This window comes from Triticum urartu, chromosome 4A (genome assembly GCF_056163025.1).
Source record: "Triticum urartu cultivar PI428250 chromosome 4A, HENAU_Tu73, whole genome shotgun sequence".
Lineage (NCBI taxonomy): Eukaryota > Viridiplantae > Streptophyta > Magnoliopsida > Poales > Poaceae > Triticum > Triticum urartu.
The window spans coordinates 382,725,610-382,797,698 of NC_141876.1; positions in this window are offsets into that span (position 1 = coordinate 382,725,610).

Genomic DNA, 72,089 nt, shown 5'->3' on the forward strand with positions numbered 1-72,089 from the left:
CGCACCACGGCTAAGCCTTTATTCGAATCCATTTATTATCCCACCTCAGCGTGTCATGTGAGGCGGTTTCCTTGGCACGTCTCGTCGAAGCAGAGATCGTGTCCCCTTATTCCGGGATTCTCATCAATACGGGCGTGGGTAACCCAACCGCGCCATTGATTACGGCGCTTGGGGATAAGCGAGTTTTACCATGCTGGTGGGGACACATAGTTGCGTCCACCCATATAAGGGGATAAGGATCCACCTTTTCACCTACGCCTTCTTCCTCCTTTGCCTATCCATTCTTGCGCACTCGAGCTCCAGCGCCCAAGTCCGCACTCCCCACCTCAACCTTCTCCAGCCATGTCCGGAGCGGGAGGCAAGTGGATGGTCTCCTCCGTCACGGAGGGACACATCAAAAAACTGAGGAAGGCCGGATACTTGTCTAACGACATCGCGTACCGGCTTCCTGAAGAGGGGCAGCTCCTCCCCACCCCAAGGCCCCATGAGAGGGTAGTGTTCCTTCCCCACTTCCTCCGTGGACCGGGCTTTCCTATCCACCCATTCGTCCGGGGACTCATGTTCTACTACGACCTGGATTTCCATGATCTGGCCCCGAACTTCATCGTCAACATCTCGGCGTTTATCATCGTGTGCGAGGCTTTCCTCTGCATCCGCCCCCATTTCGGCCTATGGCTCTAGACTTTCAATGTCAAGCCGAAGGTGGTGCGCGGCAACCAGGAGGAGTGCGGAGGCGCCATGGTGGGCAAGATGCCCAACGTCTTATGGCTCGAGGGCTCCTTTGTGGAGACCCTGAAGGGGTGGCAATCGGGGTGGTTTTACATCACCGAGCCGCGCGACCCTGAGTGGGTCGCAGCCCCTGAGTTCCGGTCCGGACCCCCAACGTGGCTCACGTCCTGGAAAGAGACGTGCCTGTCATGGGGTAGCAAAGGAGAGGTGACTGGACTGCAAACATGCATCCAAACCCTGGTGGACAAGCAGCTCAAGCTTGTCAATGTAGTCCAGGTCATGCTCATCCGCCGGATCCTCCCGTGTCAACAACGGGCCTTCAATATGTGGGAGTTCAACCCGGCGTAGCACCGAACTCTAAGCAGGCTCTTCGACACGATGTACGAAGATGTCTGGAAGGTGCTTTTCAAGGGCGCTGAGGCTCCCGCATCCGCTACCGAGGATCGCGGATTCAGCGCGCAGCGTCACGCCAGTGCGGTAAGTTGTTTGTGCCTTTTACAGGGTATTAGTTTTTCATAGTTTAACTCTATGTGGGATCTAAGCTCCCTTACCTTTGACAGGTTTGGCAGGCGAAGTACGGACAGATCGACTGTCCGGCTCCTTTGCCCGAAGACCCAGCCGATGCCCACTTGGCGAAGTTGCTGGTTCCGGCACCCTATGTGGTGCCGGAGAAGAAGGCCATGAAGAAGGCCACGGGGACTCGAAAAAGTGCCCGGCGCCGGGAGGTGTCGGGTTCATCATCCGACGGCTCCAAGGCGCATTCCTCCCGTGAAGACGAGGAGGAGGAAGAAGAGACCTCTCCCCCTCCAGCGAGGGGAGAGAAGAAAAGGAAGGCCGCCCTCACTGGGGAGGCCGAAGGGTCCAAGAAGGGGAAAACCCTTCCTCCGGACTACTCCACCGACGCCGATGACGGCGGAGAGGAGTGGCCGCTCAGGGCCAAGCCCCTGGCGAAATCATAAGTATCCGGATACCAGAGTAATTCATAGTATTCCTTTATTGCACAGCTTTCCCTTATGTCGAATATGTTTATGCAGCCCACCCAAAGACCGGCTCGACGCGTCGTCGAGCGGTTCACTGGACTCGTCGGATGTGAATTCGCTTCCGACGGCTTCCTCCCCCCGCCCTATCGACGACGCCGAAGTGTTGTCCCAACAGGTTCCAAGCCAGGAGGAGGTGGTCCTGGAGGCGCCACAAGGCGACCTGCCGGACTCCAGGAGTAAAGGGGATAAAACCCCCCAGGGCTCCAAGTCCGGCTCTAGGCCGGACACCGCTCCGGAACCTTCAAAGGTTCCAGAGTCCGGCGGGCGACCTGCTTCCAAGAGGAGCAAGCCCACCGTGCCAGTGACCCCCGTCCAACCGGAGGCGCCGGACAATCTGTTGGAGGCGCTCAAAGGCGCCTCCATCGACGAGGAGCACCGCACCATTATGAGTGCGGTGGTCCAGAAGGTTCAGTCCGCCAAGAGCGGACTGACTGAAGCTTGTACTAGCCTTTTAACAGGCTTTGAGGTAAGTAAAGAATGTGTAAATAATATTACCGCATAGACAGTAGCCCCTGATGCTCTGTTTGGCGTTTGGGAAGAAAAGCCGAAGAGAGGATCAAATAAAATTCGCAGGAGTCTAACAAAAAGGAGTCAATATGCGTATGCAGGCTTCTCTGCTGGCGTCCGCCGCACTGACTGCGGAAGTGGACACGCTAAAGCAGAACCTCGAGCAGTCTGAGCAAGAGCTCAAGCGTGCCAAGAAGCAACTTGAGGACAAGGAAGGTAAGAAATACCTTGTTTAAATATATAAAAAAAGGTGCAATTGCAAAAAATGACAGGATTATCGTGGCTATTGTAGGGGCCACGTCGGAGGTGGCGACCCTTAAGCAAGCGCTGGTCGAGGCCGAGAAGAGGGCGGCCATGGAGCGCATCGAGCGGGAGAAGTATGAGGCCCAGGTTGGCAAGGTGCAGCAAGAGCTCCAGGCTCTCATGAAAAAACATGAGAGTTTGGAGCTTGACTCAAAGACGCGAGCGTCCGAGCTCGCGATGGCTATTAAAAATGCCAAGTCTACCAAGGCCGAATCCCAGAAGACCCTCCAGGAGTTGGATGCGGTGAAAAAGATAGCGGCGGGTAAGGCATTCTTTATGCAAAGAAAACACATAAGCGTGAGTTACTTGTTACTTACCCGAATCCGGAGCTCTCCAGGAGCATTTGCAGATCTTCCCCGTAGCGTGTCCGATGCCGCCGCATTCTATCGAGCCCAGGAGGGCAGCTCGATAGAGAAGGTGTTCTGGTCTCAGTATGCTGAGGCCGGACACCCCGTGCCCCTGAGCGACCAGCTGAAGCAACTGGTTGAGCTCCACAAGGCGGCCGAATAGGCCATGAAGGGCCTCATAGTTCAGCTGTGCCCTGGAGAGGCTCTACCTGGGAGCTATTTCGGGCTGGTGCAGCGGCTGGTGGGGGCCTGTCCAAGGCTCGAAGTCATCAAGCGCTCCGTCTGCATTGAAGGTGCCCGTAGGGCCCTTGCCCGTGCTAAGGTGCACTAGGGCAAGCTGGATGCTGAGAAGCTTGTGAAGGACGGGCCACCGCCAGGGAAAGAGCATCGCAAGCCCGAGAATTATTATAAGGATGTTCTGAAGGGTGCCTACCTTATGGCGGATGAATGTTCCAGGGATGTAATTTTTGAGTAAAACTTTCTCGTTTTGTCCTGTGCGCTGAAAACTTGTTCATATGCGCTAAGCAATGCTGTTGGAATTTAAAATATTACCTTATGTGTGGCTGTTTATCAATTCTGAGAGATGGCGGGTCGTCGGCTTCTGCCCCCGTGCCGCTAGTGCTGGGGTGTTCGGAGATAAACCTGAGCGCTCTTTTTCCCATGTTTGGGTCCTTCGAGGGAGGCGCTCAGCACAACGAACAAGGCAATCAGACTATAATGCTTGAACACTCTCACTTAGCCATAGAATTCTATAATTTTAAATTTCGGCGAAGCCCCTGGTATTCGGAAGACCGAGTTCGGGGCGCTATCCACGCCTTGGCCGGACAGAGCCGACTCCTCGCTCTAAGCGGCATAAGTCTTTAGGGACTCGAAAAACCTCTCGAACAGCAACCAGCTCTCGCTTCATCATGACAGTCAGTTTTAGCTTTCTCTAGAGAGGTGCTCGACCCAGCTCAACTGGGGCACAATCGCAGTAGTTCTCCTAGTGCTACCTTAGCCGATATAGCAGAACGTAAGGCACCAAAACATAGGAGCCGGGAAAACCCAACTATTGACCCAAGACATGATTCGGAGCCGATGCATATAATGCTATAAGTTCGGGGTGCCGCACTTGTTAAAGTGTTCAGACTTCTCACACCATATTGAGGGGTACTAAAGCCCCTGGCGTATTTTGGCCGTACCAAAGTGTACGGGTGCAACATGTCGTTAAGGAACATATATTTGTAAAAAAAGAGTAATGCAAAAATAGATAAAGGATATGCATTGTTTATTAAAAAGGGCTGCGATCAAAGCAGAACGATACAAATAATGCGATAAGCAAAAGGTTGGACTATTTAACATGTCTGTTCCAGGGGCAGGCTGCGGAATGGTAAGCGAAACAGGTATACTGCTCGTGATAGAGACCACCTGGGAGTTCCATAATGCGGCATGGCTTGTCTGCTTCCCCGGTTCTTGCATCGTTTGTGCGGCAATTGAACTCCCGAACAGGCCTTCCGAAGAGTGGAGTCCTGAAAGTAAGAGAAAATTAAAAAATCAGCAGCCCCTGGTGCGGTTTAAGCCGTGTTTCGGGCGTGCCGTGATGGTGCCCCTCCCCCTGTACCCATGGTATTTCTAGAGCGTAGTTATGTACGCGAAGTACTGGTGTCGCATTTTTGCGAGGGCTGGGGTTGGGGCCGCATTGCTACGCCTACTCGGAACGTGCCAGGCGGTCTTGTTGTAGGTTACTCTGGGCGCGCTTGACGGTGTCCGGACGTTTAATGGCCGGACTGGAGAACTGCCTGGAGAGGCTGCTTTGTACTTCCGCAGCAAGGGCCGCCGTGTGCTCCTCCGTTCGGAGAGAGCGTTCGGTGTTTCCATTGACCGTAATTACTCCTCGAGGGCCTGGCATCTTGAGCTTAAGGTATGCGTAGTGCGGTACCACATTGAACTTGGCGAATGCGGTTCTCCCGAGCAGTGCGTGATAGCCACTGCGGAATGGGACTATGTCGAAGATTAACTCCTCGCTTCGAAAATTATCCGGAGATCCGAAGACCACTTCAAGTGTGACTGAGCCTGTACAGTTGGCCTCTACACCTGGTATTACGCCTTTAAAGGTCGTTTTGGTGGGCTTAATCCTCGAGGGATCTATGCCCATTTTCCGCATTGTATCCTGGTAAAGAAGGTTCAGGCTGCTGCCGCCGTCCATAAGGACTCTAGTGAGATGAAATCTGTCAATGATTGGGTCTAGAACCAATGCGGCGAATCCGCCATGACGGGTGCTAGTGGGATGGTCCCTTCGATCAAAGGTGATCGGGCAGGAAGACCATGGGTTGAACTTTGGGGCGATTGGCTCTACCGCGTATACGTCCCTTAACGCGCGCTTCCGCTCCCTCTTGGGGATGTGGGTTGCGTATATCATGTTCACCGTCCGCACTTGTGGGGGAAAACCCTTCTATCCACTGTTGTTTGGCGGCCGGGGCTCTTCGTCATCATCGCTATGTAGCCCCGTGTCTTTATTTTCGGCATTTAACTTGCCTGCCTGCTTGAACACCCAACAATCCCTGTTGGTGTGATTGGCCGGCTTTTCGGGGGTGCCATGTATCTGGCACAAGTGGTCGAGTATTCGGTCCAAACTGGACGCCCCCTAGGATTTCTTTTGAATGGCTTTTTCCGCTGACCGTATTTATAGCCTCTGAATCCGGCATTAACTGCCGTATCCTCAGCGTTGTCGCCGTTAATGCGGCACTTCTGCTTGTTGCGACGCAACCTGCCACTACTGTCCCTGGTATCCGAATTACCAGGGTTCCTGGTCATGTTGTTGCTACGAGCAAGCCAGCTGTCTTCTCCCGTGCAAAAGCGGGTCATGAGTGTCGTGAGTGCTGCCATAGATTTCGACTTTTCCTGTCCAAGGTGCCGGGCAAGCCACTCGTCATGGATATTGTGCTTGAAGGCTGTTAGGGCCTCTGTGTCCGAACAGTTGACTATTTGCTTTTTCTTTGTTAGGAACCATGTCCAGAATTGCCTGGCTGATTCCTCTGGCTGCTGAATTACGTGGCTTAGGTCATCGGCGTCTGGTGGTCGCACATAAGTGCCCTGGAAATTGTCGAGGAATGCGGCTTCCAGGTCCTCCCAACAACCAATTGATCCTGCTGGCAAGCTGTTAAGCCAATGCCGAGCTGGTCCTTTAAGCTTGAGTGGGAGGTATTTGATGGCGTGGAGATCATCGCCGCGGGCCATGTGGATATGAAGGAGATAATCCTCGATCCATACCACAGGATCTGTTGTGCCATCATATGATTCGATGTTTACGGGTTTGAAACCCTTGGGGATTTGATGTTCCATTACTTCGTCTGTGAAGCATAGTGGGTGTGCGGCGCCTCTGTACTGGGCTATATCACGACATAGCTCCAATGAGCTTTGTCTACTGTGTTCGACCCAACCAGATTTGTGTCCGGCGTGACGGTTACCGTCTCGAGTCGTGGGGCGCCCACGCGATCCGTAGATCGATCTTGTTTGCCTTGCCTTGTTCTCCAACATATCTCACAGGTCTGGTGCATTTTCCCGTGCCTTGATACGGGGTGCGGCTTGAGTGGAGGGCCGAGAGGCCTCTCTGTCGCGGCCACGAGGTGGCCGGTCGGCCGTATCAAGTGCTGATGATGTAGGTTTAAGTGCTTCCTCCTCTAATCGGGGTAGCAACCTGCGCTTTGGGTAGCTCTTGGAGGGGCGTTCGAGTTTATGCTCTTCGGCCGCAAGGACTTCAGTCCATCTGTCGACTAGCAAATCTTGATCAGCTCTAAGTTGTTGCTGTTTTTTCTTGAGGCTTCTTGCCGTGGCCATAAGCCTGCGTTGAAAACGCTCTTGCTCGACGGGATCCTCTGGCACGACGAATTCATCGTCGTCGAGGCTTGCCTCGTCTTCGGAGGGAGGCATACAATTATCGTCCTCGACCTCTCTGTCTGCCGCTCTCTCATGAGGGCTGGCTTCTTCATCCTCCTGTGCTGAATCTTGCCGGAGGTGGTTTTCTTCGGCACTCTCCGGAGTATTATTATCTCCCGTGCTGGAATCACCGTATTTGCTTTGGCGGGATTTTGAGCGGCGCCGCTGACGCCGGCGCTTAGGCTATTTCTTGGAGGGGTCATCCTCCGCTGTTCCATCGCCATCTCCTTCTTTTGGGGTGTCCACCATGTATATGTCATATGACGAGGTGGCTTTCCAGGGCCCAATAGGCGCTGGTTCTTCATCGTCTCCTGCATCGGCGTCCATACCGTCGATGTCTTCGGAGTCGAAGTCGAGCATGTCGGTTAAATCATCAACAGTGGCTACAAAGTGGGTGGTGGGTGGGCTTTGAATTTCTTCATCGTCCGTATCCCAACCTTGCTGACCGTAGTCCGGCCAGGGCTCTCCTAATAAAGAGAGAGACTTTATTGTCTTCAGAATATCGCCGAAAGGCGAGTGCTGAAAGATGTCCGCGGTAGTAAACTCCATGATCGGCGCCCAATCGGATTCGATCGGCAGGGGCGCGGAGGGTTCGGAGTCCGGAGAGGAGTCTCGCTCCTTGGAGTCACGAGTCTCGCGGAGTGCGGGGCTAGTGTTCGGCTCGATCGCCGTTGGGATCGCAGCCCCCGAGGCGGCGTCCAACCACCCATCCTCGATCAGCACAGTTGGCTCCGAATTAAGGATCGAAGCCGATGCGGGTGCGGCCTCCAGGGCACTGTTCGGCGGCAGAGCTAGATCATGCTCGTCGTGATAGTGCGGCGCGCTCGGCAGTGGCTCCAATCCGTCGAGGATCAAGTCCCCGCGGATGTCAGCCGTGTAGTTTAAACTTCCAAATCTAACCTGACGGCCAGGGGCATAGCTTTCAATCTGCTCCAGATGGCCAAGTGAATTAGCCCGCAGTGCGAAGCCACCGAAGACAAAGATCTGTCCGGGGAGGAAGGTCTCACCCTGGACTACATCGCTATTGATGATCGTAGGAGCCATCAAGCCTAACGGCAATGACACAGAAGAACTCTCAATGAAAGCACCAATGTTGGTGTCAAAACCAGCGGATCTCGGGTAGGGGGTCCTGAACTGTGTGTCTAGGCCGGATGGTAACAGGAGGCAAGGGACACGAAGTTTTACCCAGATTCGGGCCCTCTCGATGGGGGTAAAACCCTACGTCCTGCTTGATTAATATTGATGATATGGGTAGTACAAGAGTAGATCTACCACGAGATCGGAGAGGCTAAACCCTAGAAGCTAGCCTATGGTATGATTGGTGTTCTGTATGTTGTCCTACGGACTAAAACCCTCCGGTTTATATAGACATCGGAGAGGGTTAGGGTTACACAAAGTCGGTTACAATGGTAGGAGATCTACATATCCGTATCGCCAAGCTTGCCTTCCACGCCAAGGAAAGTCCCTTCCGGACACGGGACGAAGTCTTCAATCTTGTATCTTCATAGTCCAGGAGTCCGGCTGAAGGTATAGTCCGGCTATCCGGACACCACCTAATCCAGGACTCCCTCAGGCACGCCCAGGGGGTAGGGCGCGCCCTCCACCCTCGTGGACGCCTCATGTCCTTTCCGGACTACTTCTTATTTTCCTATTTTCTTAAATATTCCAAAACAGAGAAAAAATGCTATTAGAACTGTTTTGGAGTCGGTTTACTTACCATACCACATACCTCTTCCTTTTCGGAGTTTGAAATGTTCTAGAAAGTGTCCCTTATGTACCCCTCCAGGGTTACGGTGTCAATAACATTGATTTCAACATTTGTGGGATTACCTAAGATATAACGTTTGATTCTTTGACCGTTCACCACCCTCGGATTTGTGCCTTCGAAGTTATTGATTTTTATGGCACGGGACCGATAGACCTCCTCGATAATGTAAGGACCTTCCCATTTAGAGAGGAGTTTTCCTGCAAAAAAAATCTTAAACGAGAGTTGTATAACAGAACATTATCACCAACATTAAACTCATGTTTTTGTATCCTTTTGTCATGCCATCTTTGAACTTTTTCTTTAAATAGTTTGGCATTCTCATAGGCCTGGGTTCTCCACTCATCAAGTGAGCTAATGTCAAATAGTCTCTTCTCACCGGCAAGTTTGAGGTCATAGTTGAGCTCTTTAATGGCCCAATATGCCTTATGTTCTAGTTCGAGAGGTAAATGACATGCTTTTCCATAAACCATTTTATACGGAGACATACCCATAGGATTTTTATATGCAGTTCTATAGGCCCATAATGCATCATCAAGTTTCTTGGACCAATTCTTTCTAGACCTATTAACAGTTTTTTGCAAAATTAATTTAAGCTCTCTATTACTCAGTTCTACTTGACCACTAGACTGTAGGTGATATGGAGATGCAATTCTATGATTAACATCATACTTAGCAAGCATTTTACGAAACACACCATGAATAAAATGTGAACCACCATCAGTCATTAAATATCTAGGGACTCCAAATCTCGTAAAAATAACTTCTTTAAGCATCTTAATAGAGGTGTTATGATCAACACTACTAGTTGGAATAGCTTCTAGTAACGTAATCAACATCAACTAAAATATGTGTATACCCATTAGAGGAAGGAAACGGTCCCATATAATCAAACCCCCAAACATCAAATGGTTCAATAACAAGTGAATAGTTCATAGGAATTTCTTGACGTCTACTAATATTACCAATCCTTTGACATTCATCACAAGACAAGACAAACTTACGAGCATCCTTGAAGAGAGTATGCAATAAAAACCAGATTGCAATACTTTATGTGCAGTTCTATCTCTAGCGTGGTGTCCTCCATAAGCCTCAGAGAGACACTTGCATAGGATCTGTTCCTATTCATGCTCAGGTACACAACGTCTAATAACACCATCTACTCCTTGTTTATAAAGGTGTGGGTCATCCCAGAAGTAATGTCTTAAATCATAGAAAAACTTTTTCTTTTGTTGGTATGTGAAACTAGGTGGTATAAATTTAGCAACAATGTAATTAGCATAATCAGCATACCATGGAGCAGTACAAGAAGCATTTATGACAGCTAATTGGTCATCAGGAAAGCTATCATCTATAGGTAGTGGGTCATCAAGAACATTTTCTAACCTAGACAAGTTGTCTGCAACGGGGTTCTCAACTCCCTTTCTATCAATAATACGCAAATCAAATTATTGTAGTAGGAGAACCCATAGTAAGTCTAGATTTAGCATCTTTATTTTCCATAAGATATTTAATAGCAGCATGATCAGTGTGAACAGTTACTTTAGAATCAACAATATAAGGTCTGAACTTATCACGAGCAAATACAACTGCTAAAAATTCCTTTTCAGTAGTAGCATAATTTCTTTGGGAACTGTCTAGAGTTTTACTAGCATATTGGATAACATTTAATTTCTTATCAACTCTTTGTCCTAGAACAGCACCTACATCATAATCACTAGCATCACACATAATTTCAAAGGGTAAATTGCAATCAGGAGGCTAAACAATAGGTGCAGAAATCAAGGCTTTCTTAAGTATTTGAAATGCATCTACACAATCATCATCAAAGACAAAAGGAACATCTTTTTGTAAAAGATTAGTCAGAGGCCTAGAAATTTTTGAGAAGTCTTTAATGAACCTCCTATGAAAACCGGCATGACCAAGGAAACTTCTTATACCTTTAATGTCCTTAGGACACGACATCTTTTCAATAGCATCAAATTTAGCTTTATCAACTTCAATACATCTTTCAGAAACTTTATGCCCCAAGACAATACCTTCATTAATCATAAAGTGGCACTTCTCCCAATTCAATACAAGATTAGTTTCTTCACATCTCTTCAAAACTCGATCAGGGTTGCTTAAGCAATCATCAAAAGAAGTTCCATAACAGAAAAATCATCCGTGAAAACCTCAACAATCTTTTCACAAAAGTCAGAGAATATAGCAGTCGTACATCTTTGAAAGGTAGCAAGTGCATTACATAAACCAAAAGGCATACGTCTATAAGGAAAGGTACCGAAAGGGCAAGTAAAAGTGGTCTTTTCCTGATCCTCTTTTGACACAGGTATTTGAGAGAAACCAGAATAACCATATAGAAAGCAAAAATATGTATGTTTGGATAATCTTTCTAGCATTCAATAAAAGGTAAAGGGTAATGATCTTTTGTAGTAGCTTTATTTAATTTACGGAAATCAATTACCATTCTATAACTTGTAACAATTCTTTGTGGGATCAATTCATCTTTATCATTAGGAACAACAGTAATACCTCCCTTCTTAGGGACACAATGGACAAGACTTACCCACTGACTAACAGCAACATGATAAATTATATCTGCCTCCAGAAGCTTTAGTATTTCATTTCTTACCACTTCTTTCATCTTAGGATTTAACCGCCGTTGGTGATCAACAACCGGTTTAGCGTCTTTCTCCAATTTTATTTTGTGCTGGCATAGAGCGGGACTAATGCCCTTCAGATCATCAAGAGTATATCCAATAGCAGCACGGTGCTTCTTCAGAGTTTTCAATAATTTCTCTTCTTCCTACTCTGAAAGGTTAGCACTAATAATAACAGGATATATCTTCTTTTCATCAAGATAATCATATATAAGAGTATCAGGTAATGGTTTAAGCTCAAACACGGGATCACCCTTTGGTGGAGGAGGACCCCCTAGAATTTCAACAGACAAGTTGTGTTTCAAAATAGGTCCCTGTTTAAAGAATACTTCATCTATTTCCCTTCTTTCATTCATAAACATATCATTTTCATGGTCTAGCAAATATTGTTCTAAAGGATCATTAGGAGGCACGACAATAGAAGCAAGACCAATAATTTCATCTTTACTAGGCAATTCTTTATCATGGGGTTGTCTACGAAATTTAGCAAAATTAAAATCATGAGAAATATCCCCTAAACCAATAGTAATAACATCCTTTTTGCAATCTATCTCAGCATTAACAGTATTCAAGAAGGGTCTACCAAATATAATGGGACAAAAGTCATCTTGTGGGGAACCAAGAACAAGAAAATCAGTAGGATATTTAACTTTCCCACACAAGACTTCAACATCTCTAACAATCCCAACCGGCAAAATAGTATCTCTATTGGCAAGCTTAATAGTAACATCAATATCTTCTATCTCAGCAGGTGCAATATCATGCATAATTTCTTTATATAAGGTATGAGGTATTGCACTCGCACTAGCACCCATATCACATAAGCCATGATAACCGTGATCTCCTATTTTAATAGAAACAACAGGCATGCCAACAACAGGTCTATGTTTATCTTTAGTATTGGGTCTAGCAATTCTAGCAGCTTCATCACAGAAGTAAATAACATGCCCATCAATATTATCGACCAAGAGATCCTTAACCATAGCAACACTAGGTTCAACTTCAATTTGCTCAGAGGGTGTATGTGTTCTAGTATTACTCTTACGAACCATAGTTGAAGCTTTAGCACGATCCTTCATTCTAACAGGAAAAGGTGGTTTCTCAATATAAGCGGTAGGAACAATAGGATCAACATTATAAGTGATAGTCTTTTCTTAAACTTTAATAGGTTCAACTACTTTTACTTCAATGGGAGGATGATATTTAAGCCACTTCTCCTTAGGGAGATCAACATGAGTAGCAAATGATTCACAGAAAGAAGCTACTATCTTAGAGTTAAGTCCATATTTAGTGCTAAATTCATGAAAAGCATCGGTATCCATAAAAGATTTAACACAATCAAACTTAGGTGTTGTACCTGACTCCTTACCTTCATCGACTTCCCAATCTTCAGAGTTGCATTTAATTCTTTCCAATAAATCCCATTTGAATTCAATAGTCTTCATCATAAAAGAACCAGTACAAGAAGTATCGAGCATGGAGCAATTATTGAGAGAAAGCCGAGCATAAATTTTTTGAATAATAATTTCTCTTGAGAGCTAATGATTGGGGCATGAATATAACATTGACTTAAGCCTCCCCAAGATTGAGCAATACTTTCTCCTTCGCGAGGCCAAAAATTATATATATAATTACGATCACGATGAACCAGATGCATAGGATAAAATCTCTGATGAAATTCCAATTTCAATCGGTTGTAGTTCCATGATCCAATATCATCGCATAGCCTAAACCATGTCAATGCCTTTCCCTTCAAAGATAAAGGGAAGATATTCTTCTTGATAACATCCTCAGGCATACCTGCAATCTTAAATAATCCTCAAACTTCATCCACATATATTTGGTTCAAATCAAGATGTAATGCTCCATCTCCTGTAAAAGGATTAGCTAGCAGTTTCTCTACCATACCCGAAGGAATTTCAAAGTAAACATTTTCAGTAGGTTCAGTAGGTTGAGGAGCAACTCTTTGCTCTACTGGCCGGGGTGAAGATACCCCAAATAAGCCCCTCAAAGGATTCCTTTCCATAGTAACAAGTGACAATAAATTTCAGCACTCTATATAAATTTTTCCTTACCAAATTCCACCTACCAAAGGCGCTTCACTCCCCGGCAACAGCGCCAGAAAAGAGTCTTGATGACCCACAAGTATAGGGGATCTATCGTAGTCCTTTCGATAAGTAAGAGTGTCGAACCCAGCGAGCAGAAGAAGGAAATGACAAGTGGTTTTCAATAAGGTATTCTCTGCAAGCACTGAAATTATCGGTAACAGACAGTTTTGTGATAAGGTAATTCGTAACGGGTAACAAGTAATAAAAGTAAACAAGGTGCAGCAAGGTGGCCCAATCCTTTTTGTATCAAAGGACAAGCCTGGACAAACTCATATATAAAGAAAAACGCTCCCGAGGACACATGGGAATTATCATCAAGCTAGTTTTCATCATGCTCATATGATTCACGTTCGTTACTTTGATAATTTTATATGTGGGTGGACCGGTGCTTGGGTACTTCCCATCCTTGGACAAGCATCCCACTTATGATTAACCCCTCTTGCAAGCATCCGCAACTACAAAAGAAGTATTAAGGTAAACCTAACCATAGCATGAAACATGTGGATCCAAATCAGCCCCTTACGAAGCAACACATAAACTAGGGTTTAAGCTTCTATCACTCTAGCAACCCATCATCTACTTATTACTTCCCAATGTCTCCCCCTAGGCCCAAACAATGGTGAAGTGCCATGTAGTCGACGTTCATACATCTCATCAAAATATCGAACAAATACCAAATTCACATGACTACTTATAGCAAGACTTCTCCCATGTCCTCGGGAACAAACGTAACTACTCACAAATCATATTCATGTTCATAATTAGAGGGGTATTAATATGCATAAAGGGTCTGAACATATAATCTTCCACCGAATAAACCAACTAGCATCAACTACAAGGAGTAATCAACACTACTAGCAACCCACATGTACCAATCTGAGGTTTTGAGACAAAGATTGGATACAAGAGATGAACTAGGGTTTGAGAGGAGATGGTGCTAGTGAATATGTTGATGGAGATTGATCCCCTCCCAATGAGAGGATCGATGGTGATGATTTCCCCCTCCCGGAGGGATGTTTCCCCGGCAGAACAGCTCCGCCAGAGCCCTAGGTTGGTTCTGCCAAGGTTCCGCCTCGAGACGGCGGCGCTTCATCCTGAAAGCTTCCTTCTTATTTTTTCCAGGGCAAAAGACTTCATATAGCAAAAGATGGGCATCGGAGGCCTGCCAGGGGGCCCACGAGGCAGGGGGTGTGCCCAGGGGGGTAGGGCGCGCCCCTACCCTCGTGGACGGTGGGTGGCCCCCACTGGTGCTTTATTCGCCTAATATCTTTTATATATTCCAAAACTGATTTTCGTGGAGTTTTAGGACTTTTGGAGTTGTGCAGAATAGGTCTCTAATATTTGCTCCTTTTCCATCCAGAATTCCAGCTGCCGGCATTCTCCCTCTTCATGCAAACGTTGTAAAATAAGAGACAAAAGGCATAAGTATTGTGACATAATGTGTAATAATAGTCCATAATGCAATAGATATCGATACGAAATCATGATGCAAAATGGACGTATCATTTGACAACGCGGTTGATGTAGTCGAACTTCTTCTCGTTCCGACCGATCAAGCACCGAATGTACGCCACCTCCGAGTTCTGCACACGTTCAGCTCGATGATGTCCCTCAAACTCTTGATCCAGCAAAGTGTTGAGGGAGAGTTTCGTTAGTATGATGGCATGGTGACGGTGATGGTGAAGTGATCCGGGCAGGGCTTCGCCTAAGTAGTACGCCAATATGACCGGAGGCGTAAACTGTGGAAGGGGGCGCCACACACGGTTAACAACTGTTGATGTGTGTTCTAGAGGTGCCCACATCATATATATAGGTTGGAGGGGAGGAGAGGCAGCCAAGGGGGCGCCCCAAGTAGGAGGAATCCTACTTGGTCGCCTCCCAATTCGGCCTCCCCCCTTCCATATTCATCCGGAGGGGGAAGGAAGGAGGAGGGAGGAGAGAAGGAAGGGGGAGGCCGAATTGCTCCCCTTCCTTTATCTCTTCCCCTCTTTCCTTACCCTTTATTTTGGCCTACATGGGGCGCACCAGCGCCCTAGGGGCTGGTATGTCCCCTTCTTTGCCCATTAGGCCCATGTAGTTGCCGGGGGGATGCCCAGAACCCCTTCCGGTGATCCGATATGTACCCGGTACCCCCGGAACACTTCCGGTGTCCGAAGATCATCGTCCAATATATGAATCTTTACCTCTCGACTATTTCGAGACTCCTCATCATGTCCATGATTTCATCCGGGACTCTGAACAACATTCTTTCACCAAATCACATAACTCATATAATACAAAATCATCATCAAACATTAAGCGTGCGGACCCTACGGGTTCGAGAACTATGTAGACATGGCCGAGAGACCTCTCCGGTTAATAACCAACAGCGGAACCTGGATGCTCATATTGGTTCCCACAAATTCTACGAAGATCTTTATCGGTCGTACAGTAATGACAACATACGTTATTCCCTTTGTCATCGGTATGTTACTTGCCCGAGATTCGATCGTCGATATCTTCATACCTAGTTCAATCTCGTTACCGGAAAGTCTCTTTACTCGTTCCGTAATACATCATCTCATGACTAATTCCTTAGTCGTTTGCTTGCAAGCTTATGATGTGTATTACCGAGAGGGCCCAGAGATACCTCTCCGATACTCGGAGTGACAAATCCTAATCTCGATCTAGGCCAACCCAACAAACACCTTTGGAGATACCTGTAGAGCATCTTTATAATCACCCAGTTACATTGTGACGTTTGATAGCACACAAGGCATTCCTCCAGTATCCGGGAGTTGCATAATCTCATAGTCAAAGGAATATGTATATGACATGAAGAAAGCAATAGCAATAAAACTGAACGATCAATATGCTATGCTAACGGATGGGTCTTGTCCATCACATCATTCTCCTAATGATGTGATCCCGTTCGTCAAATGTCAACACATGTCTATGGTTGGGAAACTTAACCACCTTTGATTAACGAGCTAGTCTAGTAGAGGCTTACTAGGGACACGGTGTTTCACTACTGCAGGATGCTGCTGACGTGACACTATGATCAGAGACCCTTCGATGAAACTATGTGCGATGCCATAATCGCAAACGGTGGTGTAAAATAACCGTCAAAAAGGTGCAAAACGTTTGCGATGGGGACGCTTCAAACACGGTTTAGATTTTAGTTGCGTGTGGGATGTAGGGCACACGGCTAACCCGTTCGAACTGTTTGTGATGAGGCAGAACAACAGAAATGGGCAGCCATATCAATGTGTGTGCGATATACGACATACAGTTTGCTCTGATGAACCATTTGCTATTAGGGAGTGCAACATAAACGGTTAGCCAGATCAAGGTGTGTGTGACATAGGGCATACGGTTCACTCGGACGAACTATTTTTGATTAGCAAACGCAACAAAAATGGTTCAACTTAACAAGATGTGTGTGATACGTGGCAAACAGCCGACTCGGATGAACTATTTGCATTGAGAATTTACAACACAGACGGTTAATACAGTTAGTTCGTGTGCGATTCTGTGTGTACAAAAAACTTTGAAAAATGCAAACTAGTTGCTTGCGGTGGCTAGGAGTATCGCACATGATGCGTCTGCGAGTACTCGTGTGCGATGACTAGTAAGTTACACATGCATTTCCTTATGTTAACACTTGTGTGATAAATAACACGTGGCACCGGATACGGTATTCGGATTGTGTGTGTGCTCCACTTAGTCTTCCCGCGCTCCGGCGAATGCTTCCCACGCTCCGGCGAATGCTTCCCGCACTCCAGCGAATGCTTCCCGCGCTCCACATGAGTGAATTGTAAAATCCACACCTATTCCCTCACCGGTTTCCCACCACCAACTAATGGCTTGCTGCATATAACCCAGGAGGCAACACACTGCCACGACACTCTACGAAGATCTAGTCCTCACCCATCGACCATTAGTTATTCCAAGCATGCCATGCAATGACCAAAGCTTCGACGTCGACGCCTACCTACGTTACATCTTCGGCGAGGAGAACGAGCCGGAGCAGGTTGGGGAGCAAGAGCTTCAACGACTGGTGCAGGCACCATGGCCCATCGGCAGCGATATCCGCGTCACAGTCCTTGGGAGCACAATCGACATATTGCAGAGGAGGTGTGATGAGAAGTTTTCCATCCACCGTGCAAAAGATCCAGAGCTGCTCGGCGGCATGATCGACGACCCACCCGAAGAACCGCCGTTACCAGTGCTCATCGAGAGCCTGATGCCCCGCAAGGAATGGGCAGAGGACCTCTATGATTCAGTCAAGACAAAGGCAGCCTGCGGCTTCATCATTGCCCGCGACAGCCGTGTCAACCTCGATCCCGATGATGTGGTGGCCAGGCTCGAGCACATCCTTGGCGGAGGTGACGTCCCCGATGAAGTAGAACATCACCAACGTGATATCTTGAGGATGTAGGTGATTGACGAAATTTGCTATCAGGCCAGAGACATGGAAATGGAGCGGTTCCGCGGAGTTATCATGCGCGCCGTTGCATGCTGTCAAGCTCTTATGGAAGAGGCCCAGCAGCCCCAAGAGCCTCCCATCAGCGCCAGCAGCTCCGTAGGCGGAGGCGGGTCGGGACACTCGGAGTGAACGGCCGCAAGGGTGCTATGCTGATCATGGAGTCCGAGAAGACCATCGTCGGAAGGCTGCCAGCTCAACCTTTTAGCTTATATTTTATTATAATTTTATGCATATGTAGGTCGTGAGTGTTCTGGGCGTTGCCGCATTTGGCATTTTAAATTTTCCGGAATATGTAAGAAAATTATTAAGAATTATTAACCATTGCCATTGTAACTTTGCCTCAACGGCGAGTAGTGCGCGCGCAGGGACGCCAGAGCAGAGCGCGCGGCGGCCGCCTCAACGGCGAGCAACCACGTGGTCAACCTTCTGCCATCAATAAATTTTAACCTTGTTTCTCGTCACATTGATGATTACAACGCAATAAGTAATTGCAAATCTGTTCACACCTATCAAACTAATATGTGTTCACACTTAGCACCGGGCTATAAAAACTACCCACTCAAAAATTACTTCACAGTTCCTCTCCTCATCACCCACAAGTCATTCCGCCATGACCGGTAGGAGTAGTTTAGGGTGGACATATAACCAGGTAGCAAAGGCCAAGGCCGCGGAAGCACTAGAGAGATCCCGCCGCGAAGCCGCAGCCGTAGCAGAGATGTGCCGGCGCGCCGCGGAGCCCTTGAACGAGCTCTCACGGGCACACGAGGGCTCTCACAAGCGCATTCGCGACGTCAGCCATCACGACGAGCCGGTGTTTGAAGTCCTTCACCGGTGATGATGAGATTCTCGCTGGCGTCACTACGCAGCAGGAGCTGGTCGACGGCTTGATGAAGCTGCTCAAGATCAGCGATGCCTCAGTTGACAAGGTGACCGGCCTCATCGAGCAACCCACGGATGACAATGCGAAGCTCCTCAAGTTGGTTGCCAAGAAGGAGGAGGAGGCCACCGGTTGGAAGATGCTGCATGAGCAGAGCAGTGCCTCGGAGATGACGCTGAAAGCGGTCATCGAGGAACTGATGGGTGGCTTGAGGAAGCTCCGGATTGAGCGCGAGCAGGAGGTGGAGGAATCCTTGGCTGCTTTCAAGCAAAGTCGTGAGGAATTGAAGGAGTTGGAGGATTTCGCCGCCCGACGATCCATCGACGAGTAGAGATAGTAGCGACCCTGATCGTTGTCTACAATTTCCTTCTTCTCTTGTCCTTGTGTCTTCCGGCTTTGCCGCATGTGGCATTTTAAATTATCCGGAATATGTAAGACAATTATTATCTACGCCATTGTAAATTTGTCATCGTATTATCCGTTACCATTTTATTTGTGGTTGTATTATTCGTTGCTCTATGTGGCAATTTAAATTAGGGCGGAATACGAGTTGAAAACATGAACAAAGCAAATGCTGCCATGGGATCACAAGCAAACACCCTCCGTCCAGGTGCTTTAATTAACCCATTAATGGAGAAGTTGTGAGCGAGGCGGGCGGCGGCTGGTGCATGGAGGTCAAAGAGCTCGCTTCCCGGTGAGCATGGGCGGCCTTGCTGCTCGCATGTGTCCCGTCGAGCCTGCGAGGTGGACAGGATGCACGTGTCCCGTCGAGCCTACGCAGTGGACTGCTTGCACGCGTCCCGTCGAGCCTGCACGGTGGACTTCTTGCGCTCGTCCCATCTAATCAAACAGCTGCACGCACGCCATCGAGTATGGTTAAATTTCGACACGGTTAATATAATACAACCGTTTGCCATATTAACGTGTCAGCTTTTTGTTTCAAAAATGACTTCGTTGGCTACTAATGTTTGCGCCTCTTCTCAAACTGGACGATTTTTTTACCATGACATATATGTGCCATGTCATGAAACCATGCCAAGTTTCATTTTTTGGGTGACTTTTTTTATTTACTAGGATTTAAAAACTGAGATTCTCATTGTTTCAGGACAACGACAAGTTTGTAATTCATTCTCATTCCTTAAACGAGACCTAAACATGCACCCAATGACACATGTACGATTTCCCACCCATTTTGCTTCACTGGAGCATGTGGTCGTACTTCGAATTTGAATTATGGACTACATTAAATGCATAAAAAACTTAGTAATTAGTAATATATATACAGTGGCCAATTTCAAATTTTAGCTCGACACTCCTGTTATTCTATGTTGCCTGTAGAAAACAAAGTTCAATGCGAGAAGAGGCATCAATTATCGTTTCACCCACAAGAGGGGCATGTTTCCCTACAGGAGCCATGAGGGTTGCGACATGCTCTAGTTTGTAAAAGGCTTGTAATATAGCTTCACCCAAATTGAACAATTATATGTACGATGTAGTGACACCATGCCAAGTTTCATGATTCCCTGGTGAGTTTTGGATTTACAGACATTTAAAAACCGAGATTTGCAATGTTTGTGGCCAAGCCAGGATGGCGAGACGGTCGAATTTGTTCTCATTCGTTCCATGGGACCTAAACATGCACCCCAAGGAAACATGTACGTTTTTTCAAGCCATTTTAGTGCACTGGAGCATGTATTTGTACTTCGGTTTTGAATGGTGGTCATTAAATGCCTAGAAAACTCAATTAATGAATAAAAAAGGTCAAACGAACCCGGAATAATTTTGAAGTTCAGCATGAATCTCCAGTTGTTCCGTGTCATGTGTTGAAGCAAATACGAGGCTAGAAGAGGGAGAGATTATCATTTGGCCCACAAGGGGACACGTTTCCCTATCGAAACCACGAGGGGTTCTTGCGACAGGCTCCGGTTTGTAAGAGGTTTGTAATAAAGCTTGGCCCAAATTGGCAATGTTTTTACCACGGCATATATGTGCCATGACATGACACCATTCCACCTTTGATGACTTTCTGGTGAGTTTTGGATTTATCGGGACTTAAAAACCAAGATTTGAAATGTTTAAGGACGAGCCAGGGCACCGATACAGTTGTAATTCGTTCCCATTCCTAGCATGAGACCTAAACATGCACCCAAGGACACATGTATAATTTTTCTAGCCATTTTGGTGAACTGGAGCATGTATTTGTAGTTCAGATTTGAATTATGAACATTAAATGCCTAGAAAACTCAATTAGTGTATAAAAAGGCCAAATGAGCCCTGAATAAGTTTAAATTTCAGCATGGATATCATGTCGTTCCATGTTGCCCGTGGAAGAAAATACAAGGCGAAAAGAGGTAGTGATTACGTTTCGCCCAAAGGGGAACACGTTTCCCTATCAAAACCACGAGGCTTCTTTGAGAGAAGCTCCAGTTTTTGTAAGAGGTTTGTAATAAAGCTTGGCCCAAATTGGACAATGTTTTTACCACGACATATATGTGCCATGACGTGACACCATGCCACCTTTGATGACTTTCTGGTGAGTTTAGGATTTATGGGGACTTAAAAACCGAGATTCGAAATGTTTGAAGGACGAGCCATGACACCAGTACGGTTGTAATTCGTTCCCATCCCTGGCATGGGACCTAAACATGCACCCAAGGACAAATGTATAATTTTTCCAGCCATTTTGGTGAACTGGAGCATGTATTTGTAGTTCAGGTTTGAATTATGGACATTAAATGCCTAGGAAACTCAATTAGTGTATAAAAAGGCGAAACAAACCCTGAATAAGTTTAAATTTCAGCACGGATATCCTGTCGTTCCATGTTGCCCGTAGAAGAAAATACAAGGTGAAAAGAGGCAGTGATTACGTTTCGCCCACAAGGGGGACACGTTTCCCTATCGGAACCACGAGGCCTCTTTGAGAGAAGCTCCGGTTTGTAAGAGGCTTGTAATAAAACTTGCGGCACATTGTACGAAAAAAATTCTTCGACATATAAGTGCGATGTCATGACACCATGGCAGCTTTCACGATTTTCAGCTTAGTTTTGGATTTACGGGGATTTAAAAAGCGAGATTCTTCTCACGAAATGTTTTCAAATAGCACACGATTCACTCACGAAAGCCGATATTCAATGAAAACTTCATGGAAACCATATCTTAAAGTTTCATAAAAATCTAAAAAAAATGTGGGATGTTAAGAAGGTGATGTTTTATTGCGATACAAAATTTCAAGTTGAAAAACATTACGAGGTGTGGGCTATGAAAAAGAAAAATTCCGCCCTGAATAGTGACATTACTATTCGGCACTATTGAACACTGATTTTGTCTTTTTCATAGCTCACATCTCGTAATGTGTTTCAACTTAAAATGTTGTGTGGCAATAAAACATCATCCTCTTAATATACCACATTTTTTGAAAATATTTTGAAACTTCAAAACATGTTTTTCTCGTGGTTTTCACCGGTTTCCACCGAATGTTGGTTTCCGTATGTTATCCCCCCCCCCCCGCTGCGCGCGCGATCTGAGTCCTGCGTTCTGACTGGCCAGAACCCAAACCCCACGGATCGTACGTGTGCACCGTTGGATGCTCCCAGATCGAATGGCAAACCTGAGCCCTTTCGACAACACATGCAGTACATGGGTAAGCACTGTGCGCATGCATCGTGTAGCTCACGCTTCCTTCTCTACTAGGTTTTCATTCAAAATAAGCTACCGTTTCTCGCCACTCCTCTCATCGGTTTCCTGCCTCTTCTCCCAGATATGCATGATGTAGATGTTCGTTTAATTCTTATAGTTCATCTCATCCAAAATCAATTAGTTTTATTAAAAATATATTTTAAGATTCATGGAATTGTGCATTGTAAAGATAAAAACAAAAAGTGACAATTCATTTAGAAAAAAAGGTTTGGGCAATTAAGATATGGAAGATTCTAGAGAACAAAGGAGAAGTGCTTGTGTTTTGAGGTTTGTGCATTATGCTTAAGTTCAACCATGGAGTCTTCTAGATTGTACATGTGGCAGAATTTGGTGGAATGTAGATGATATCCAACGACCAGTAGTGCTCAGATTTGCCATCTCTCTACAGTCGGATTGGCTTCATCCAACGAGCAACTTTCATAGTTATTTGCACACTATATAGGTGTATATATGTATAGATATATATAGATGTGTCCCATGCTAGACAAAATAAAGTTTGAACGCATGCGTGGGACGACCCCCCACCACCCCCGCCGCCGCCTCGAAGTTGGGAAACTGACATCATAGGTATTGAACCAGGCTTGGAGTTGGGTACGGTGTTCGGTTTGTAATGTAGTTGGCGTGGCCCATCGAAGTTTTGCATTTGGGATTTAAACACATCGTACACCATCATACCCATACATATTTTTGGGCCACATGCAGTGTATACGGGGTCTTTTGATCGACCACGTCTCCCTTGTGCAGTTTTTTGTGACAACACTGATATCTGTGGGCTCCCCGAGTGTATATATATATCATCCCTTTGACCGATAATGAGGGGTATGTATTAGCCATGAATGGATTCCTCCTAGTTTGTGTTAGGGCCGGCCACTGTCAAATGTCGGTCAACCAAAGCTCAAGCTCATGCATTGTCAGGATTCCCTCCCAGATGCTCGGATTGCTGGGTTCGACCTAAATGAAACCCTGCGTACGTATCTCGTCCTTAACTACCTTGCCTTCATGGTTGTTGTCTGTATCGAGAGGTAGGCACCATATCTAAATTGTACATTATTCTATATTGAAAACACACATCACCCCTTCCCGACGTACATCATTTTGGGCCGCATGCAAGAGGTGCTGGTCTTGTGGTCCCTCTCATGCGATTTTTATGATGGTTCAATCTATTGGCCCAAGCGGTTTATCGACAACAACAACTGTCATTTGACCAAATAAAAGATTCATTGGTCCGTCTTATGCTAGGTCATGGCGACATGCATGTATGACCAAAGTATCGATCATTACGTGCATCCGCCCCACTGACACGAAGTGGGAAGTGGTGGGCCAAGCATCCTAGCTAGGTACGACATTATGACATTATATATATCCTAGCTAGGTGGTTTTTAGGGTGCTTTCGGGTTTGCGAGGCAGGTACCACCAAAGTTATGCATTGTGTATTTAAAGTTTTAAACATCCCTAATATTCGTATGTATATTTGGCCACTTGCAGGTGGTTCTTGACTTCTGGCCCCTCTCGTCGATCTTCAATGACGCGCCCAATGATACGTCTCCAATGTATCTATAATTTTTGATTGTTCCATGCTATATTATATCCTGTTTTGGACATTACTGGGCTTTATTATACACTTTTATATTATTTTTGGGACTAACCTATTAACCGGAGGCCCAGCCCAAAATTGCTGTTTTTTTGCCTATTTTAGGGTTTCACGGAAAAATAATATCAAACGGAGTCCAAACGGAATGAAACCTTCGGGAACGTGATTTTCGGGATGAACATGATCCAGAGGACTTGGACACTACGTCAAGCAATCAACCAGGAAGGCACGAGGTAGCGGGGCGCGCCTACCCCCCAGGCGCGCCCTCCACCCTCGTGGGGCCCATGTTGCTCCACCGACGTACTCCATCCTCCTATGTATACCTACGTACCCCCAAACTACCATATACGGAGCCAAAACCCTAATTCTACCGCCGTAACTTTCTGTATCCACGAGACCCCATCTTAGTGCCTTTTTCGGAGCTCCGTCGGAGGGGGTATCGATCACGGAGGGCTTCTACATCAACACCATAGCCACTCCGATGAAGTGTGAGTAGTTTACTTCAGACCTACGGGTCCATAGTTATTAGCTAGATGGCTTCTTCTCTCTTTTTGGATCTCAATAGAAAGTCCCCCCTCTCTTGTGGAGATCTATTCGATGTAATCTTCTTTTGCGGTGTGTTTGTTGAGACCGATGAATTGTGGGTTTATGATCAAGTTTATCTATGAACAATATTTGAATCATCTCTGAATTCTTTTATGTATGATTGGTTATCTTTGCAAGTCTCTTTGAATTATCAGTTTGGTTTGGCCTACTAGATTGATCTTTCTTGCAATGGGAGAAGTGCTTAGCTTTGGGTTCAATCTTGCGGTGTCCTTTCCCAGTAACAGTAGGGGCAGCAAGGCACGTATTGTATTGTTGCCATTGAGGATAACAAGATGGGCTTTATATCATATTGCATGAGTTTATCCCTCTACACCATGTCATCTTGCTTAAAGCGTTACTCTGTTCTCTTGAACTTAATACTCTAGATGCATGCTGGATAGCCGTCGATGTGTGGAGTAATAGTAGTAGATGCAGGCAGGAGTCGGTCTACTTGTCTCGGACGTGATGCCTATATACATGATCATACCTAGATATTCTCATAACTATGCTCAATTCTGTCAATTGCTCAACAGTAATTTGTTCACCCACCGTAATACTTATGCTCTCGAGAGAAGCCTCTAGTGAAACCTATGTCCCCCGGGTCTATTTTCTATCATATTAATCTTCCAATACTTAGTTATTTCCTTTGCCATTTATTTTACTTGCATATTTATTTCTCTTCATCATAAAAATACCGAAAAATTAACTTATCATATCTATCAGATCTCACTCTCGTAGGTGACCATGAAGGGATTGACAACCCCTTTATCGCGTTGGTTGTGAGGAGTTTATTTGTTTGTGTAGGTGCGAGGGACTCGTGCGTGGCCTCCTACTGGATTGATACCTTGGTTCTCAAAAACTGAGGGAAATACTTACGCTGCTCTACTGCATCACCATTTCCTCTTCAAGGGAAAACCAATGCAGTGCTCAAGAGGTAGCACCCAAACGTGGGCCCGCAGGGTCAAAGTTGTGCATTGGAATTTTGAACATCACAGACCACCCTTTTCACTCATATATATTTGGGCCACATGCTGGTGTGGCTGTCTTTTGACCCTCTCTAACGTTATTTTTTGTTGCAAAGACTCTGATGACCCTCAACGGACATGGGGTATAATATCTTAACCATGTGCGATACAAGTGCGATGTGAATCACCACGACCGCGCGAGCAAATTAAGGTGGAGGTACTGGCTCAACCGTGTACTCGCTAACGGAGCTCACGAGATTTTCTACTTTAAGTTTTGTGTTGTGAAGGTTTCAAGTTTTGGGTAAAAGATTTGATGGATTATGGAACAAGGAGTGGCAAGAGCCTAAGCTTGGGGATGCCCATGACACCCCAAGATAATCTAAGGACACCTAAAAGCCATAGCTTGGGGATGCCCCGGAAGGCATCCCCTCTTTCGTCTACTTCTATCGGTAACTTTACTTGGAGCTATATTTTTATTTACCACATGATATGTGTTTTGCTTGGAGCGTCTTGTATTATTTGAGTCTTTATTTATTAGTTTTCCACAATCATCATTGCTGCACATACCTTCTTGAGAGAGACACTCATGATCCGGAAATTGTTAGAATACTCTATGTGCTTCACTTATATCTTTTGAGTTATATAGTTTTTGCTCTAGTGCTTCACTTATATCTTTTAGAGCACGATGGTGGATTTGTTTTATAAAAACATTTGTTCTCTCATGCTTCACTTAGATTATTTTGAGAGTCCTACAAAACAGCATGGTAATTTGCTTTAACTATTTTAGGCATTCAAGATCATTTTTTTTTCTTATGAGTGTGTTGAATACTATGAGAAGTTTGAAACTTGATAATTGTTTTGAGATACGGAGATGGTGATATTAGAGTCGTGCTAGTTTAGTAGTTGTGAATTTGACAAATGCTTGTGTTCAAGTTTGTGATTCCCGTAGCATGCACGTATGGTGAACCGTTATGTTAAGAAGTCAGAACATGATGTATTTATTGATTTTCCTCCTTATAAGTGGTGGTCGGGGACGAGCAATGGTCTTTTCCTACCAATCTATCCCCCTAGGAGCATGCACGTAGTACTTTGCTTCGATAACTAATAGATTTTTGCAATAAATATGTGAGTTCTTTATGACTAATGTTGAGTCCATGGATTATACGCACTCTCACCCTTCCACCATTGCTAGCCTCTCTAATACCGCGCACCTTCCGCCGGTATCATACACCCACCATATACCTTCCTCAAAACAGCCACCATACCTACTTATCATGGCATTTCCATAGCCATTCCGAGATATCCATGCAACTTTCCACCGTTCCGTTTACTATGACACGCTCCATCATTGTCATATTGCTTCGCATGATCATGTAGTTGACATTTTAGTTGTGGCAACGCCACCGTTCATAATTCTTCCATATAAGTCACTCATGCATCATTGCTATACCGGTATACCGCCGGAGGCATTCATATAGAGTCATACTTTGTTCAAGTATCGAGTTGTAATCATTGAGTTGTAAATAAATAGAAGTGTGATGATCATCATTCATAGAGTAATGTCCCAATAAAAAAAGAGAAAGGCCAAAAAAAAGAAGGCCCACCAAGAAAGAGTAAATAAATAAAAAGGGGCAATACTACTATCCTTTTTTTCCACACTTGTGCTTCAAAGTAGCACCATGATCTTGATGATAGAGAGTCTCCTACGTTATCACTTTCATATACTAGTGGGAATTTTTCATTATAGAACTTGGCTTGTATATTCCAACGATGGGCTTCCTCAAAATGCCCTAGGTCTTCGTGATCAAGCAAGTTGGATGCACACCCACTTAGTTCTTTTTGTTGAGCTTTCATATACTTATAGCTCTAGTGCATCTGTTGCATGGCAATCCCTACTCACTCACATTGATATCTATTAATGGGCATCTCCATAGCCCGTTGATACGCCTAGTTGATGTGAGACTATCTTCTCCCTTTTTGTCTTCTCCACAACCACCATTCTAATCCACATATAGTGCTATGTCCATGGCTCACGCTCATGTATGGCGTGAAGATTGAAAAAGTTTGAGAACGCCAAAAGTATGATACAATTGCTTGGCTTGTCATCGGGGTTGTGCATGATTTAAATACTTTGTGTGGTGAACATGGAGCATAGACAGACTATATTATTTTGTAGGGATAACTTTCTTTGGCCATGTTATTTTGAAGAGACATAATTGCTTAGTTAGTATGCTTGAAGTATTACTATTTCTATGTCAATATTGAACTTTTGTCTTGAATCTTTCGGATCTGAATATTCATACCACAATTAAGTGAATTACATTGAAATTATGCCAAATAGCATTCCACATCAAAAAATCTGTTTTTATCATTTACCTACTCGAGGACGAGCAGGAATTAAGCTTGGGGATGCTTGATACGTCTCCAACGTATCTATAATTTTTAATTGTTCCATGCTATATTATATCCTGTTTTGGACATTATTGGGCTTTATTATACACTTTTATATTATTTTTGGGACTAACCTATTAACCAGAGGCCCATCCTAGAATTGCTGTTTTTTTTTGCCTATTTTAGCGTTTCGCAGAAAAAGAATATCAAACAGAGTCCAAACAGATTGAAACCTTCGGGAACGTGATTTTCGGAACAAACATGATCCAGAGGACTTGGACCCTACATCAAGCAATCAACCATGAAGGCATGAGGTAGGGGGCGCGCCTACCCCCCAGGTGCGCCCTCCACCCTCATGGGGCCCATGTTGCTCCACCGACGTACTCCTTCCTCCTATATATACCTACGCACCCCCAAACTACCAGATACGGAGCCAAAACCCTAATTCCACCGCCGTAACTTTCTGTATCCACGAGATCCCATCTTGGGGCCTTTTTCGGAGCTCCGCCGGAGGGGGTATCGATCACGGAGGTCTTCTACATCAACACCATAGCCTCTCCGATGAACTGTGAGTAGTTTACTTCAGACCTACGGGTCCATAGTTATTAGCTAGATGGCTTCTTCTCTCTTTTTGGATCTCAATAGAAAGTTCTCCCCCTCTCTTGTGGAGATCTATTCGATGTAATCTTGTTTTGCGGTGTGTTTGTTGAGACCGATGAATTGTGGGTTTATGATCAAGTTTATCTATGAACAATATTTGAATCTTCTCTGAATTCTTTTATGTATGATTGGTTATCTTTGCAAGTCTATTTGAATTATCAGTTTGGTTTGGCCTACTAGATTGATCTTTCTTGCAATGGGAGAAGTGCTTAGCTTTGGGTTCAATCTTGCGGTGTCCTTTCTCAATGACAGTAGGGGCAGCAAGGCACATATTGTATTGTTGCCATCAAGGATAAAAAGATGGGGTTTATATCATATTGCATGAGTTTATCCCTCTACATCATGTCATCTTGCTTAAAGCATTACTCTGTTCTCTTGAACTTAATACTCTAGATGCATGTTGGATAGCCGTCGATGTGTGGAGTAATAGTAGTAGATGCAGGCAGGAGTCGGTCTACTTGTCTCGGACGTGATGCCTATATACATGATCATACCTAGATATTCTCATAACTATGCTCAATTCTGTCAATTGCTCAACAGTAATTTGTTCACCCACCGTAATACTTATGTTCTCGAGAGAAGCCTCTAGTGAAACCTTCATCATAATAATCTTCCAATACTTATTTATTTCCTTTGCCATTTATTATACTTGCATCTTTATTTCTCATCATCATAAAAATACCAAAAAAATTATCTTATCATATCTATCAGATCTCACTCTCGTAGGTGACCGTGAAGGGATTGACAACCCCTTTATCGCGTTGGTTGCGAGGAGTTTATTTGTTTGTGTAGGTGCGAGGGACTCGTGAGTGGCCTCCTACTGGATTGATACCTTGGTTCTCAAAAACTGGGGGAAATCTTACGCTGCTCTGCTGCATCACCCTTTCCTCGTCAAGGGAAAACCACGCAGTGCTCAAGAGGTAGCACCCAAACGTGGGCCCGCGGGGTCAAAGTTGTGCATTGGAATTTTGAACATCACAGACCACCCTTTTCACTCATATATATTTGGGCCACATGCTGGTGTGGCTGTCTTTTGACCCTCTCTAACGTTATTTTTTGCTACAAAGACTCTGATGACCCTCAACGGACATGGGGTATAATATCTTAACCGTGTGCGATACAAGTGCGATGTGAATCACCACGACCGCGCAAGCGTGAGAAAATTAAGGTGGAGGTACTGGCTCAACCGTGTGCGATGCAAGTGCGCTGAAATCACCACGACCGCACAAGCACGATCAAAGAGTGGAGGTACTGGCTTAACAGTGTGCGATGCAAGTGCGCTGTAAAACCACCACCGGTGCAAGCTAAAGGCGGGTAAGTTTATTTGGAAATTAGGACGAACCGTGTGGGATAGACCAAGCTAGCTAGAAATACAAAAAACAAACTACCCGCCTTGAGCGTTGCAAAAATACTTTTCCTTATTATCTTACATGCATATTGTTATTGGACCGTGCGTGATCTTGGGCACTCACACCCCGCATCAATTCCTCTACCCAAAGTTTAGTAGCCACCGTACTTCAACCGTCGCCCACACTCTTCTAGCATCGACCTTATAGTAAAATTGAAGTAGCTGAGGCATTTGAACCGCCGCCCTCCCTCGTCCACCACCATCTCCACCCACCATTACTAAAAATTTCAGTAGCCGCAGCATATCCTCAAACACCCCCCCCTCTATAGTCCCCCACCCGCCCCCTCTTCCCCATGAACCCTAGCTCGTGGCCGCCGCCGGCGCCGCTGCCATCCCCTGTCGGCTTGTCCGTTCCTCCTAGCTTAGATAATAAAGTTCAGGTTACCCAGCGATTCCCATACCCTCGCCCCACTCCCCTGAGTTTTTAGATGAGGTCTGCGATGTCCCTCCCCGCCAGTCCACATCCCCTGCTCTAGAATGTCGCAGCCTAAGCTCGACCACGTATCCCGGGGAGCCCGATGAGCGTTCGACCAGGAAGAGGTTTATCATGGCCTCTCCGGTGGACGTTGGCGAGGTGGCCGCCGTTCTGCCCGACCTGTCGATCCCGGAGCAACACATCACCGCGGAAGCCAGTGAAGACGTTGACTATGTTGCCATGCCGAAGGCTTCATTTCAGCGGGCTAGCGTATTACTGTATCTCGGGAAAGCTGGCTACGACATCAAGCTCGTCCACACCGACGGATTCACGCGGGCCATGTCACAGGTTAAGTGGTCCATCCCCAACCCATCTGGTTCAACCACCGTCGATCTCTTCGACGGCCCTGCCGCTGATCTCCTCCACCAAGCGGTCAAGGATTTGCGAGCTTTATACACCATCGAGCCCATTTTGTCACTTCTGAGGGACACGTTCTACGGCGGCGGCTTGGGATCCTCAATTGCCAAGTCAGATCTCATCGACCATGACCACGACCTCGAGGAGGGCACCCACGAAGGTTCTTCCAAGGTGAAACAACCCATCTATGACATCAGAGAGCGCACCATGGGTCTGTGCTCTTCCAACTGGAAGGATCCCGTCCATGAAATGTGAGGCAACATTCTATCAGCAAATCTTCCTTTTCTAGCTTGCCAACCCGTACCCTTTGTTGTAGTAGCATTTGCCTTGCGGTGCTTTAACTATGCTGTGTTTAATTATTCCATTTATGCAAAAATGTATTGTTCAATAGGTCTATGTGATGTTTAAGTACGAATTGTCCACTTTAGTTTCATGAATGGCTATATTTGGTTGTTTATAGTGAGTAGATGCCTTGTTTATCTGTATTTGGTTGTTAGGTTGGTTGGAGTGAGCATTTTTCAGTTATCGAACAGATGCCTTGTTTATCTGTATTTGGTTCCTAGTTTGGTTGCAGTGTTTATTTGTCCAGTTATCAAGCAGATGCCTTGTTTATGTGTATTTGGTTGTTAGGTTACTTTTTTAGCATTTGTCCAGTTATCAAGAAGATGCCTTGTTTATCTGTATTTGGTTGTTAGGTTGCTTTTTTTAGCATTTGTCCAGTTATCAAGCAGATGCCCTGTTTATCTTTATCTGCTTGTTAGGTTGGTTGTAGTGAGCATTTGTCCAGTTTTGAAGCATATGCCCTGTTTATCTGTATTTGCTTGTTAGGTTGGTTGAAGTGAGACTCTGTCCAGTTTTCAATGGCTAAATTTGGTTGTTATACTGGTCATTTATGCCTTGTTTATTTCAGTCATTTACAATGTGTTGTTCATTATGTGCAAGTCGGAACTGTGCCGCTCGACTACATCAATACCAGTTTGAACGGCTATATTTGGTTCCAGTTATTCCTGGTGTAGTTAACACATGCCCTTTATTCCAGTTTTACACATTTATCTAGTGTGATGTTTAAGCATTACCTATGTTCTATTCATTTTCAACAATACTAGTTCGAATTGCAATACTTGATGGTTGTTAAGACTGTTGTCGGTAACATTGCCTTCCATTTTATATCTGCTTTAACAACATGCTGAAACCAACACATTCAAGCTATCATTTGGAGATGATGTTGTTTACCTTTGCTATATTTGTTTGATGTTAAGATTGCTATACTTATCATGCCTTTCCACTACTTGTGCAGGACAACAACGGGAGTGGCCACCATTTTCCGCCGAGGTTAGCTTCATCCCTCGGCTTGTACTCCCCCCGTCCTTCCATAATGTAGTGCATATAGATCCAGGCCTGGACACTAGTTAGCTTCTAATATTGACTTGTTGCTTGTAGGTACATATGCCCTTGGCAAGGATCCATGCATCGACCCTTTTTGCGTATGGGGCAATGAGATATTGATGAACAAGCATCAAGTGAGGAAACTGATAAGGATTATTAGCAAAAATATATGAATGTTGGCAAGCAAATTATTTGTTTATGCTCTATCCAACACAATAGTGAGCTGTAGGATGGTAACTACAAATTCTGCAGCCTTCTCTTTTTACTACCCATAATGAGTTGTTAGACAACAATGTCTGAATCTTTTTCGTTCCCAGTGGTCCCTGAAGCAGTTCACTCAAGATTACCTCGCAAAGTACATGATTGGTGGACACACAATGAAGGTTAAAGTATTTCATCCAGACTACAATGAGCATCGAGAAGTCCTAATGAAGATAGTGAAGGATGGACGGGCAGCCATCACAAGGGGTTGTCCTAGAGTCGTGTGCGCCTTACGCATGGAGGAGGGCACAATATGGGAATTCCGCTTCACCTTCTCCAGCAACCAGAATGTCTTTCACCTCTCTCTTTACAGTCTTTATTACAACTGTGGTTCATCATTCTTTACTTGGTGCTTCTATAGTTCTTTAGTATATGTACCTGTGCATCGAATTATGGATTCGTGATTGAACCTATATTTGTAATAAACATGGTTGGATATGAAATAAGTGATTGCCTACTTTCAAATTCAAAACATGTGATTTTTAAATTAGGGATTAGACTGCACACGGTTTGCGAAAGCGAGACATCTGCGATATACGTGGAGATAAAAAATGTTTCTAGGATCCACTACGTGTGCGATCAATCTCCACTGCACACACGACTTTCTATTGAAAACTGTTTGCGTTAGGCCACCTTGCGCAAATGTATACCATATAAAAAGTGTGTGTGATGGACAGCCCTTGCCATACAGTTTCTTCTACGCACCGTGTGTGATACATTCAATAACGCAAACGATTTAGCGGGAAAAATTGTGTGATGTACCTATGAACAAAAACGTTTTCCTTGGAGCGACTGTGTGGGATGTACAAACAAACGGAAACGTTTAAGGGGACTGACTGTGTGGGATGTACTTGCGATCGGAAACAATTTCACTGTATAATTGTATTTTTAGCTCTACTATACGTATTTCCGTATTTGAGCGCTCGCCGGTCGCACATGTTCTCATTTTGCCGAGCTTGCCTGCCAGGAGGGCATATTCCTGATGGTTTCTGGGTCATGTGGGAAGGACCCCCTATCGCCCACACTCACTTGGCGACGGTCCCAAATGCCGTCAATGCAAGGGGTTAAAACCGTTTGTTTAGGACCGAGATGCACCAGTGTTTTGTCTATGTATCCACACACGTATCAAGTTTCTGGTTAATACAATTCTAGCATGAATAATAAGCATTTATCATGATATAAGGAAATATAAAACAACAACTTTATTATTGCCTCTAGGGCATATTTCCTTCAGTATCAGCATCCCCAAGCTTAATTCCTGCTCGTCCTCGAGTAGGTAAATGATAAAAGAGATAATTTTTGATGTGGAATGCTACCTAGCATAAACTTGATCATATGTCTTGTCATGGAAAGAATACTAAGACTGTAACACCCGGAAGGAAATATGCCCTAGAGGCAATAATAAAGTTGTTATTTATATTTCCTTATATCATGATAAATGTTCATTATTAATGCTAGAATTGTATTAACCGGAAACTTAGTACATGTGTGAATACATAGACAAACAGAGTGTCACTAGTATGCCTCTACTTGACTTGCTCGTTAATCAAAGATGGTTAAGTTTCCTAGCCATGGACAAGAGTTGTCATTTGATGAACAAGATCACATCATTAGAGAATGATGTGATTGACTTGACCCATCCGTTAGCTTAGCACTATGATCGTTTAGTTTGTTGCTATTGCTTTCTTCATAACTTATACATGTTCCTATGCCTATGAGATTATGAAACTCCCGAATACCGTAGGAACACTTAGTGTTCTATCAAATGTCACAACGTAACTAGGTGACCATAAAGATGTTCTACAGGTGTCTCCATTGGTGTTTGTTGAGTTGGCATAGACCGAGATTAGGATTTGTCACTCTGTGTATCAGAGATGTATCTCTGGGCCCTCTCGGTAGTGCACATCACTATAAGCCTTGCAAGCAAAGTGACTAATGAGTTAGTTACGGGATGTTGCATTACGGAACGAGTAAAGAGACTTGCCGGTAACGAGATTGAACTAGGTATTGAGATACCGACGATCGAATCTCGGGCAAGTAACATACCGATGACAAAGGGAACAACGTATGTTGTTATGCGGTTTGACCGATAAAGATCTTCGTAGAATATGTAGGAACCAATATGAGCATCCAGGTTCCGCTATTGGTTATTGACCGGATATGAGTCTCGTTCATGTCTACATAGGTCTCAAACCCATAGGGTCCGCATGCTTAACGTTCGATGACGATCGATATTATGAGTTTATGTGTTTTGATGTATCGAAGGTAGTTTGGACTCCCGGATGTGATCACGGACATGATGAGGAGTCTCGAAATGGTCGAGACATAAAGATTGATATATTGGAAGGCTATGTTTGGACATCAAAATGGTTTCGGATGAGTTCGGGCATTTACCGGAGTACTGGGGTGTTACTTGAACTCCCGAGGAGTCAGTGGGCCTTATTGGGCCTTAGTGGGAGAGAGGAGGAGGCGGCCAAGGTGGAGCACATGCCCCCAATCCCAATCCGAGTTGGGTGGGGGGCCGGCCCCCCTTTCCTTCCCTCTCTCTTCCCCTTCCTTCCTCTCCTACTCCAATTAGGGAAGGAGGAATCCTACTCCCGATGGGAGTAGGACTCCCCGCTTGGGCGCGCCATGAGAGGGCCGGCCCTCCCCTCCTCTACTCCTTTATATACGGGGGAGGGGGGCACCCCATAGACACACAAGTTGATTTTTTAGCCATGTACAGTGCCCCTCCTCCACAGATTTCCACCTCGGTCATATCTTTGTAGAGCTTAGGCGAAGCCCTGCGTCGGTAACTTCATCATCACCGTCATCACGCCGTCGTGCTGACGAAACTCTCCCTCGACCTCAGCTAGATCTAGAGTTCGTGGGACGTCACCGAGATGAACGTGTGCAGATCGCGGAGGTGCCGTACCTTCGGTGCTAGGATCGGTCGGATCGTGAAGACGTACGACTACATCAACCGCGTTGTCATAACGCTTCCGCTTACGGTCTACGAGGGTACGTGGACAACACTCTCCCCTCTCGTTGCTATGCATCACCTAGATGGATCTTTTGTGTGCATAGGATTTTTTTTTTGAAATTACTGCATTCCCCAACAGTGGCATCAAAGCCAGGTCTATGCGTAGATGATATGCATGAGTAGAACACAAAGAGTTGTGGGCAGTGATCATCATACTACTTACCACCAATGTCTTATTTTGACTCGGTCGTATTGTTGGATGAAGCGGCCCAGACCAACCTTACATGACCACGTTCATGAGACTGGTTCCACCGACAGACATGCAACTAGTTTTGCATAAAGGTGGCTGGCGGGTGTCTGTTTCTCCAACTTTAGTTGAATCGAATTTGAGTGTGGCCAGTCCTTGTTGAAGGTTAAAATAGCAAACTTGATAAATCACCGTTGTGGTTTTGATGCGTAGGTAAGAACGGTTCTTACTAGAAGCCCGTAGCAGCCACGTAAAACTTGCAACAACAAAGTAGAGGATGTCTAACTTGTTTTTGCAGGGGATGTTATGATGTGATATGGTCAAGACATGATGTGATATACATTATTGTATGAGATGATCATGTTTTGTAAAAGCTATGGGCAACTGGCAGGAGCCTTATGGTTGTCGCTTTATTGTATGAAATGCAAACGCCATGTAATTGCTTTACTTTATCACTATGCGTTAGCGATAGTTGTAGAAGTAATAGTTGGCAAGGTGACCACGACGCTACGTTGGAGACCAAGGTGTCAAGCCGGTGACGATGGAGATCATGACAGTGCTTTGGACATGGAGATCAAAGGCACAAGATGATGATGGCCATACCATGTCACATATTTAGATTGCATGTGATGTTTATCTTTTATGCATCTTATTTTGCTTAGTACAATGGTAGCATTATAAGATGATCCCTCACTAAAATTTCAAGGTATAAGTGTTCTCCCTGAGTATGCACCATTGCGATAGTTCTTTGTGCTGAGACAACACGTGATGATCAGGTGTGATGAGCTCTACGTTCACATACAATGGGTGCAAGACAGTTTTGCACATGCGGAATACTTGGGTTAAACTTGACGAGCCTAGCATGTACAGACATGGCCTCGGAACACCGGAGACCGAAAGTCGAACGTGAATCATATACTAGATATGATCAACATACAGATGTTCACTATTGAAACTACTCCATCTCATGTGATGATCGGATATGGTTTAGTTGATATGGATCACGTGATCATTTAGATGACTTGAGGGATGTCAATCTAAGTGAGTGTTCTTAAGTAATTTGATTAATTGAACTTAATTTGTCATGAACTTAGTCCTGATAGTATTTGCATATCTATGTTCTAGATGAATAGCTCGCGTATAGCTCCCCTATTTTATTTTTGATATGTTCCTAGAGAAAACTATGTTGAAAGATGTTAGTAGCAATGATGCGGACTAGCTCCGTAATCTGAGGATTATCCTCATTGCTGCACAAAAGAATTATATCCTTGATACACCGCTAGGTGACAGACCTATTGTAGGAGCAGATGCAGACATTATAAACGTTTGGCAAGCTCGGTATGATGACTACTTGATAGTTCAGTGCGCCAAGTTTTACGGCTTAGAACCGGGACTTCAAAAACATTTTGAACGCCATGAAGTATATAAGATGTTCCAAGAGTTGAAATTGGTATTTCAGACTCATGCCCGTGTCGAGAGGTATGAGACCTCTGATAGTACTTTGCCTACAAGATGGAGGAGAATAGCTCAACCAGTGAGCATGTGCTCGGATTGTCTGGGTACTACAATTGCTTGAATCAAGTGGGAGTTAATCTTCCAGATAAGATAGTAATTAACAGAGTTCTCTAGTCACTATCACCAAGTTACCGAAACTTAGTGATGAACTATAATATGCAAGGGATGACGTAAAATGATTCCTGAGCTCTTCGCAATGCTAAAATCAGCGAAGGTAGAAATTAAGAAGAGTATCAAGTGTTGATGGTTTACAAGACCACTAGTTTCAAGTAAAAGGGCAAGGGAAAGAAAGGGAACTTCAAGAAGAATGGCAGGAAGGTTGCCACTCCCATGAAGAAGCCCAAAGCTAGACCCAAGCCTGAAACTGAGTGCTTCTACTGCAAAGGAAATGGTCACTCGAAGCGGAACTGCCCCAAATACTTGGCGGATAAGAAGGATGGCAAAGTGAACAAAAGTATATTTGATATACATGTTATTGATGTGTACTTTACTAGTGTTCATAGTAACCCTAGGGTATTTGATACCGGTTCAGTTGCTAAGATTAGTAACTCAAAACAGGAGTTGCAAAATGAACAGAGACTAGTTAAGGGCAAGGTGACGATGTGTGTTGGAAATGATTCCAAGGTTGATAAGATCACCATCGCACACTCCTTTTACCTTCGGGATTAGTGTTGAACCTAAAATAAATGTTATTTGTTGTTTGCGTTGAGCATGAATATGATTGGATCATGTTTATTGCAATACGGTTATTCATTTAAGTAAAAGAATAATTGTTGTTATATTTACATGAATAAAACCTTCAATGGTCATACACTCAATATAAATGGTTTATTGATTCTCGATCGTAGTGATACACATATTCATAATATTGAAGCCAAAAGATGCAAAGTTAATGATGATAATGCAACTTATATGTGGCACTGCCGTTTAGGTCATATTGGTGTAAAGCGCATGAAGAAATTCCATGCTGATGGACTTTTGGAATCACTTGATTATGAATCACTTGATTCTTGCGAACCATGCCTCATGGGCAATATGACTAAGACTTCGTTCTCCGGAACAATGGAACGAGCAACAGACTTATTGGAAATAATACATATTGATGTATGCGGTCCGATGAGTGTTGATGCTCGTGGCGGGTATCGTTATTTTCTGACCTTCACTGATGATTTGAGAAGATATGGGTATATCTACTTGATGAAACATTAGTATGAAACATTTGAAAAGTTCTATTATTTCAGAGTGAAGTGGAAAACCATCATAACTAGAAAATTAAGTTTCTACAATCTGATCGTGGAGGTGAATATTTGAGTTACGAGTTTGGTCTTCATTTGAAACAATGTGGAATAGTTTCGCAACTCATGCCACCTGGAACACCACATCGTAATGGTGTGTCCGAACGTCATAACCATACTTTATTAGATATGGTGCGATCTATGATGTCTCTTACCGATTTACCACTATCATTTTGGGGTTATGTATTAGAGACAGCTGCATTCACGTTAAATAGGGCACCATCTAAATCCGTTGAGACGACACCATATGAACTGTGGTTTAGCAAGAAACCTAAGCTGTTTTTCTTAAAGTTTGGGGTTGTGATGCTTATGTTAAAAAAATTCAGCCTGATAAGCTCAAACCCAAATCGGAGAAGTGCGTCTTCATAGGATACCCAAAAGAAACTGTTGGGTACACCTTGTATCACAGATCCGAAGGCAAGAACTTTGTTGCTAAGAGTGGATCCTTTCTAGAGAAGGAGTTTCTCTCGAAAGAAGTGAGTGGGAGGAAAGTATAACTTGATGAGGTAATTGTACCTTCTCTAGAAAGTAGTTCATCACAGAAATCAGTTCCAGTGATGCCTACACCAATTAGTGAGGAAGTTAATGATGATGATCATTAAACTTCAAGTTACTGCCGAACTTCATAGGTCAACCAAAGTACCTTCCGCACTAGAGTGGTATGGTAATCCTATTCTGGAAGTCATGTTACTAGACCATGACGAACCTAAAAACTATGAGCAAGCGATGATGAGCTCATATTCCGTGAAATGACTTAAGGCCATGAAATCTGAGATGGGATCCATGCATGAGAACAAAGTATGGACTTTGATTGACTTTCCCGATGATCGGTGAGCCATTCAAAATAAATGGATCTTCAAGATGACTTGCCCGATGATCAGTGTTACTATCGATAAAGCTCGAATTGTCGCAAAAAGGTTTTCGGCAAGCTCAAGGTGTTGACTACGATGAGATTTTCTCACTCGTATCGATGCTTAAAAGTCTGTCTGAATCATGTTAGCAGATGCCACATTTTATGAAATCTGGCAAATGGATATCAAAACTACATTCCTTAATGGATTTATTAAAGAAGAGTTTTATATGATGCAACCAGAAGGTTTTGTCAATCCTAAAGGTGCTAACAAAGTGTGCAAGCTCCAGCAATCCATCTATGGACTAGTGCAAGCATCTCGGAGTTGGAATATACGCTTTGATGAGTTGATCAAAGCATATAGTTTTATAACAACTTTTGGAGAAGCTTGTATTTACAAGAAAGTGAGTGGGAGCTCTATAACATTTATGATATTATATGTGGATGACATATTGTTGATCAGAAATGATACTGAATTTCTAATAGCATAAAAGGATACTTGAATAATAATTTTTCAATGAAAGACCTCGGTGAAGCTGCTTACATATTGGGCATGAAGATCTACAGAGATAGATCAAGACGCTTGATAAATTTTTCAATAAGTACATACCTTGATAAGTTTTTGAAGTAGTTCAAAATGGAACAATCAAATAAGGAGTTCTTGCCTGTGTTGCAAGGTGTGAAGTTGAGTAAAGACTCAAAACCCAACCATGGCAGAAAATAGAAAGAGAATGAAAAGTCATTCCCTATGCCTCAGTCATAGGTTCTATAAAGTATGCTATGCTGTGTACCAGACCTATTGTATACCTTAGCATGATTTTGGCAAGGGAGTACAATAGTGATCTAGGAGTAGATCATTGGACAACAGTCAAAATTATCCTTAGAGGACTAAGGAAATATTTCTCGGTTATGGAGGTGATAAAAGAGTTCGTCGTAAAGAGTTACGTTGATGCAAGCTTTTGACACCGATCTAGATGAATCTAAGTCTCGATCTATATACATATTGGAAGTGGGAGCAATTAGCTAGAGTTGCTCCGTGCAGAGTATTGTAGACATAGAAATTTGCAAAATACATACGGATCTAAATGTTGCAGACCAGTAGACTAAACTTCTCTCACAAGCAAAACATGATAACCCTTTGGGTGTTAATCACATAGCGATATGAACTAGATTATTGACTCTAGTAAACCCTTTGGGTATTAGTCACATGAAGATGTTAACAAATCACATAAAGATGTGAACTATTGGTGTGAAATCACATGACGATGTGAACTAGATTATTGACTCTAGTGCAAGTGGGAGACTAAAGGAAATATGCCCTAGAGGCAATAATAAAGTTGTTATTTATATTTCCTTATATCATGATAAATGTTTATTATTCATGCTAGAATTGTATTAACCAGAAACTTAATACATCACATACATAGACAAACAGAGTGTCACTAGTATGCCTCTACTTGACTAGCTCGTTAATCAAAGATGATTAAGTTCCCTAGCCATGGACAAGAGTTGTCATTTGATGAACGAGTTCACATCATTAGAGAATGATGTGATTGACTTGACCCATCCATTAGCTTAGCACTATGATCGTTTAGTTTGTTGCTATTGCTTTCTTCATAACTTATACATGTTCCTATGACTATGAGATTATGCAACTCCCGAATACGGGAGGAACACTTAGTGTGCTACCAAACATCACAACGTAACTGGCTGACTATAAAGATGCTCTACAGGTGTCTCTGATGGTGTTTGTTGAGTTGGCATAGATCGAGATTAGGATTTGTCACTCTGTGTATCGAAGAGGTATCTCTGGGCCCTCTCGGTAATGCACATCACTATAAGCCTTGCAAGCAAAGTGACTAATGAGTTAGTTACGGGATGTTGCATTACGGAATGAGTAAAGAGACTTGCCGGTAATGAGATTGAACTAGGTACTGAGATACTGACGATCGAATCTCGGGAAAGTAACATACCGATGACAAAGGGAACAACGTATGTTGTTATGCGGTTTGACCAATAAAGATCTTCGTAGAATATGTAGGAAACAATGTGAGCATCCAGGTTCCTCTATTGGTTATTGACCGGAGACGAGTCTCGGCCATGTCTACATAGTTCTCGAACCCGTAGGGTCCGCACACTTAACGTTCAATGACGATCGATATTATGAGTTTATGTGTTTTCATGTACTGAAGGAAGTTCAAAGTCTCGGATGTTATCATGGACATGATGAGGAGTCTTGAAATGATCAAGACATAAAGATTGATATATTGGAAGGCTATGTTTGGACGTCAGAATGGTTCCGGATGAGTTTGGGCATTTACCGGAGTACCGGGGTGTTACCGGAACCCCCCGGGGAGTCAGTGGCCCTAATTGGGCCTTAGTGGGAGAGGGGAGGAGGAGGCCAAGGTGGAGGGCGCCCCCCAAGCCCAATCCGAATTGGGTGTGGGGCCGACCCCCCCTTTCCTCCCCTCTCTCTCCCCCTTCCTTCGTCTCCTACTCCAATTAGGGAAGGGGGAATCCTACTCCTACCGGGAGTAGGACTCCCCCCTTGGGCGCGCCATGTGAGGGCCGACCCTCCCCTCCTTTATATACGGGGGAGGGGGCACCCCATAGACACACAAGTTGATTGTTTAGCCGTGTCCGGTGCCCCCCTCCACAGATTTCCACCTCGGTCATATCATTGTAGAGCTTAGGCGAAGCCCTGCGTCGGTATCTTCATCATCACCATCCTCACGCCGTCGTGCTGACGAAACTCCCCTTCGACCTCAGATGGATCTAGAGTTCATGGGACGTCACCGAGTTGAACGTGTGCAGATCGCGGAGGTGCCGTACCTTCGGTGCTATGATCGATCGAATCGTGAAGACGTACGACTACATCAACCGTGTTGTCATAACGCTTCCGCTTACGGTTTACGAGGGTATGTGGACAACACTCTCCCCTCTCATTGCTATGCATCACCTAGATGGATCTTGCGTGTGCGTAGGTTTTTTTTGAAATTATCGCGTTCCCTAACACGCCCACGATGCGGCTATAGCTCCCACGTGTCGAGGCACGACTTAGAGGCATAATCGCATAGTGGTTTAGTTGCAAGAAGGGTCATCTTCACAACATCCCATGTAATGAACAAGAAAGGGATAAATAGAGTTGGCTTACACTCGCCACGTCACACAATATTCAAATAATTCATTCAACATCAGAGTACACTCATAGTCCGACTACGGACAACCAAATGAAAAAGAAGATAAACCCAACTGCTAGATCCCCGACTGGGCACCACTACTGATTATCAGGAAACGACACATAGTAATGACCAAGGTCCTCGTCGAACTCCCACTTGAGTTCGGTATCATCACCTGCACTAGTATCGTCGACACCTGCAACTGTTTGGAGGTATCCGTGAGTCATGAGGACTCAGCAATCTCACACCCGCGAGATCAATACTATTTAAGCTTATGGGTAGGATAAGGTAATGAGGTGGAGTTGCAGCAAGCGCTAAGCAAATATGGTGGCTGACATACACAAATAAGAGTAAGATGAGAAGCTACGCAACGGTCATGAAGCTAGAAGCGATCAAGAAGTGATCCTGAAACTACTTACGTCCAAACATAACCCAAAACCGTGTTCACTTCCCGGACTCCGCCGAAAAGAGACCATCATGGCACGTGGTTGATTCATTTTAGTTAAGTCAAGTTACAAGTTCTCTACAATCGGGTATTAACAAATTCCCGTCTGCCACATGACAGCGGGCACAACTCGCGAAAGTTTATACCCTGCAGGGGTGTCCCAACTTAGCCCATCACAAGCTCTCATGATCAATGAAGGGTATTCCTTCTCCCGGAACAACCCGATCAGACTCGGAATCCTGGTTACAAGACATTTCGACAATGGTAAAACAAGACCACCCGACTGTGCCAACAAATCCCGATAGGAGCTGCACATATCTCGTTCTCAGGGCACACGGGATAAGTCAAGGTATGAGTAAAACCAGCCCTCGAGTTTCCCCGAAGTGGCCCCGCAGGCTGCCAGGTTCGGACCAACACTCAGAGGAGCACTGGCTCAGGGGGGAGGGGTTAAAATAAAGATGACCCTCGGGTCTGCATAACCCAAGGGAAAGTTATACGTTTTAGGCAAATGTAAAACCAAGGTTGGGCCTTGCTGGAGGAGTTTTATTCAAAGCAAACTGTCAAGGGGGTCCCATAACCCCAACTGCGTAAGGAAGGCAAAATCAAGGAACATAACACCGGTATGACGGAAACTAAGGCGGCAAGAGTGGAACAAAACACCAGGCATAAGGCCGAGCCTTCCACCCTTTACCAAGTATATAGAAGCATTAATTTAAATAAGAGATATTTTGATATCCCAACATAAACATGTTCCAATATGGAGCAATCTTCAACTTCACCTCCAACTAACAATGCTATAAGAGGGGCTGAGCAAAGCGGTAACATAGCCAAACAACGGTTTGCTAGGAAGGTGGTTAGAGGCTTGACATGGAAACATGGGAGGCATGATAAACAAGTGGTAGATAGCGCGACATAGCGATAGAACGAACAACTAGCAAGCAAAGATAGAAGTGATACCTAGGGTAATGGTCATCTTGTATGAAATCCCGCTAGAAAGAAGAACGAGTCCATGAAGAAGACAAACAGACGTAGTCGAACGATTCCTCACAACTCCGGAACAAAACCGAAGCTAACGATAAAAGCAAACCAGAAAGAAGAAAGCAACATGGTAAACACACAAGCATAAACATGGCATGGTGCACAACCAAGGATGATGCATGTCCGGTTTAAATATGTATGGCATGGCAAAGTGCACAAACAAAAGTACAAGTTAAGTGGAGCTCAACATGTAACAAGATGCATGTTGACAAAACACCACATTCGATTATTTAGTTCACTCCCGGTTAGGTACTCAACAATATTAAATGTTGGTTAACATGGCAAGAGGTGAAACATAAGTAAACTAACTATTTAGGCAATTTTAAATGAGGCCGGAAACATTAAACAACAATTCCGGTAAATCCTCATGTGCAAATAGCATTTTAAAGAAAACAACAATTTTAACCAATTTAAATGTTGTTATCATGATGCAGATGAAATATGCAAGTTTTAGGAAAGTTCGCATGAGCATGTTATAAAGCATTTGTCATCATGGCGAAAACGAAAGGGGTGCCACGGCAACGACAACGGAAAAGATGCCACGGCAACATTCTGGTTCTGATAGCTCATGGAGGTACCGGTGCAAAGGAAGTGTGCGGAAGCGTGTCATGCAAGGATGGTGGGGTGATCCCGGTTACTTGGTTCCCATGGGTCGGCGACATGGCAACGAGGAGGAACGTGTAAGGAACAATCGCATACGGTGCAAACATGCGGTTCAACTCATACATCACACATGCATTCGTTCACGGGCGGTCGACTTGGCGGTTATACCTTAGAAGTGAGCGTTTTCGGGGTGGTTCAAGTTCAATGCGGTGTATAAGGAAGTGGACGTTCTCGCGATGGTCGTAGGGGAAGTAGTGGTACTATCGGTCCTCAGTGACGATAGTGGAAGTAGTAGTATACGACGATGGTAGAGGTACTCGCGATATTGGCGACAGTAGTGGTACACGTTTTCTTGTCGAAATCATGATGGCGGTAGTTGTACACGGTTCATAGATGTTCGAGTCACCAGTAGAGGTACTTGGCACAACGTTACAAGGTCGGTCTCGCCGATCTCGGTCTCGGCAGCGTAGTTATACAAGCGCGACATCGGACTTGTCGAATCCGAACTCTTCGGGGGGCGTCATGGTACTTGGCGAATCTGTGTAGCCATGCACGTTCCAACATCAAACTTGGAGGGGCATCGACGGCGTGGTACTTGGAGAATCCCGGAGACGGTACTTGACGATTCAGGTATGGGTCTTGGCGGGCTCGACGATTCCAAGTGGCACCAGACACACATCCACGGTAGTCTTCAGACTTGGTCTCCGGGTAGATGACTTGAAGGTCTCGATCAGGAGCACTCGTGGCAAAGAAGTGCCCGCGTGCGAGATGGTGCAGCACGAACAGGAGGTCGAGCCAGCTGCTCGTGGCCGAGGCCCGTCGACGGAGGTGCAACAGCGAAAGGGCGCGGGCAGCAAGGCGACAGCGACAGAGCTGCCATGGAAGGCTGCCGACGGTACCAGCAACTCGGGCGTCGAGGTGCATAGCAGACCATAAGAGAGGCATGGCAACGGAGGCCAGCAAGCAAACGAGGCAGAGGGTTACAGGAGCCGATTGTGGAGTCGGGGCCCGACGTGGCACCACGGAGAGGCGTCCGATGGGCAGGAGGCGTGGGCGCCAAGAGAAGATGCAGAGGCGCGAGGGCGGCGGGAAGTAGCGGAGGTTGACTTGGGCATTGGAGGAAGCAGCGAGGCAGCGCCATGGAGATCCTGGACGGCGGCGGCGCGCCTGCTGGCTCCTGGAGTGGCGGAGCGATGGGGACCGGCGAAGTGGCACCCCGGTGGTCGTCCTCGCGAGGATGATGTCGGAGGAGGGGGCCGATACAAAGAGAGAGTGGGGATCGGTCGTGGGGGATGGGAGGCGGCGTTGCGGAAGAGTGGAGTGGAAAGGGGATCGAGGAGTGTGCGAGAGGATCGGGCGCTATGTGCGGAGGCGGCACTGAGGAGAAGGGGAATCGGGAGGAGGGAGAGAGAACAGGGGGGATCGGGCTAGGGTTAGGATTAGGTGGCGGCTTGGCCTAGGTGGGCCGCGGGGAGGTTGGGAGGCCCAGGAAGCAAATGGGCCGGCCTGGTTCTATCTTCTCCCTTTGAATTTCTCTTTTTAGAAAATAGGGAGAGGTCAAAGAATTAAGAGAAGATGCCATGTACAGGAATAATATGGAGGGACATTTTTGTCAGGCTTTATGGAAAATTTCCAACCCAACAACAAAGGTTCTAACAAGTTAGGAGAATTTAAACTGAAACTTATTTGACTTGAGCCAAAGGAGTTTGAATGGAGGCTAGGCTATAGGGGTGTGCAAAAATGTTGAGGATTTTGGAGGACCCTCGATAAATGGATAAAGAACTATTGCCAAGGTTCAGAGGTGAAACTTGAAGCAGAAGAACCATGGAATTTATTTTGCAAGTGTGTTATGGTCAATTCCTAAAGAATGGAATATTTATCATGGCTCCTTAATAATATTGGGAGGGAAAAGTTGTAAAGAGAAATCACCATGTGAATTCCCTCAATTTAAATGGATCAAAGATCCATACAATTTATTTATAAGAATTATAAAATTAAAGATATGATGGCATGATGACATGATGCGATGCAAGAGATGACATGATGAATGCAACAAAGCAATTGAAACACACGGTGAATCTCGGAATCCATGGAAGGCATTTGGAGCGCCGCTCTTGGGGCGTCACAACTCTCCTCCACTTACAAGAGATCTCGACCCGAGATCTAAAGATGGCACCGAAGGGAAACAGAAGAGGAAGAGGTAGAATAGAGCTGCTTCTTTGACAAACGAGTGAAACTAATGAACCTTGAGAGGTTGAAAACTTGAAAGAAGAACACAACAGAGTTGAACGAAATTGAAAAGCTCCATTAGAAAAGAGGAACAAGGAACATTACGAAAAACCTTGGTGTTGCAAAGACATGAATGAAGAGCTCCAATGACAAGGAAGGACATGTAACCACTCCGGTTGAAATGGAATAAGCAAGGAATGAGAACGAAAGAATGCAGGCAGCACTCCGGTAGAAAAGAGAAGGAAAACTTGACAAAATGGGAAGAACTTGAAAAGAGGACACGACACTCCTGTTAAATGGATAAGCACGAAAAGAACACGGTCCTCACAATTCGAGATGATGAGTGAAGAGAGCAACATCACAATGTCTCCAGAAGAAAGAATAGAAGATAGATCATTGGAATAACAGAATGGAGAAGAAAATGCCAACTTCTGCCACAAATGAGCTTGGAAAGCACCCTTCCAAGAAGGTTATAACGTAGTTGTTGGAAAAACCAACAACAAAACGAATAATCTTGTAGTGGGCTTATGAAAAACTTCTCAAAATTTAGGCGAAATTCCACCACTACGGAAACAAATAATATAATTGATAACACCAACGAGATGAAACACTTCTTCCACCAAGATGATAGAGAGATAACTTGGACCATTGATGAGCACCACATTAGCAACATTCCTTAGGGAAGGCTTTAGGTGAAATCTATACCAAGATAGCTCCAATGAAGAAACAATGGGTTTAAATATCTCATTCTTGACAAATCTTCTTCGAGACACCTCATGACTAAAGAATGTTATATCACCATCTCAAAAGATAGGGGAGGAAGAATTGCACTTCGAAATGCAAGAGGTCCTCCAACAAAATCTTGAAGACCACTTCGAGAAAGAATTAAATCTTTAGCGAACCACCATGTAGAGCCTCCATGAAGAACTCCGGTAATAATAGAATGATCAAACGAAAGGAAAGTTGAGAAGAACAAGATGAGGCCTTGCAATGATTTAGATGGGGCTTCGGGACGATATAACCGAGAAAACTTGGAACTCCAGAAAGAAATATGAACAACTAGAAACCAAGGATTGATATCATGAACGAACTCCGGAAGAAAGAATTAAACACTTGGATGAAACAATAATGAGAATTACGTTATGCGTATCCTTCACCAATTTAAATTGATGACAAGCAACGGATTTTGCATATTACTTATTCTCGTAGAAAGGATAAAGAGAGATATAGCGTAAACTCAAAGGACCACCAGTAGGATTTTGGAAAGAAACGAATGAATTAATATGATAACAAGGAAAATTAATCTTGAACGAACCACCGTAAGAATTGAAAATGATTGAAGAAAAGTGAACGAATCACCGGGAAGAATTATAAAATGAACGAAGATACTTGAGGGAATATAAATATATGAGAACAATGAGATCACGAGCTGACTAGGGAATACTTGAGCGATGCACCTGTAAGATTTGGAGAACGAGAGCTGAAAGCTGGAATGAATAATTCTGAGATGATGGCTCCGGAGAATCAAACTGACAAGACTCCTGAATTGCTTCGGATGGGTGAAAAGAATTCTAACAATCGAAACTAATTATGAGAGGATGGCAACAAGTTAGAACTTCACATCTTTGAGGAAACGAATAAGATTTGGATGGAAAACACTTCTTCGGTCTTCAAATGTTGAGAGTGATGATGAGAACCACAACCATGAATTGTTGAGACACTCCGAAATAATGAATAATATAAAGGTTGATTCAACAATGAAAAGAATTTGAAAGCGATCTTGGAGAAAGACATTTGACTAATGATAATTCATTCTTACGTCAAACGTTGAAAGAATTTCAGAATAGCTCTGGGGAAATTAGAAGAGTCAGGTAAGATCCTGGAAAAAGACCTGTGGGTTAGGGCCCACTCAAGAGATACACCGTTGAATGATTTAAAAGAAAGATTGCGCTGGTTGAATTAAATGGCTCAAAGGAGATGACAACCTCGAGATATCTTGAACGGATTGGAATGAAAACACGAATCTCCTAAGATATCTTCGGCACTTTGGATATGAATAGAAAAAGGTGAGCAATTAAGAGGGGCACCGGCATGGGAAAACATTTGAAACGAGGAAAGGGATATGATCAACACCGAAAGCTTGAATTGAATCCACCAGAGAAGAAATAGAACGAAGAATGATGAACTTGAAGTTCCGTCAGTATCTTCCTGAGAATCACCGGATAAGAACATTGATGGAAAAGAATGGAGAGACTTCCCATCAATAAAATGATACTTGGTTAAGAAATCTGAGTCCTTGAAGAAAAAGGGTGGGAGGGTGGGGGAAAACAAAGACAACTTGGGATGAATGAAACAGACACCATTGAGAAAAACCAAGAATTGGTCTTGTACAAATTGAAAGGATCGGGTTAACTTGAAGAGAAGCATGCTGGTTGAAAAGAATTTACATGAAAATCTCAATGATCAAGAAGGATTATCACTCCCATAGAAATATGAGAACACTGTTTAGGAAAAGGTATGGAATCCACACTTGACATTGAAGCAACTTGAATACCACAACTCAAAACAAAACAAAGGATTGGCTTGGGAAATAAGCCGGAACAAACATATGATAGACCCCATATCGTATCATGTGTCTGTTGGAAAGATATCCTACGAGATAGTTGAATTCCCACCTATATACTCCCAAAACTTTCTGGTTATGCAATATGGTGTTGGGGATACATGGAGGCACAATATATATCACACAACTAACAAGCCCTACGCTCCAACTGTATCCATCCGTCAACACATAACCAAGAAAACTCCAGAAATCATGTACCTCAACCTTCGAAAAGCATCCGTTATACAATCTATGGCAATACTCCCGAACTCCCACCCCAGTACTGGGTGGCATCGACGTTATCTTACCAACAATTGCATAAAGTATATTTTTGATGTCGGCGAACTCAGGTATTCCAGAACTGCAACGATAAAATTGTGATGACAACACCTCGGAGCTCAACTCCCAGGGACACTTCCACAACCCCTAAATGTCAGGAGGCACCAAGAACAATGTTCTCGTCACAAGAATATCCGAACGATACCAATATACCCGCATGATACTAAGTTTTTTTTGTGAAATATGAGGAGAGGAAATTCAAAACATCTATGTCAGGAGGCCTCACCAGAGCGACAAAGGGACTGAGGAGTAAGAATAACCTACTCTCCGATATATATAATCCTAAGACTTAAGACATTTTTGTTCTAGACTCAACAACGTCAGTGATTCGATCAAGGAGGGGGCTCCTAAGTCAGCGATGGCTCTGATACCAACTTGTAACACCCATGATGCGGCTATAGCTCCCACGTGTCAAGGCACGACTTAGAGGCATAACCGCATAGTGGTTTTGTTGCAAGAAGGGTCATCTTCACAACATCCCATGTAATGAACAAGAAAGGGATAAATAGAGTTGGCTTACACTCGCCACATCACACAATATTCAAATAAGTCATACAACATCAGAGTACACTCATAGTCCGACTACGGACAACCAAATGAAAAAGCAGATAAACCCAACTGCTATATCCCCGATCGTCCCAACTAGGCACTGATACGTCTCCAACGTATCTATAATTTTTGATTGTTCCATGCTATTATATTATCTGTTTTGGATGTTTAATGGGATTTAATATACCTTTTTATATTATTTTTGGGACTAACCTACTAACCAAAGGCCCAGTGCAAATTGTTGTTTTTTTTGCCTATTTTAGTGTTTCGCAGAAAAGGAATACCAAACGGAATCCAAACGGAATGAAACCTTCAGGAGAGTTATTTTTGGAACAAACGTGATCCAGGAGACTTGGAGTGGATGTCAAGAAAGAAGCAAGGAGGCCATGAGGCAGGAGGGCACGCCCCCACCCTCATGGGCCCCTCGCAGCTCCACCGACCTACTTCTTCCTCCTATATATATATATCCATATACCCCGAAAACATCTAGGAGCACCACGAAACCCTATTTCCACCACCGCAACCTTCTGTACCCGTGAGATCCCATCTTGGGGCCTTTTTCGACGCTCCGTCGGAGGGGGAATCGATCACGAAGGGCTTCTACATCAACACCATAGCCTCTCCAATGATGTGTGAGTAGTTTACCACAGACCTTTGGGTCCATAGTTATTAGCTAGATGGCTTCGTCTCTCTCTTTGGATATCAATACAAAGTTCTCCTCGATTCTCTTGGAGATCTATTCGATGTAATTCTTCTTGCAGTGTGTTTGTCGAGATCCGATGAATTGTGGGTTTATGATCAAGATTATCTATGGACAATATTTGATTCTTCTCTGAATTCTTTTATGCATGATTTAATATCTTTGCAAGTCTCTTCGAATTATCAGTTTGGTTTGGCCTACTAGATTGATCTTTCTTGCAATGGGAGAAGTGCTTAGCTTTGGGTTCAATCTTGCGGTGTCCTTTCCCGGTGACAGTAGGGGCAGCAAGGCACGTATTGTATTGTTGGCATCGAGGATAAAGAGATGGGGGTTATATCATATTGCTTGAGTTTATCCCTCTACATGATGTCATCTTGCGTAATGCGTTACTCTGTTCTTATGAACTTAATAATCTAGATGCATGCCGGATAGCGGTCGATGTGTGGAGTAATAGTAGTAGATGCAGAATCGTTTCGATCTATTTGTCGCGGACGTGATGCCTATATACATGATCATGCATAGATATTCTCATAACTATGCGCTTTTCTATCAATTGCTCGACAGTAATTTGTTCACCCATCGTAGAATTTGCTATCTTGAGAGAAGCCACTAGTGAAACCTATGGCCCCCGGGTCTATCTTCCATCATATTATTTTCATATCTACTTGCTATTTTTATCGTTGTTTATTTTGCAATCTTTATTTTCCAATCTATACCACAAAAATACCAAAAATATTTATCTTATTATCTCTATCAGATCTCACTTTCGTAAGTGACCGTGAAGGGATTGACAACCCCTTTATCACGTTGGTTGCGAGGTTCTTGTTTGTTTGTGCAGGTACTAGGCGACTTGCGTGCTACCTCCTATTGGATTGATACCTTAGTTTTGAAAAACTAAGAGAAATACTTATGCTACTTTGCTGCATCACCCTTTCCTCTTCAAGGGAAAACCAACGCATGCTTAAGAGGTAGCAAGAAGGATTTCTAGCGCCGTTGCTGGGAAGGTTGCACCAAGTCAAGTCAAGATTTATCTCCCGGCAACTATCCATCTCTGGCACCGTCTACGCACAAGTCAAGACATACCAAGTACCCATCACAAACTCTTATCCCTCGCATTACATTATTTGCCATTTGCCTCTCATTTTCCTCTCCCCCACTTCACCCTTGCCGTTTTATTCGCCCTCTTTTCCGTCCGCCTCTTTTCCGTCCGTCTCTTTTCTCTTGTTTCTTGTGTGTCCATGTGTTAGATCGTTGGTTTTGCTATTATGGCTAGCCCTTTTATCATCGTTAGTACTCCTGATCATGAAGTTCTTAATTTTAAACAAAAGGAGGGAGAAAATTTAAAAGATGCTTGGTATAGAATTTCCCATGCTCAGAATAGATCCACTAGGAAGTAATCCACTTCTGTTCTTCTTCAAATATTTTATGTAGGCATCACCCCTTGGAATAGATATATTCTTGATACCATTACCGGAGGGAATTTCTTGGGTAGCCATACTTTTGATTCTCATAATGCTATGATAGATTTGTTTGGGCCACCACCTCTTTTGGTTAATGGAACTATTTTAACCTTGGAACATGTGATGCAAAGGCTTGAAATTATTGAAAATAAAGTTTCCATAGTAGAGTTGATTGAAAATTTGGATAAAAAGATCCACAACCAAATTACCCAATACAGATCTAAGGTAGGAGTTGCTCTTAAATTTTTTCAAGAAAAGGAACCCATAGTTAACGAAAATATAGATCAAGATTCCACAAGAATTGATAAACTTGAGGATATTATTACCAACTTAGGGTCTGCCTTTTCTTTCGTGAAAAATAATCAAAATCCTCCTACTACTAGAGTTTCCAATTTTATGTATGTGCCTACAAATAAAAAAGGTGAATTTTCTAAGGAAAATGCAGATTTCAAAGCAATAAGTGTTCACCCCAACTTTTTCGCTATCATTAAGGAACCTTTTGCTACAAACGAATTTCTTGATTTCTTGCCTAGGAGTTTGGTCATTAATAAAAAGAAGGAAACTCCTAAGGCTTATAAGTGTTCTATTGAAGAATTGCCTCCCAAAGATGACAATACCTAGATCTTTTTTTTATGGCTAGCTAGGGGCGTTAAACGATAGCGCTTGTTGGGAGGCAACCCAATTTTATTTTTGTTTCTTGTTTTTGTTCCTGTTTAGTAATAAATAATTCATCTAGTCTCTGTTTGTATGTGGTTTTATGTTTTTAATTAGTGTTTGTGCCAAGTAGAACCTTTGGGAAGACTTGGGGGAAGTCTTTGCGATCTTGCTGTAAAAAACAGAAACTTTAGCGCTCACGAGATTTGCTGCCATTTTTTGACTGGAGAGTGAGATTAGGTTGATTCTTTTTGAAGATGATTAATAGACAAATTCCTCACGTCCAAAAATTTATTTCAGAATTTTTGGGGTTACAGAAGTATTCGAAACCTACAGATTACTACTGACTGTTCTGGTTTTGACCGATTCTGTTTTTCATGTGTTGTTTGCTTATTTTGATGAATCTATGGCTAGTATCGGGGGTATGAACCATAGAGAAGTTGGAATACAGTAGATTTAACACCAATATAAATAAATAATGAGTTCATTACAGTACCTTGAAGTGCTGGTTTGTTTTCTAATACTAACGGAGCTCATGAGATTTTCTGTTGAGTTTTGTGTTGTGAAGTTTTCAAGTTTTGGGTAAAGATTTGATGCATTTTGGAACAAGGAGTGGAAAGAGCCCCAGCTTGGGGATGCCCAAGGCACCCCAAGGTAAAATTCAAGGACAACCAAAAGCCTAAGCTTGGGGATGCCCCGGAAGGCATCCCCTCTTTCGTCTTCGTCTATCGGTAACTTTACTTGAGGCTATATTTTTATTCACCACATGATATGTGTTTTGCTTGGAGCGTCTTGTATGATTTGAGTCTTTGATTTTTAGTTTACCACAATCATCCTTTATGTACACAACTTTTGGAGAGACGCATGAATCGTAATTTATTAGAATACTCTATGCGCTTCACTTATATCTTTTGAGCTAGATAAATTTGCTCTAGTGCTTCACTTATACCTTTTTAAGAGCACGGTGGTGGTTTTATTTTATAGAAATAGATGAACTCTCGTGCCTCACTTATATTATTTTGAGAGTCTTTTAGAACAACATGGTAATTTGCTTTGGTTATGAAACTAGTCCTAATATGATGGGCATCCAAGATGGATATAATAAAAACTTTCATATAAAGTGCATTGAATACTATGAGAAGTTTGATACTTGATAATTGTTTTGAGATATGAAGATGGTGATATTAGAGTCATGCTAGTTGAGTAGTTATTAATTTGAGAAATACTTGTTCTAAACTTTGTGATTCCCGTAGCATGCACGTATGGTGAACCGTTATGTGATGAAGTCGGAGCATGATTTATTTATTGATTGTCTTCCTTATGAGTGGCGGTCGGGGATGAGCGATGGTCTTTTCCTACCAATCTATCCCCCTAGGAGCATGCGCGTAGTACTTTGCTTCGATAACTAATAGATTTTTGCAATAAGTATGTGAGTTCTTTATGACTAATGTTGAGTCCATGGATTATACGCACTCTCACCCTTCCACCATTGCTAGCCTCTCTAATATCGTGCAACTTTCACCGGTATCATACACCCACCATATACCAAACTCAAAACAGCCACTATACCTACCTATTATGTCATTTCCATAGCCATTCCGAGACATATTGCCGTGCAACTTACCACCGTTCTGTTTGTTATGACACATTTCATCATTGTCATATTGCTTTGCATGATCATGTAGTTGACATCGTATTTGTGGCAAAGCCACCTTTATAATTCTGTCATACATGTCACTCTTGATTCATTGCATATCCCGGTACACCGCCGGAGGCATTCACATAGAGTCATATGTTGTTCTAGTATCGAGTTGTAATTTTTGAGTTGTAAGTAAATAAAAGTGTGATGATCATCATTATTAGAGCATTGTACCAAGTGAGGAAAGGATGATGGAGACTATGATTCCCCCACAAGTCGGGATGAGACTCCGAACAGAAAAAAAGAGAAAAAAGAGGTCCTAAATAAAAGAGAAAAGGCCCAAAAAGAAAAAGAAAAAAAGGAAAAAATGAGAGAAAAAGAGAGAAGGGACAATGTTACTATCCTTTTACCACACTTTCATACACTAGTGGGAATTTTACATTATAGAACTTGGCTTGTATATTCCAATGATGGGCTTCCTCAAAATGCCCTAGGTCTTCGTGAGCAAGCAAGTTGGATGCACACCCACTTAGTTTCTTTTGTTGAGCTTTCATACACTTATAGCTCTAGTACATCCGTTGCATGACAATTCCTACTCACTCACATTGATATCTATTGATGGGCATCTCCATAGCCTGTTGATACGCCTAGTTGATGTGAGACTATCTTCTCCTTTTTGTCTTCTCCACAACCACCATTCTATTCCACATATAGTGCTATGTCCATGGCTCACGCTCATATATTGCGTGAAGATTGAAAAAGTTTGAGAACATCAAAAGTATGAAACAATTTCTTGGCTTGTCATCGGGGTTGTGCATGATTAAATACTTTGTGTGATGAAGATAGAGCATAGCCAGACTATATGATTTTGTAGGGATAACTTTCTTTGGCCATGTTATTTTGAGAAGACATAATTGCTTTGTTAGTATGCTTCAAGTATTATTATTTTTATGTCAATATTAAACTTTTTTCTTGAATCTTTCGGATCTGAATATTCATGCCACAATAAAGAAAATTACATTGAGAATTATGCTAGGTAGCATTCCACATCAAAAATTCTGTTTTTATCATTTACCTACTCGAGGACGAGCATGAATTAAGCTTGGGGATGCTTGACACGTCTCCAACGTATCTATAATTTTTTATTGTTCCATGCTATTATATTATCTATTTTGGATGTTTAATGGGATTTAATATACCTTTTTATATTATTTTTTGGACTAACCTACTAACCAAAGGCCTAGTGCAAATGGCTGTTTTTTTGCCTATTTCAGTGTTTCGGAGAAAAGGAAAACCAAACGGAATTCAAACGGAATGAAACCTTCGAGAGAGTTATTTTTGGAACAAACGTGATCCAGGAGACTTGGAGTGGACATCAAGAAAGAAGCAAGGAGGCCACGAGGCAGGAGGGCGGGCCCCGGGGGGTGGGCGCGCCCCCCACCCTTGTGGGCCCCTCGCAGCTCCACCGACCTACTTCTTCCTCCTATATATATCCATATACCCCGAAAACTTCCAGGAGCACCATGAAACCCTATTTCCATCGCCGCAACATTCTGTACCCGTGACCTTCTGTACCCGTGAGATCCCATCTTGGGGCCTTTTCCGGCACTCCGCCAGAGGGGGAATCGATCACGGAGGGCTTCTACATCAACACCATAGCCTCTCCGATGATGTGTGAGTAGTTTACCACAGACCTTCGGGTCCATAGTTATTAGCTAGATGGCTTCTTCTCTCTCTTTGGATCTCAATACAAAGTTCTCCTCGATTCTCTTGGAGATCTATTCGATGTAATTCTTTTTGCGGTGTGTTTGTCGAGATCGATGAATTGTGGGTTTATGATCAAGATTATCTATGAACAATATTTGATTCTTCTCTGAATTATTTTATGCATGATTTAATATCTTTGCAAGTCTCTTAGAATTATCAGTTTGGTTTGGCCTACTAGATTGATCTTTCTTGCAATGGGAGAAGTGCTTAGCTTTGGGTTCAGTCTTGCGGTGTCCTTTCCCAATGACAGCAGGGTCAGCAAGGCACGTATTGTATTGTTGCCATCGAGGATAAAAAGATGGGGTTTATATCATATTGCTTGAGTTTATCCCTCTACATCATGTCATCTTGCCTAATGCGTTACTCTGTTCTTATGAACTTACTACTCTAGATGCATGCTGGATAGCGGTCGATGTGTGGAGTAATAGTAGTAGATGCAGAATCGTTTCGGTCTACTTGTCGCGGACGTCATGCCTATATACATGATCATGCCTAGATATTCTCATAACTATGCGCTTTTCTATCAATTGCTCAACAGTAATTTGTTCACCCACCGTAGAATTTGCTATCTTGAGAGAAGCCACTAGTGAAACCTATGGCCCCCGGGTCTATCTTCCATCATATTATTTTCATATCTACTTGCTATTTTTCTCATTGTTTATTTTCCAATCTTTATTTTCCAATCTATACCACAAAAGTACCAAAAAAATATTTATCTTATTATCTCTATCAGATATCACTTTCGTAAGTGACCGTGAAGGGATTGACATCGCGTTGGTTGCGAGGTTCTTGTTTGTTTGTGCAGGTACTAGGCGACTTGCGTGCTACCTCCTACTGGATTGATACATTAGTTCTCAAAACCCGAGGGAAATACTTACGCTACTTTACTGCATCACCCTTTCTTCTTCAAGGTAAAACCAACGCATGCTCAAGAGGTAGCAGGCACCACTACTGATCATCAGGAAATGACACATAGTAACGACCAAGGTCATCGTCGAACTCCCACTTGAGTTTGGTAGCATCACCTGCACTGGTATCATCGACACCTGCAACTGTTTGGAAGCATCCATGAGTCACGAGGACTTAGCAATATCACACCCGCAAGATCAAGACTATTTAAGCTTATGGGTAGGATAAGGTAATGAGGTGGAGTTGCAGCAAGTGCTAAGCAAATATGGTGGCTAACATACGCAAATAAGAGTAAGATGAGAAGCTACACAACGGTCATGAAGCTAGAAGCGATCAAGAAGTGATCCTGAAACTACTTACGTCCAAACATAACCCAAAGCCGTGTTCACTTCCTGGACTCCGCCGAAAAGAGACCATCATGGCTACACACGCGGTTGATTCATTTTCATTAAGTCAAGTGACAAGTTCTCTACAACTGGATATTAACAAATTCTGTCTGCCACACAACCGCGGGCACGACTCTCGAAAGTTTATACCCTGCAGGGGTGTCCCAACTTAGCCCATCACAAGCTCTCACGATCAACGAAGGATATTCCTTCTCCCGGAACAACCAGATCAGACTCGGAATCCCGATTACAAGACATTTCGACAATGGTAAAACAAGACCAGTAGGACCACCCGACTGTGCCGACAAATCCCGATAGGAGCTACACATATCTCGTTCTTAGGGCACACTAGATAGGTCAAGCTACAAGTAAAACCAGCCCTCAAGTTTCCCAGAGGTGGCCCCGTAGGCTGCCCGGTTTAGACCAACACACAGAGGAGCACTGGCCCGGGGGGGGGGGGTTTAAAATAAAGATGACCCTCCGGTCTGCAGGACCCAAGGGAAAGTTATAGGTTGTTAGGCAAATGTAAAACCAAGGTTGGGCCTTGCCGGAGGAGTTTTATTCAAAGTGAACTGTCAAGGGGGTCCCATAACCCCAACCGTGCAAGGAACACAAAATCAAGGAACATAACACCGGTATGACGGAAACTAAGGCGGCAAGAGTGGAACAAAACACCAGCCATAAGGACGAGCCTTCCACCCTTTACCAAGTATATAGATGCATTAATTTAAATAAGAGATATTGTGATATCCCAACATAAACATGTTCCAACATGGAGCAATCTTCAACTTCACCTGCAACTAACAACGCTATCAGAGGGACTGCGCAAAGAGGTAACATAGCCAAACAATGGTTTGCTAAGAAGGTGGGTTAGAGGCTTGACATGGCAACATGGGAGGCATGATAAACAAGTGGTAGGTAGCGCGACATAGTGATAGAACGAACAACTAGCAAGCAAAGATAGAAGTGATATCGTGGGTAATGGTCATCTTGCTTGAAATCCTGCTAGGAAGAAGAAAGAGTCCATGAAGAAGACAAACGGACATAGTCGAATGAATCCTCACAACTCCGGAACGAAACCGAAGCTAACGAGAGAAGCAAACCGGGAAGAAGCAAGCAACATGGTAAACACACAAGCATAAACATGGCATGATGCATAACCAAGGATGATGCATGTCCGGTTTAAATATGCATGGCATGGAAAAGTGCACAAACAAAACTACAAGTTAAGTGGAGCTCAACTTGTAACAAGATGCATGTTGACGAAACACCACATTCGATTATTTAGTTCACTCCCGGTTAGGTACTCAACAATATTAAATGTTGGTTAACATGGAAAGAGGTGAAACATAAGTAAAATAACTATTTAGGCAAGTTTAAATGAGGCTGGAAACATCAAACAACAATTCCCGTAAATCCTCATGTGCAAATAGCAATTTAAAGCAAACAACAATTTTAACCAATTTAAATGTTGTTAGCATGATGCGGATGAAATATGCAAGTTTTAGGAAAGTTGGCGTCAGCATGTTATGAAGCATTTGTCACGGCAACGACAACGGAAAAGATGCCACGACAACATTCCGGTTCTAGTAGCTCGTGGAGATATTGGTGCAAAGGAAGTGTGCGGAAGCGTGTCATGCAAGGATGGTGGGGTGATCTCGGTTACCGGGTTCCCACGGGTTGGCGACATGGCAACGAGGAGGAACGTGCAAGGAACTATCGCATACGGTGCAAACATGCGGTTCAACTCATACATCACACATGCATTCATTCACGGGTGGTCGACTTCGCGGTTATACCTTCGAAGTGAGCGTTTTTGGGGCGATTCGAGTTCAATGCGGTGTAGAAGGAAGTGGACGTTCTCGCGACGGTCGTATGGGAAGTAGTGGTACTGTCAGTCCTCAGTGACGGTATTGGAAGTAGTGGTACCTGACGACGGTAGAGGTACTCGCGATATTGGCGACGGTAGTGGTACATGTTTTCTTGTCGAAATCACGGCGGTGGTAGTTGTACACGGTTCATAGATGTTCGAGTCACCAGTAGAGGTACTTGGCACAGCGTTACAAGGTCGGTCTCGCTGGTCTCAGTCTCGGCAGCGTAGTTGTACAAGCGCGACATCGGACTTGTCGAATCCGAACTCTTCGGGGGGCGTCGTGGTACTTGGTGAATCCCCGTAGTCGTGCACGTTCCAACATCAAACTTGGAGGGACACCGACGGCGTGGTACTTGGCGAATCCCGGAGACGGTAATTGATGATCCAGGTATGGGTCTTGGCAGGCTCGACGAATCCAAGTGGCACCAGGCACACATCCACAATAGTCTTCAGACTTGGTCTCCGGGTAGATGACTTGAAGGTCTCGGTCAGGAGCACTCGTGGCAAAGAAGTGCCCGCGTGCGAGACGATGCAGCACAAATAGGAGGTCGAGCAAGCTACTCGTGGCCGAGGCCCGTCGATGGAGGTGCAATAGAGAAAGGGCGCGGGCAGCAAGGCGACGGCGACAGAGCTGCCATGGATGGCAGCAGCGCCATGGAAGGCAACCGACGGGAGCAGCAACTCGGGCGTCGAGGTGCAGAGCAGACCAGAAGCGAGGCATAGCGACGGAGGATAGCAAGCAGACGAGGCAGAGGATTACATGAGCCAGTTGTGGAGTCGAGGTCGGGCATGGTGAGGTAGTCCTGGACTAAGGGGTTCTCGGGCGTCCGGCCTGTTGGACGTGGGCCGGACTGATGGGCTATGAAGATACAAGACCGAAGACTTTCACCGGTGTTCGGATGGGACTCTCCTTGGCGCGGATGGCAAGCTTGGCGTTCGGATATGAAGATTCCTTTCTCTGTAACCGACTTTGTATAACCCTAGTCTCCTCAGGTGTCTATATAAACCAGAGGGTTTTAGTCTGTAGGATGAATCATAATCAGATAGGCTAGACTTATAGGGTTTTAGCCATTACGATCTCGTGGTAGATCCACTCTTTTAACCCCCATACTCATCAATATTAATCTAGCAGGACATAGGGTTTTACCTCCATCAAGAGGGCCCGAACCTGGGTAAACATTGTGTTCCCTGTCTCCTGTTACCATCAACCTCAGACGCACAGTTCGTACCCCCTACCCTAGATCCGCCGGTTTTGACACCGACATTGGTGCTTTCATTGAGTTCCGATGTGTTGTCGTCAGGAGGTTCGATGGCCCCGTCAATCGTTTACAACAATGTTGTCCAGGGAGAAACCTTCCTCCCTGGACAGATCTTCGTATTCGGCGGCTTCACACTACGGGCCAACTCGCGTGGCCATCTAGAGCAGATCGATAGCTACGCCCCTGGCCGTCAAGTCAGATTTGGAAGCTTGAACCACGCCACGGATATCCGTGGAGATTTGATCTTCGACGGATTCGAGACCATGGCAGCCGCTCCCTGCCGCCACGATGAACATGACTTAAATCTGTCATCAGACCATGCTCAGGGGATAGTGCCTGTAACTGCTCCGGCCCTGGATCCAGAGCAGATTGCACCATCCGAGGACGGGAGGCTCAACCCCGCCACAGAAATCACAGACTCAGCGGCGTCAGAGCCGCGCACCGACCCAACCTCTAGTGGGATCCGTGTCATCGGAACCCCGGACCCGTTTCCGGCTACAAGTTTCGAATCATGTGCGTCCACACACGACGAGCTTGATCATGCATTGATCGTCGAATTCAGCTCCGTGAACATCTTTCGACACTCGCCTACGTGCTAAACTCATTAAAAAACACTCTTCTAAGTGGAGGACTCTCAGCCGAATTATATCCGGTTCGAACTGGAGGCTGACGACAGAGAATTCCGCTTCCCACCCCCACCCATTTAATAGCCACTGCCGAAGACTTAACCGACATGCTCGATTACGACTCCGAAGACATCGACGGTATGGACGACGATGCTGGAGAGAAGCAGGCCGAAAACCCACCGTTCACCGGACGATGGACGTCCACCTCCTCATACAATGTATACATGGTAGATACACCAAAAGAGAATAGTGGCGATGACAAGGAAGATCCAGTTGAGTTTAAACCTCCTGAGATACAACCAAAACTCCGGCGTCAGCGACGCCGCTCTAAATCACGCCGCAACAAAGACATCAACACTGGCACAGGAGAAGATAACACTCCGGACGGTGCCAAAGACAATGAAGACCCCGTTGAGGCAACTTCCGAACAAGATGAACGGGAAGATGGGCGAGTCAGCCCTGATGAACAGGCCGCGCATGAAGACTCAGAGGATGGCAATTATCTTCCACTCTCCGAGGATGAGGTGAGCCTCGGCAACAAGGATTTTATCGTGCCTGAGGAACCTCTCGAGCAGGAGCGCTTCAAGCGCCGGCTAATAGCCACAGCAAGGAGCCTGAAAAAGAAGCAGCAATAGCTTCAAGCTGATCAAGTTCTGCTCAATGACAGATGGACTAACGTCCTGGAAGCCGAGGAGTACGGCCTCAAGAGACCACTCAAATTTACCTAAAGCGCAAATTACTACCTCAATTCGATGACGAGGCGTTGGAGCTCGTGCCATCAGCGCACAATGCGGCTGACCGACCACCACATGGTTGGGACAACGCGGCAACCCAAGCTGAACACGAGCCCGTACCACCTCGCCGTAAAGACAGAGACAAAACTGCTCAGGAATACACATATGATCTCCGGCAGGGCCTGAAGAATAAAGCAGGTCCGGCCAGATCGATCTATGGATCACAGGGGCGTGCCCCGACGCACGATGACGGCTATCGAGCCGAACATGGCAAGCATAGTTACGCCTGAGCCGAAAATCACAGACGGACTCCACCCGAAATATGTCGCGACCTGGCCCGATACAGAGGCGCCACACACCCCCTCCACTTCACTGATGAAGTAATGGAACATGAATTCCTAGAAGGGTTCAAACTCGTGAGTATCGAATCATATGAAGGAACCACAGATCCTGCGGTATGGATTGAAGACTTTATCCTCCATATTCACATGGCGCACGGCGATGATATTCATGCCATCAAGGGGCCAGCCCGACACTGGATGAACAGCCTGCCTGAAAACTCCATGGGCAGCTGGGAGGACTTGGAAGAAGCCTTCCTTGACAACTTCCAAGGTACATATGTTCGACCTCCGGATGCTGATGACTTAAGTCACATAATCCAACAGCCTGGAGAGTCATCCAGGAAATTCTGGACTAGATTCCTAACCAAAAAGAACAAGATCATCGACTGTCTGGATGCCGAAGCCCTAGCAGCATTTAAACATAGCATCGGGACAAATGGCTCACCCGACACCTCGGCCAGGAAAAGCCGAAGTCTATGGCAGCCCTCACGGCACTCATGACCTGCTTTTTTGCGTGGGCGAAGATAGTTGGCTGGCCCGTAGTAATAACAACACAAGCGAACCTGGCACTTTGGAAGCCAGAAATAGCAATGGCAAGCCCCGACGCAACAGACACAAGCGCTGAAGCAACGGTGATCATACCAATGACACGGCGGTCAACGCTGGACTCAGTGGCTCCAAGTCCGGACAGCGGAACAAGCCATATAAAAGAAATAATCAAGGCGCTTCCAGCCTGGACCGCATACTCGATCGCCCATGTCAGATCCATAGCACCCCTGATAAACCAGCCAATCATACCCACAGGAGTTTTTGGGTCTTCAAACAGGTCGGCAAATTAAATGTCGAAGACAAGGAGAAGGGGTCGCAAAGTGAGAACGACGACGAGGAGCCCTGTCCACCGAACACAGGGGGACAGAAGAAGTTTCCTCCTCAAATCAGAATGGTGAACATGATATACGCCACCCATATCCCCAAGAGGGAGCGCAAACGCGCGCTCAGGGACGTCTATGCGATAGAGCCAGTCGCCCAAAAATTCAACCCGTGGTCGTCATGCTCGATCACTTTCGATCGTAGGGATCATCCGACCAGTATCTGTCATGGCAGGTCAGCCGGACTGGTCCTCGACCCAATAATTGATGGATTTCACCTCACACGAGTCCTCATGGATGGTGACAGCAGCCTCAACCTGCTTTACCAAGATACAGTGCACAAAATGGGCATCTATCCATCAAGGATCAAGCCCACCAAAACTACCTTTAAAGGAGTTATACTAGGCGTAGAGGCCCGCTGCTTGGGCTCAATCACATTGGAGGTCCTCTTCGGATCTTCGGACAACTTCCGAAGTGAGGAGTTAATCTTCGACATCGTCCCCTTCCGCAGTGGCTATCACGCACTTCTCGGACGAACTGCGTTTGCCCGATTCAATGTGGTGCCGCACTATGCTTATCTCAAGCTCAAGATGCCCGGACCACACGGTGTCATAACAGTCAATGGAAACACGGAGCGCTCCCTCCGTACCGAGGAGCATACCGCTGCCCTGGCAGTAGAGGTACAGAGCGGCTTTCACAAGCATAACCTTAATTCGGCAGCCATGCTCCCGAACACTGTCAAACGAGTCCGAACTACTCTACGGTAGGACAATCCAGCTCGTCAGGAGCTCGATTAGCAATTCGACCTCCGTCTCAGCCCCGACCAAGTGGCGGCATACGTTCCGCGCGTACATAACTATGCACTAAAAATACCATGGGCAGAGACGGAGGCATAACCACACTGTGATCCACAATACGACTCGACCTTCCCGGAACACAACTACGCTTACTTTTCCTTTTATCCCTTCTTCTTCTTCTTTTTTCAGGTTCCTTTTCACAGGCCCCTCCCGACGGCCGGATAAATTGGTCCTTTAGAAGGACAAACACACCAAGGTGACAAGTAGCACAGATGTATGGGGTAATCTCCAGACGTCCTTCTTAGCGATCATTCTACCTGTTTTCAGGAACCGTACGCAAATCCCCCTTGGTCTTGGCATGTTAAATAGCCACTGTTGCTTATCGTACTTTTTGTTCAAGTACGCTTTGACGTATTAATCAAACTTATGATGGAAACAGTTTGCGGCCCAACATATGTGGCACTAGCTTCTTCTTTTTTATTTTATTTTGCTATTTTTATTTCGCATCCGTACACCTTGGTACGCCACAATTCGCCAGGGGCTTTATTGTGGCCCACACTATGGCAATAAGTCCGAACACTTTTACAGTATAGTTTGGCACCCCGAATTTAGCGTTATATGCATTGGCTCCGAATCATGTCTTTGGTCAATAGTTGGGTTGCCCAGCTTCTGTGCTTACTACCTTACATTCCGCTATATCGGCTAGGGTAGTAAAGGGAGAACTACTGCGATTGTGTCCTGGTTTATCCGGATGAGCACCTCAGTAGAGAAAGCCGAAAACTGACTGTCATGATGCGGCGTGAGCCGGTCAGCACTTTGGAGGTTTCAAATCTTTAGCGATTTTACCCGCATTATGTGACGAATCATTTCTTATCCGACCAGGTGTTTACAGCACCCCAGTTTGGATACTAGGGGCTGCGCCTACATTTTCATTGTCAAACTCCTATGGCTAAGTGAGGGTAATAAGGCCACATAGTCTGATTGCCTAGTTCGTTGCGCTAAACACCTCCTTTAAGGACCAAACTCTTGGATAAAGAGTGTTTAGATTCATCTCGAACAGCCCCGTACTACCTACGTGGGGGCTGAAGCCGACGACTGGCCAACTCCCAGACTTGATGAAACGGCCGCACAGGAGGCAAAACTTTAAATAAACAAACATCAAAGCATTATATTACATATCAAGCCTTGTTTTCATTATACAGGACGGGATTACATGAATGTATTCATTCAAAAATAATGTCCTTAGCATATTGCTCTGCCACAATGCGAGATCCCTTCAGAACATCTTGAAAATACCGCTCGGGCGTGCGGTGCTCCTTGCCCGCGGGCGGTCCTTCGGTCGTGAGCTTGACGACCTCCATCTTCTTCCATTGTATCTTGACACGGGCGAAGGCCATCCGCACACCTTCTATGCAGACCGACCGCTTGATGGTGTCAAGCCGAGGGCAGGCATTCACCAGCCGCTTCATGAGGCCAAAAAAGCTGCCGAGTATAGCTTCTGCAGGCAACAGACAGATTATTAAATCCTTCATGGCCAGTTCGGCCACCCTATGCAGCTCGACCAGCCACTTTAGCTGGTCACTAAAACCACCGGATGTTCTGGCGCAAGATATTGTGACCAGAATAGCTTCTCCGTTGAGCTCCCCTCTTCGGCTCGGAAGAATGCCGCAGGGTCAGAAACACTGCGGGGAAGATCCGCAAACGCCCCTGGAGAACTCCACATCCTGGTTAGCATGAGATATCTCTTCTTCACATACTTGCTCTGCATAATAAAAGCCTTACCCGCCGCAATTTTCTTGGCCTTCTGGATTTCTTGGAAGGCGCACTGGGCTTTGGCCCAGGCCTCTTGTGCACTTCAACGAGCCTGGGCAAGTTCTGACTCTTGGTCCGCATTCTTGCGCTCCAAGGCCTCACACTTCTTCATGGCGTCCTGCAGCTCCTGCTAGACCTCGCCGACCCTGGCCTCGTGCTTTTCGCAGGTGGCCTACTTGTCTGCCTCTCTCTTCTGGGCTTCGGCCAGCACTGCCTAGAGGGTTTCCACCTCGGACGCCGCCCCTAAAAATTATCACACGATCAACACAAGCAATTCATATCTTGCTATATTTGACTAGGTCATTACATACCCTGCTTGTCCGCAAGCTGCCTTTTCGCACGACCAAGCTCTTCCTCGGTCTACTCCAGCCTTTGCTTCAGTCCGGAGACTTCGGCAGCATGAGAAGTCGCGGCTAGCAGCGACGCCTGCTTATTCACAAAGACATATATAATTAGTCTCCTATGACAAACTATTTGATCCTCTATTCGGCTTTTCTTTCCAAACACCAGACAGAGTCTCAGGGGCTACTGTGTATACTGTAACTTTCTTTTCACATAAATGCATCGCTTACCTCAAAGCCTGTTAGAAGGCTCGCACAAGCTTCGGTCAGTCCGCTTTTCGCAGACTGAATCTTCTCAATCACCGCACCCATAATGGTATGGTGTTCCTCAACGATGAAAGCGCTTCGCAGCGCTTCCAGTAGAGTATCCGACGCCTCTGGTTGGACAGAGGTCACCGGCGGAATGGGCACACCTCCTTCTGATGAAGGAGGCTGCTGGCCGGATTTTGGAGCCGTATAGGTATCCGGGACCGTATTCGGTTGGGAGCCAAATTGGACATGGCCCCCATCGCTAGTCTCCATGGGGATCTGCTCCCTCATGTGTTCAGCGCCCGAGGTCTCTGTCGATGTCAAAACCGGCGGATCTCGGGTAGGGGGTCCCAAACTGTGCGTCTAGGATCGATGGTAACAGGAGACGAGGGACATGATGTTTACCCAGGTTCGGGCCCTCTCTATGGAGGTAATACCCTACTTCCTGCTTGATTGATCTTGATGAATATGAGTATTACAAGAGTTGATCTACCACGAGATCGTAATGGATAAACCCTAGAAGTCTAGCCTATGAATATGGTAATGAATATATGTGATGTCCTTTCCGGACTATCCCCTTCGGTTTATTTAGACACCGAGGGGATCTAGGGTTTACATGGAATCGGTTACATAAGAAGGAATCTTCGGTCGCCAAGCTTGCCTTCCACGCCAAGTAGAGTCGAATCCGGACGCGGTGCATTCTTCGGCGTTCATGTCTTCACAGCCCATCAGTCCGACCTATGGATAACAGGCCGGACGCCCGAGGATCCGTTAGTCCAGGACTCCCTCAGTAGCCCCTGAACCTGGCTTCAATAACGAGGAGTCCGGCGCGTAGATTTGTCTTCGGCATTGCAAGGCGGGTTCCCTCCTTCCAAACTCCAGAATAGTCTTCGGACGAAGTAAGTATATCCGGAGCTGTGTATATAATGGAAGAGAATATAATACCCCACGAGCCCAACTTGTTGATAACTGTTCATGATATCATATCATGCCTACCCGGTTACTATTTCCAACCGTCGGCTAGCGAGCCGCCCCACATCTCGGGGTGCGGTTTTACTGGCACGTCTCGTCAAGGTAGATATCGTGTCCCTTTATTTATGGGATTTTCATTGATGCATGCGTGGGTAACCCAACTGTCCCCTGGGTACAACTCCTTGATGATAGGTAAGTTTAGAGACCCCGGGGGAGACGCCCAATATTCGGGGCCTTTATATAGAGACCCAGTCTCGTTTTCTTCCCTGGCAGTTGCTTCTTCCTCAACCCCAGCTACCCCAAGTTCCAACCCTCGGGTTCCAATCGCCACCATCCGTAGTCATGTCCGGATCCAACGATTAGGGCCGGTGGGTGGCTTCTTCTGTCACATAGGAGGATATTGCAAAGCTCCGCATAGCATGGTATCTGACCTCAGAAATCTTTCATCGGCTTTCGGCACAAGGGCAAGTCATACCGACCCCTAGATCTGGCGAGAGGGTAGTATTTGTATCCCACTTTCTTCACGGGCTAGGGTTCACTCTTAACCCCTTCGTCCGGGGGCTCATGTTCTACTATGGACTAGATTTCCACGATCTGGCCCCGGACTCTATTCTCCTCATCTCAACATTTATCGTCACGTGTGAGGCCTTACTCCGGACTCCTCCGCACTTTGGTTTGTGGCTCAAGACCTATGATGTGAGGCCGCAGGTGGCAGAGGAGGAGCAGGCAGAGTGCGGCAGCATCATAATAGGCAAGATGGCTGGGGTGGTTTGGCTCGAAGGATCTTTCGCCAAATCTTCCGACCTATGGCAGCAGGGGTGGTTTTATATCAACGAGTCACGGGGCCCCAAGTGGGCGGCCACACCTGCGTTCCGACCCGGCCCTCCAATTCAGCTCGCTTCATGGGTCAATAAGGGATTGGACTGGGGATCCATCAATGAAGTGCAGACTCTGCAAAGTCGCATCCGAAGCCTTACTGAGAAGGGCATCGATCTTGTTTACGTCGTTCAAGTAATGCTAGTAAGCCGGATCCTGCCATGTCAGCGACGACCTCTTCATATGTGGGAGTTCAACCCAGAAGGGCGGCGACTCTACATCACTTCTTCGGCACTACGCATGAATGAATGTGGAAAGTATATTTCGGGGAACGAGAGCAATGGCCAGACACCACCGAAGACGTTGGCCTTGACTGCAATCATCCGGACACTTTGGTAAGTACTCGATATCCGAGAACCTTCCATTCAGGCATCTCTTAACAAGATATTGTACAATCCGTCCCTGTACAGGACTGGATAAAGAAAGCGGTGTTAATCTGGTGTCCGCCGCCTCTTCCCAAAGGCCCTGCGACCGACCTGCTGACGAGAATGCTGATTCCGATACCGTACCAGGTGGCTGCGTTCGGGGAAACCAAAATCCTTTTGCCCAAGGGCAAGAGTGCAGAGGGAGCCCTCCATGGGAAGAAGAGGGTCGCCCCCGAAGATCAGGAGGGGAAGCCTACCAAGAGAGGAAAAACGCCATCGTCGAGCGGCTTGGACCGGGGGAGCGAGGCTGCCGTAGATTTTGATGACGAGGACGAACCTCGAGGCAGACTGTAAGCGAGGCTGGGGTACCTTAAACACACCTCATTCTTTTCTTATTAGTGAAGTAATCATCCGATATATGTTCATCCACGCAGGTTAACGCCTGGTGCTTCGCAATCGTCCTCCTCCTCGGGAGATCTTCTTCCGGAGATGATGGAGAGTGACATGCCTTCTCCGGCCACATTGCCCAATAGGGGAGACGATACCGAGGTATCGTCCCGAAGGGTTCCTCCTAAACACCAAGTAGTACAGGAAGCGAAGAAGGTGTTACCCGAAGGCGGTGCCTTTGTCACTCGGGGTTCCAGGATCAAGACTGGCGTCCTCGAACCGTCCGGTTTATAGCCGGAGACGATTCTGGAGGCAAGTAAGCGGGTTCCTTCACAGGAATGCCATACTCCGGCGGCGGTTTCCGAAGACCTAGGAGCGTCAGACATGCTGACGGGCTTGCTACGACGAGCATCCATTTTAGAAGGGCACCATACCTTGATGGCTACGGTGGTCAAAAGGGTTCTATCCGCGAAGAGTGGATTGAACGAGGCCTTCACGAGCCTTCTAAGAGGTTTTGAGGTTTGTGATGTAGTTTTTTCAATTGAATTTTATTGACAGAATGCACCTATTTTATATGCAGTAGCCCCTGAGACTCGGATTGTCTTCCGAAGGAAGTGATCACATGATCAAAGAGATATGCTCAGTTATTAACCTTGGTTTGATTTCAAATACAGGCTGCTCCCCTCCTATGGATGCCTGGAATACATAAGTGGCCGAACTGCAGTGAAAGCTGGATATTGCGGAGGATGACATGACATTGATCAATAGGCATCTTGACGACTCGCAAGGTAAGTATTTCGAGCATTCTTTACACCAATGTGCTTGACGCGGGAAAGTGCTTTATATGAAATGCGCATGAAATGCAGATGGTGATGCCCCCGTGGAGGCTCTCTGGGCGGAGCTAGTCCGGGCCAAGGAGCAGGCCCGACTTAGTGATGTTGCTGCTGAAGGGGCAACAGTTGAACTGAAGGCCGAACAAGCTGCGCGATGCCAGGGCGAGGAGAAGGTATCTATGATGACACTCGCTTTGGAGAATGCTACTGGTCGCTGCAAATTTCTTGAGAAGGAGAATAAAGCCTTAGCGGCTGAACTGGACAAGGCCCGACAGGAGGCAAGAGAAGCGCGATCAGAGTCCAGAGCACTCTATGAGGAGGTTCGGCAGATGAAAGAGATAGTGGCTGGAAAGCCTTTTTTGCTACAGACTAAGTTCGGCGACCCGGACTATGCTCATCTAAACCAAGTGTGGAGTTCTCCGGACGAGTATTTGGACATGCCGAAGAGTTCTTCCGATGCAGCGCGGTATTACCAAGCGCGAGCTGGATATGCAACAGAGAAGCTTTTTTGGTCACAGTTCGGTGCGTCGAAGCGCCCGCTGCTGCTCAATGAACAGATGTCCCAATGGGTCGAACTTCATAGGGTATCTAGCGCTGCCATGAAGGATGTTATAATCCGGCTGTGGCCAACCGAGCCTGCGCCGAGTAGCTATTTCAGTTTGGTGGAGAATCTTGTCGACATGGTGCCGCGAATCGATGCTGCGAAGCGATCGGCGTGCATTGAAGGTGCACGGATGGCCCTTGCCCGAGTCAAGACATTCTGGGGAAAGATGAAGGCCATCGACGCCGTCATGAAGGGTCCACCTGAAGGCAGGGGCCATCCGGAACCGGAGAGTTATTTTGAAGACATCCTGGAGGCCGCCCGCTTGATAGAGGGTCAACACTCAAAAAACATAATGTTCGAGTGAGGTGTATGATGATTGTAAAAGACAACTTTATAGTTAATCTATTTATGTTTTGCTTGAAAAGCTTGAATTCCTCCTATGCGGTCGTTTTAATATAATCTGAAAGTTTTCCAGTCGTCGGCTTCAGCCCCCTCGTAGGAAGTACAAGGGTGTTCGGAAAAGCATTTAATGACTCTTTATCCAACGTCTTGGTCCATGAAGGAGGTGAAAATGCGGCGAACCAGGCAATCGGACTGTAAGGCGTTAACACTTTCACTTAACCATAGGAGTTTTATGGTGGGGCTATGACATAGCCCCTGGTGTGTATGCGGTGTGTGGTGCCTTACATATCTAATCTGAAAAAGATCCCTTGCGTTACACGAAGAATCGCTAAAGATTCCAATAAGTCGTCAAGTGGTTGACCAGCTCTCGCCGCATCATGACAGTCAGTTTTCAGCTTTCTCTACTGAGGTGCTCATCCGGTCTAGGCCATGGCACAATCGCAGTAGTTCTCCCTTTACTACCCTAGCCGATAGAGTGAAACGTAGGGTAGCAAACACAAGAGCCGGGCAACCCAACTATTGACCCAAGACAATGATTCGGAGTTGATGCATATAAGGCCAAACTTGCGACGCCGAAGTACGCTATAGAGCTGTTCGGACTTTTATTGGCAGCTCATTCGTTCCCATGCCGAGCCCCTGGCAGGGTATGCCGAGGTGTATCTACAGAGTAGCCGTTAAGGCCGTACTTATTGTTTGAAAGAGTGCGAAAGATCGGTTCAGATGAGACTTACTGAGAACGGAGCAATGTGCCATTAAGAAACCGCGAACCCGGCTATTTGACATGCTCGGGGTCAGGATAAGAGGAAAGAGGGCATAGTACAGGCTCGGAATAGAGAGTGTGGTCCACAAAAAGTTATTTTGGACCTCCTGTTGCACGTCTGCGTTGCCCATCCTCGGGGAGGGGAATCCTTAACGGAAGTAGCCCCTTAGGTGAGCATACGGATCCG